We start from the raw sequence: 58,351 nt of genomic DNA on the forward strand, positions 1-58,351 counted from the left end.
TCTGCATCTTTACGAGAAATACCACCCCTGTTAAGGAACCCAGGTTTGTTCTTGACTCAAGTGATTGCTGATGACGGGTTTCACGGTCTGTGAACTCTCTGAAGCTGATAATGACAGGACTCCAGGCTTGCATGTAACTTGACTCCAAGCACAATCCGCATGCACGAAAGTGGAAAAAATTTTCTCTTTATTGTCTCAGGAAGGAGTGCATCCTTGCATCACACCCATTATCTACAGTATTTTTAGATCGCTCTGAGAGGATTCTTGCATTCAGCTTGGTACACCAGGTCTCCATTTAGCTGCTATTCCTGCTTTTTGCAGAGGAAAAGCTCAGAAAGGGGTGAGTCACCATTAGATAGTAATTAACTTGATAAGAGCAGCAAAGAAAGCAAGACCACAAAAGAAATTGATAGCAGCCGCATGGGACTTTACCAGTACTCAAGGCTCTTGAAAAATATCCATCTGAGTCTCTTAAGAACAGTGAGATGAGAATAGTCATGAAAATAGCCTTCTTATTAGCCGTTACATCAGCCAGATGAGTTAGAGTGTTACAGGCATTAACATTAGATCCACCATTCTTCAGTTTGCAGACTCTGCTGTACCACCATCATCGTTTACCTCCTTACCAAAACTCATTCTGCTGCATTAACCATAAGATTAAACTCCAGACACTTGCACCCAAAATCCTCAGATTCCAACTTTATGAAACTTTTATTACAAAAGAGATCCTGTTGAGGCATTTCATTATTATATCAGTACACAGCTGCCCACGGCAAATCCAGCAGACTGTAGCTTTCATTACAGTGGAGTGGCAAAGGAAACTGTGTAAACGTCTCCTTTGTCACAAAGGAAGAGAAGTCTCTATAGGAAGGTGAGACTTTTAGCTTTCCCATGTCTGTATAGATTATATCAGGGGAATCAGTCTGCTGGTAACCCTGCTTTAAAAAAAAAAAAAAGCCCACAAAAATCATAAACTCCTGTTTTCCATTATTCCAGTTTTGCTTAGTCACCAGTCTTTATTACAGGCAGGGCTGCCTATTAAAGTTTCCTGACTATTCCCATTTTGAGTCCCTGTTTTCAGTTACTTAAAAATCTTTGCCAAACTTTAACCATTTGGGTGGAAATTTTCCGTGCCAGGTGTTTACTTAAGGTTGAATAAGTTTGGAAAAATTTAACCAAAAGAGTTCAGCCATTTCTAAGAGCAAGACTAGGGAAAAATGTGATTTGTCCATGTTAAAAAATTCTCACGACCTTTCTTTGAGAAGCTCTACAGCCCCCATGCTTTGGAGCAGGGACTCAAAGTTTGGCAGGAGGGCAGTCTTTGTGTCAGGATGGTGCCTTTTGCCACCCTCATGAAAACCCATCCAAATGGGATGAAGTTATAAACCTTTGAAAAATTGCAGTTTGCACATACTCAGTAGAGACTTGTTTGCCCATTGCAGCTTAATTCCGCAGTGATTCCGTGTACACTGAGCATACTCCAGTCCAGGCCTGAGCAGGACCTTCCCTGCAGTTGCAGTTCCTGGCATCTCTGGGCCTTGCCGGATCCAAGCACGAGAACTGAGAGAAGGGACCCTGTTGCTCCTGTGCTTTCACTGCCCCCGCTGCTGATGCTCAGGCAGCAAGGAGAAGGAAGCTACATGAATTGAATGCCAAGGGGAGAACAGCTGGACCTGGAGGGGAGTAAATTGTCTCCCTCCCCTCCCACTGCCAGCCTTCAATCCTGGTCTGTTCACCTCCCACCACCAGGCTCCTGGTGTCTGGGCAAGGAGGCTGGGTCTGAAAGCGAGCAAGGGAAATGAGAGCCTGGGGTTGGGAGCCAGTGAGTACTGGAAAGAGACTAATAGAAGACAAAGGAGCCTGTCATGGACTGAAAGAGGCAGAGGTCCTGTGGAAAAAAAATAGTATGTGATCTTATAATGAAAGATTGTATCCTAATGCATTAAGCACAAGGGGGACCAGTGAAAGTTTCACAGGCAGTTCTGGCATTTCCTAACTTTTGTGTCCTTGACTTTGCAACATTAATAGTAATTCTTTTAGCACAGTTTTGTGGGTCATAATATAGACTTCATACCACCTCCCTGACTTGCACTGTTTGGTAATTGATGTATTGTGCTGAGGAAAAAGAGAACTAAGTTACTCTTTCCCATGACAAGTATTGCTTTGCCCCTGTTTGTTGCCTTTTTATGTTTTGAGCTTGCAGATCAGTCACATTATTTCCTTGCTATCTGAATGGATGTGAAAGGACTCCTGGAATGTATAGCAGAGCTCAGGATCAAACATCTTTGTATAAAAGGCCCTTTTCTTAGCTAAATCCGTTCCAGTTTCAACAGGTACATGGCACCTGCTGTCTTCATCTGAGGGAGCCTCTTTAGGATTAGGAAAGAAACTACATGACTTCTTTTCACTTGTAACAAAACAGCTGTAGGTGAGGAGTGAATATTTTCATCTGGTAATGAAAACAGTGAAAGCTAATTTCACAAGTGTAAACTTTAGGATCCAAATGCCTCTTTCCACATCTCACTTCTTTGTGCATTAACTCTGTTTCTGTCAACCTTTTAAGTTAGCAAGTACCCCCTAACTTCTGAAGATTTTAATAAGTACCCCAACACTCAATATTCCATGGGATTTTATATTTACAGACTAATGTGAGCCATATGGTGAAAGAAGGGCTGAGTGTATAAGGCTGTGATTTGACAGATGTCAGATCTAGTGTGGGTAGGGTTACCACCTTTACACCAGGGGTGCACAGCTCAAGTATATACATGGGCTAGAGGTGATGTTGGCCAAAGCTAGGAGGCTTTGAGCGGCATGCCAATGCTGGGGAATAGAAAGATTTGAGAGGAGGAAGGGGTGAGAGAGAAACAGGGAAGGAGAGCGAGAGAGAGGGAGAGACAGGAAAAGAGGGTAACTGGTGAAATCTGTGGCTGTCATAGTTGTCAATTTCACTGCTCAGCTACAACAACTACAGCTTTGAGCCCTAGAGGGGAGCTGCCACCTGGGCAAGTTGCAGGCAGCTGCCGCCTGGCTGCCAGCCCGGGAGTTGGGTGGCTGCCACCTAATCCGAGCTGGGGCAGAGTCGGCTTCTGCACCAGCTGGGACCCAGGGATGTGGGCAGGCGGCTGCTGCCCGTCTTCAAGTCGGGGCGCTGGAGGCTGTCCCTCGGCTCGGAGCCGCGTCGCGGGTGGCTGCCACCCAGCTGTGAGCCCAGCTTACGAGACTCAGGAGGCTGCCACCGGGCTCCCACCTGGGATCTGGGACCCGGCAGATAGCGGGGAGCTGCTGCCCGCCTCCCCCCAGAAACCAGCGGCTGCCGCCTGCCTCCCAGCTGGGAGCTGTGACCAGGCCGGAAGCAAGTGCTGCTGCCCACCTCCCCCAAAAGCTGAGGACGGCTGCCTGCCTCCCAGCTCGGAGCTGGGACCTGGCAGAAAGCGGGTGGCTGCAGCCTGGCTTCCCAGGACTGTGGCGGCTGCCGCCTGCCTCCCAGCTGGGACCAGGTGGGAAGCGGGCTGCTGCCACCCAGCTTCTCCAGAAGTCAGCAGCTGCCACCCGCCTCCGCTTCACTCAGTTTTTCCCCAGGTACCCCCTGCCTGTGTCTTACATACCACAGGTTGAGAAACTATGCATTAACTCACTAGTAAATACCAGGGAAGCTAACACTGGAAGTTGATGCTTTGCAATGTGAATTAGTAGGGGCATAAAAGGCCCCAATTCTGCAATCAAATCCATGAGGGTGCAGGGGTCCATCCACACAAATCTGATCACAGGATCAGGGCACTGAACTGGAGCAGAGATCATGTCTTCTTTTGTGTTGTTCAGCACCTAGCATAATGGGCCTGTGATCCTGACCAGGGCTTCTAGGAATTGATGTTGTGCAAATGATCTGATAGTTGAGAGGGACCGTCTAGGTGCAGCAAATAGGAGATACTTTTATAGTGATTCTATCCAGGGTCTTTTACAATGGTTGCTTTTTACTTTTGTTGTTCTGGCTCAAGCAATGTGCTTAGTAGTGGAGCTGCGTAATGAAACATTTTATCTAAAATGATCCCTAAAAAACAGAGTCTGATTCAGCACTGATGAGGCTCTGTAGCTATGGTCATTTGATTTGGTCCATGGGTAAATGGGACACTTGTGGTTGTGGCTCTGGTGTGCTTTTTGATGTCCCGTTGAAAATGTCCTCCCCTTACCTCCTGCAGGGGACTGTGTGGAAGAGACAAATACAGCCATTTTAGCCAAGACACTACAGGTCACCCTTGGAACAAGGGGCTGAATTGAAGATAGCTATGTAAGAGCAATAAGAAGAGACAGGACTTCAAAGAATAAATTTGATTTTATTAGGCCATGTTGTATCATTGTGTTGAAGCAGAATATACTGAGATCACTGCAGAGTTCTTTAGAACTAGGGGCACACGTGGGTATCATGTAGAATGACATTGAACTTACTATCAAAGCAACATATTCTAAAACTAAAATCTTTCGCTTTATTTTTATAAGCCCTTTTACCAATAAAAGTGTGTGTTGATTTCTCTCCTCCCCCCACCCCCCCCAGAACAAGTAGAGCCTGTTTATAGCCAACACACATGCAAAGACTGCAGGGAATTGTAATCTAAACATTGCATCACATTGCCAGGGCATAGGAACTTCAATTAAGCTAAATAAAATCTACAAAAGTGAAACTGACTAGCTTATTTTCATTATCCAAGATGAGTAAAAAAGGGATGGTCTTGTGGTTAAGGAACTGGATTGGGACTTAAGAGACCTGGATTCCTTTCCTGACACTACCACAGACTCCTTGCATGACCTTGGTCAAGTAATTTTATCTGTGCTTTAGCATAACAAATGGGGATAACGATACTTAGTTTCTCGCAGTCCTTGCTGTCTGATCCATTTGGACTGTAAGCTCTTTGCATCAGGGAGTGTCACCTCCTATGTGTTTGTGCAGTGCCTAGCACACTGGGGCCCCCCGTTCGAGTTGAGGCAGGTAGGTGCAAATAATAGAAACTGAAATGCAATAAGTACCCAGCAGAAAGTGACAGACCAATCAGATTTTCAAAAGTTAGTCATATCTAGCAATCTAAAGAGTTATTAGCAACATAGCTAGAAGAGGAGTTGAGCTGGCTTTTAGTAACAGAACAGTGGTAGCTGCTTCACAGTTAAGGTTGCCACTACAAATCTAATTTTTAATCCCTCCCCCTCTCCTCCTTGTAACTTCCTCAGTAAGAAACTGATCTTCCTGAAATTTCACATGCCATAGCTGAACCCAAGGTGGCATTGTTTTCTGGCAAGTTTGGTGACAATTGACACAGGAGTTTTAAAGTTAGTGTTCTGAACATGTATCTACTTCACTTTTTCGAGATGTTCTTGGCTTTCTCTGGCTCTGCGTGTTTGCCTAATAGGCTAGCCTAGAAACCACCTGTTTGTTTTGTTTGTGCTGACCTTGGGCTCCCATTTGGAGGGCAGACTTAGTGGAGTGGTTTAAAAAAATGTGTGAGCTGTTCATACACCTATAAAAAGCAGCATTGGCGCGGTCAGTATAATAAAGGTTTGTGAAATAGAAACCGACTTGCTAGTCACTCGCAGGCCACGGTGAAGGGCATGGATTGCTTCAGGGGGCAGGGTGGAGGAGAGTAAGAGACAGGGGAGTAGGAGTTAGAGTCTGGGAGACAGGAGAGTTGGCCTGGACCCACGCTCCAGGGTCTCAGAACAGGGGGGCTGTGGACAGGCAGGATGCTAGAGGAAGTGGGGGCAGGATGCTGGTGGGACACGGAGGAGGGTGCAGGGGATCCCAAAGGCTGAAAGGAGCATGGACATTGATGGTTCAGAGGAGAGAAAGCATGGGGTAGATTGGACACAGATACAGTGAACCAGGAGAGGAGTGAAGGGGGTACAGGAGAATAGAGGAGACATAGCTAGTGGTGTATAGAGGACTAAGGGGAGTCACTGAGCAGAGGAGGACTGTACCAAGGTTGATGGGGCAATGGAAGGGAGGGCATGGATGGAGATGCAGGATACTGGAAAGCACAGGAGTCATGGAAAGGTCCAGGAGAACATGCAAAGGGGATGCTGGAAGGAGGGCATGGATGGAGGTATACAGGGGAATGATGGGTGTGTGTTCAGGGGAGATACGGAAGTTACAAAAATCCCAATTGCTATTCAGTTGCTATCCATTCTCGGTCATGCTGTTTGTCTGAGATTGTCTTCTCAGAGAAGTCGGCTTACCATGAGATCTAAGACAGATTTCCCGTTGTCCCGCCACTATTTATATACAAACACTGTTGTTACATGTGGTATTGAGATAGGGTGGGATTCATGAAGGGACTTAGACGTTGCAATGCTGAATGTTATGGCACCTAAATTTGCAGGAATCTGAAAAATAAAACCCATGGAGCCCAGCCATCGCACCTACCAACCCCAATCATGGACATTGACCAGGACCCCTTGTGCTAGGTGCTGTACAAACACAGAAAAAAATGGTCCCTGCCCCAAAGACCTTACAATCTAAGACTAACATAATGGGCCCCACTCCACACTTAATTTTAGAAAATATCTGTATTTTTAAACTTTTCCAGTCTGTCTTATTTTCAAACATTGTTTAATTCTGATTCTTTTATTTCTCTCTTCCTTTTGAAACAAAGTAACTGGAGACAGAGATGCTGTTTATTCAAGAACATTGCAAATGTCCCTGTTTGTTTTGAACGGCAGCTACAGGACAAAAATGTCACACTACAAAAAGATTGTCTTCCAGCACAGTTCACAATCCCTTTGGGAGCTCTGGGGATGCTTTTGAGGTGCTTTAGATGTATGATGAAATGAGTCTCTAGGTAACAACCACTCCGTCACCCTGAATACTAATTTCTATTCATTTGCCTCAGAGCCAGAGAAACCAGTCTTTGTTATAGAGTAACATTTGGTACCGACATTTTAGGAGGAAAATAGGATGGTTTGGGGATTAAGGCAGCAGAATTGACATTGACTTGGGTTCTGCTCCTGGCGCTGCTGTTGACTCATTGGGTAGCCTTGGGTGAGTCATTTAGCCTCTCTGGGCTCAGTCTCCCCATGGATGATAAAAACCCCGTGGAATGCTGGGAGGCTACAATCATTAGTGTTTTTGTAATGCTTAGCAAGTTGCTTGGCTGGAAGATGCTATAGATGTGCCATGTAAGAGGACAGAGGTGGTGTAAATCCCTTCCTATTTAAGTTCCTTTAAAGGGAGGGGGGGAGAACATATTTGTATTGCTTATTCAAGGTCTGGCGCTAAAAGCGCTTGAGTGAGATTGGAACAGGCAAGTACTGCATAAGCTTCATCACGCGCCTCTGCCCAGACACTTTCATTGTGACCCCAGATGCCCATCTAGAGTCCAGCTCTAAATCTGAATAATCAGTCCGAGCTGTTTGATGCTTTTGCAAAGTACCCGAACAGGGATTAGCAGGACAACACCAGCCTCATGACCAGCTGTGTTCAGCAAGCCCGCTGCCTTTCCTATGTGGATCATAACACAGCATTTCTTGCTGCCTGTCAGGGAAATGCTAAGTCCCCTTCCTCTGGGGTGTGTGACAGAGTCCCCTCCCAGAGCACAGCCCCTCAAGGCACAGCACAGCACAGCATCCTCCTGGCTCTGCGGTTACATGTTCCCAGCTACCCTGCTGGGGTTCCATTTGTTCCATCTTTAGGAACTGCAGCCTTTAATAGTTTCACCCTCAATCCTGGCTCCCCCTCCAGTTACCTCTGAGCCAGGGAGCTCTGTCAGTCCTCCTGACTCTCTCTGGAGAGGCTTTTTCCCCCCTCCTCCTGTCTACCTCCAGCTTCTCTCTGGCTAAAGAGCATCACAGTCCCAGCTGCATGGCCCAGGCAACAAGCACCGCCCTCCCCAAAGCAGTGAACAGCTGGGTTTTTATCCTGTGCAGGAGGTCGCTCCCTGGTTACCACCTGGCCCCCATTCACCAGCTTGTCTGCTGCTCCCTTAAACACCTGTTTCTTAAAGGGGCCACGTCATGGACCAGGCCTGGCTGGCTCCAAACCCCCTTACTCCAGAAAGGGTGGTGTGGAAGGAGCCAAGGCTGCTCTGGTTTTATAGCACAGAGAGTAAGTAGAGGCAGGCAGAGGACAAAGTTGGGGAGTGGTCAATGGATCTGGGATTGCACATGTCCAGAAGCACAATGGGGTCACACAACCACTTTGCTCCTTGGTCTGGCACTCTATCCTCCGCTAGCAGTGGCTGCTGGTCCACATATAGCTAGACTGGTGAGCCTGCTTTCAGCCTTGTGTAGTAGAGCTGGGTCTCTGAGCTCAAGCAATAGCCGTTTGTGCTCAGAGGTTCAGAGTTCAATCCCTGCTGCCAACGATCCTTGCCAGGGGCGCAGCATTATACAGCTGGCTTCCAGGTTCCGGGGATTCCTTCCTTCCTCCCTGTGCCGATGGTGGGTCCCCACACAGACCCCCGTTTGTGCTGGCTGTCCATGTGATATGTAGCATTTGCCACATTACTGTGGATTTGTTTTTATAGTACATGGACTGGACAGGGAGATATGGTTTTGCAAATGCTGTTTCCAGTTAACTTGTCCTTTGTACTTCAGCTTAAAGGGATGCCAGGAGGAGACATGGCAAAACCACTCCTAGGTCGTCGGAACATGGAGAGCAACCCAGATCTCACCCTGCCTGCTGGCCGAACCCTAGGGATCCTGGGAAGTGGTGACTTTGCACGCTCATTGGCTACACGTCTGGTGTATTCGGGTTTCAAGGTGGTGGTCGGAAGCCGCAATCCAAAGCGCTGTGCGGGCCTCTTTCCTTCAGCAGCTGAAGTAACTGTCCAGGCAGATGCGGTGAAGAAGACAGATATTATTTTTGTGGCCGTTTTCAGGGAACATTACTCCACCCTCTGCGACCTGACGGATGTGCTGGCTGGCAAAATACTAGTGGATGTCAGCAACAACACAGAAATTAACCATCACAAAGAATCAAATGCTGAATACTTGGCTTCCCTTTTCCCAGCCTGCACTGTCGTCAAAGGATTTAATGTGATATCTGCATGGACCTTACAGTCGGGTCCCAGAGACGGGAATAAGCAGGTATCGTTTTCTTTTATTAAGGGCTAAATGCCCTTAAAGTTTACTTAGGCAAAACTCCCATGGACTTCAGGATTTGGGATCTGACTGCATTAGTTAAGTGCTTTACTAACTGAGAGTGGTGAGATCTAGTGGACGGATGTGGGGACCAGAAATTGCTAAAATCTAATCCTACCACTTATGTGGAAACCTTCTGTGGCCTCGAACAAATTAATTTTATTTCTCCTCACAGAGGTCAGATGTGAAGATTAGTTAATTTTGTAAGGTACTGAGCACCTGCTAAAAGTGCCATATAAATGGCTGAGTAACATTACTATTTTAATGAGAGATCTAAATGGGTTTTTTTTCCATCTAGGCCAAAACTGCTCTGTCAACCCATTTTAAAAGTGCTCAGTTTCCTAACTTCCTTATCTCCTCTGTGTCTTATCTATCAGAGGAGGATAAAAAGGCTTACTTCGCTCACACCGATGATGTGAGGTTTAGTTGGCTTTGTAAAACGCTTTGTGATCTTAGGATAGAACATTCCGTATAAGTGCAACACATTATTTATTTATGTATTTACTTGGCTTAAACACATCTAAATGAATGCCTCTCCTGGGCTTCATGCACCCTTGGCATCCATTAAAAATACAATATGAAATAGCCAGCTTGCTGTGAGCAATCTAGGCCCCTGTTAATCCAGGTTCCTTCCCAAGTGTCTATTTCCTTGGCTTCTTGTCTCCGTTTGCCCGTTAACGAATCTTTTTGTTCACTGCAGGTCTTGATTTGCTGTGATAATCTAGAAGCCAGGCGTACAGTCGCTGAAATTGCTCAGGTCATGGGGTTCACTCCTGTGGACATGGGCTCCTTGTCTTCAGCCTGTGAGATTGAGAACATTCCTCTGCGCCTCCTCCCATCTTGGAAAATCCCCGTCTTTTTGGCCCTGGGTCTCTTTCTCTGTTTCTACACCTACAACTTCATCAGACAAGTCTTACACCCTTACATCCGGGAACAGAAAAACAAGTTCTACAAGATCCCAGTGGAGGTGGTCAACAGCACGCTGCCCTGCGTAGCCTACGTCATGCTCTCTCTCGTTTATCTGCCCGGGGTCCTGGCAGCCTCTTTTCAGCTGTACTATGGCACAAAATACAGACGCTTTCCAGACTGGCTTGACCAGTGGCTACAGCACAGAAAGCAGATTGGCCTCCTGAGTTTCTTCTGCGCAGCCCTGCACGCTGTGTACAGCCTTTGCTTGCCCATGCGCCGATCTCATCGGTATCAGTTAATTAACGCAGCCGTCAAGCAGGTAATATCTTCATCATCCAATCACTACATGCCATAATCTTATATGTCTGTTCAAGCCTTTTGTATCAGATTTAGTATTTGAGCTACATGTGTAGCTTTCCAACCTTTGTATATTTCCCACAGTACCTACCCCCCATTCCCAAAGGTGACTCTGGGTCCCTGTGGAATAACAGATCAGGTGTAAATCATGGCTGGTGCTCTTCTGCCCAGCTGATAGCGGTGCTTGGAAGTCTGATCAGCAGTGATAATTGCCTGTTCCAGCAAGAGATTCCCAGTCTATCGTATCAAGTTAGAGAGTCAAGCTTCCCATGCCGTAGCTCCTGAGATGAATAAAGTCAGCAGAATCCACCTCCTGGCTTCATGGATTGCTGAGCCCTGTGTAAGATTGGGAAGAATTGGGGCAGAGTGGGGGTGCAAATCATAACCCCATGCGGTTTTTGCCCCACGGATTTTGAATTTTGCTCTCTCTCTCACTGTGTATTACTCTCAGGGTTGCAGGCTTTTAATTCTAGACACACTACTTGTGCTGTTCTGAGTCTGTGGAACAAATTTAATTCTGAGTTTCAGTTCACAAAAATTTTGTGGGGTTTTTCACTGTTTCTTTTGTAATAGCTTTTTGGTAAAGTGTAGGGTGGTGGGAGGTGGGGTGGCTGGAAAAAATTATAACACTCCTAACCCACTGCTAGTGTTACTATGATTCTCCTTCAAAAAGCTATTGCACTAATCCCAGTGGGCAAACTCATGCTAGAGTAAACTAACACTACTCATTAGAAATTGCTTTGTTGGGAGGTGTCTCTTGCGGTGCTGTGCTCTTTGCTTTTTGGGAGGTGAGATGCTCTCACTCTAATCTGTGCTTCTCATCTGCACCTGTCACAAATAAATGCCAGACAGAATTTCTGTGTTCATTTCCCCTACACCACCTATTTTCTAGCAACGCCTTTGCTTAGTGAATTAAGTCCATTTAATGAGATAAATGGATTGTTCTAAATGTTGACCTCTGCCATACAGTGTAAATCCCATCGTGGCTTCAATTAGTGTGAACAGTTTTCCTCTTAAGTGCACTTAAAATGAATACCATTAGGAAGCCACTTTGTATTCAAGTATTCAAAGATCTGTATTTTTGCTCTTGGCTTTCAACTGACTTTTCATGTTAATTGCAGTTCTAAATGCAACTTCAGGGCTTGATCCTGAAGGTGCTGAGTATATGAAAGCCCTGTGCTGGGTAATGGAAGTTGTGGAGACTCGACACCTCTTATCAGGCCGTAAATTGGGCTTAGTGGATCATGGAGGCTAAACTACCCTGTTCTTCCCAAATACAGTTCCTCCAGAAGAAGCATGTTGGTAGGGCAGAGTGAAGGAGCTTCCACTGCTTATGCTACCTCGTTCATTTGGCTAAATGACCATGAAGTTAGAACTCCATTCCTACTGCTCCAAAACCACAAAGTAATAGGAGATTCTCCACTTGCAGTAGAGAGGTCTCTGACACATGCTATTAAGCAGTTCTGAGTCCGTCCACAAGAAGGCAGCGGTGCACCTAGGCTAGCCAGTCCATGAAATGTAAGTATTAGTCTAATTAAATCAGAACCAAACATTTACCCAAGAAGGCTGCTTTCAGTGAATAGGTCAATCAAATAGTTGTCTCTGGCCCTGACCACTTCAGATAGAAAAAGCTGCTGAATCTTCATTGTTTGTACCAGGTCATGGAGAAGAAGATGGATGCCTGGATAGAGGAGGAAGTATGGAGAATGGAGATTTACATCTCTTTTGGAATAATGGCCCTCGGCCTGCTGTCCTTACTTGCCATAACTTCACTCCCTTCCATCGCAAACGCTCTCAACTGGAGGGAATTCAGTTTCATTCAGGTAAAGTCGACATTTGCCTGTTCCAGAGGTTGAACGCACGATCAGAGCCAACTCCTCCAGGAGAGCATTCAGCCTGCTTCCTTGTCTGCAGGAATGAGCGCGGGCTGGGGAACGGAACCCTCACTGCAGCTGGCAGCACCAGTGGGGAGCTGCTCCCTGGCTGCTTCAGCAGGCTGTGGAGAGAGATACTGGGGTACAGGCCCACCAACGGGTTGGGGGGGGCAAATGGGGCAGTTGCCCAGGGGCCCAGCGATGTAAAAGGGGCCCAGGCCATGGGCGGCAGGGTGAAAGCTTCCCCTTGGGGAGGCTAGCTCCCAATCACGCCTCTTCCGCCTGTGTCTCCCACCCACAGTCCACCCCTGCCCCACTAGCCACCATGTCCCACCCCATCTGCCCACCTCCCGGCTTAGCCCCTCTCCTCTCTTCCATACCCGCTTTCCCCCTTTGGCCTTCCCACAGCCGCATTTCCCCTCCCGCTCAGCCCCTCCCCACCACCGTCGCTATTTCCTCTCCCCCACCGCTGCTCGATAGGTCCCCCCTCCCTGCTCAATCCTTCCAGCTATCGCTCACTGCCTGGGGGAAGAGGAAGTGTGGAAGAGAGAGGCGGGACTGAGTGGTGGGGAGGAGGGGTGCGGTGGCAAGTGGGCCTAACAGGAAAGGGGGCGGGACCTGAGGTGGAAGGGGCAAGGTCTGGGGCAGGTGGGGTGGGGCAGGACTGTTCTGCCCGGGGACCCTGAATTCCTGTAGGGCCGGCTGGGGTGTGGTCTGCTGCTCCACCCACCACTTGACATTTTGGGCCGGTGGATTCATGCATCATCCTCCTGTTACACTCCTGCCCAGCGAGTGCTGGAGAGCAGGGTTCTGTGACCCCCAGGGGATGATGTGGAGTCACGCTGCATGGCCACGCTGCCCCCCAGCCTGGAGAAACTTTCTACACTGCTCTGTTTGGGGCTTTGCTCTCTCCCAGAGGGGCTGGAGGAGCTAGCCTTTATTTTGAAAGGCTTTTCCTTTACAATATTAGAGGGATTAACTGTTGATTTCCCGGCAACATTCTAGCAAAGGCTTTGCCTGCCTAAAATTCCTCCTGCAAGTTCAGTTGGATCCCTCTTCCCTTCCCGGCCTGCACCCTTGCATAATGCTGCCGTGCACAGTTAAACAGCTCTCACAGTAGTTGCAAATGCAAAATACCTTTTGGGTCATTTTAGTCCATCTCCTTGCCATGTTCCCTCCAGTTAGCTTGTTCCCCCACAGAGATGGCTGCATTTCAGTCATGCATAATGAGATGAACGTGCTGTGTAGAGCTTGCAGAGAGCATTGGGACATGTCAGGATGAAAGGCGCTCTATAAATGCAAAGGATTATGATGATTGCTGCAAGCAGAGACTCGTGATTGTTAGGGTTTCGGTAAGAATGTGCTTCTAAGAGACTGATCATTAAGGCATTCAGCAGAGGAAGTGTTGTGGGGGAATAGGCTGCAATCTTAACTAAAGCCTTAGCTAAAGGATTTGTGCCTAATCCTATCCATCTCAGGCGTTAATAACTATCGTAACAAATACATGAGTCTTTATGAAAGTAATGGGGTTTAGATATGTCGGCATTCCCTAAGGTTAAGTGCTCCCGCAAAATGCCCAATAAAGAGCAAACCCTTCAGTCCTGCTGGCACTGAGGAGTTAACTGCCATGTCAGCATTTTAAAAACGGAGGGCGGAGTAGAGCTTTGAGTCCTTTGCCTGGAGGATGGTACATTATAATCTGTGTAATGGCACCTGGAGCCTACGGATATGAACACACTGAAAGCACAGAAAGGAATAACGTAGCATTTCCGTTACTAATGGTTGGTCCTCGTATAGCGCTTTAATGAACACGGACTAATTGAACCTCACAGCAGCCCTGTCATGAGGCAGGCAAGCATTATCCTGATTGTACAAGCGGATGAAGGCAGGCAGCAAAGCTGTGATTTACCCCAGGCTACCCCACAAGTCAGTGATACAGCTAGGGCTTAAGGGGAAATTCCTCTGGCACGGCTGTATTCGTTCTTCTAGACTAGGCCACACTGCCTCATCAGAAGTGGAACAGAATAGGTCAAGTCACTCCTTTCATCTGCATTTCAGGGTTCGGGCTGTCACACAGGCAGACCATCAAGCTACAGGTGTCCCGCCATTGCAAGGGAATGGCAAGGTATCTTCAGGGTCCATTTTTTTAAACCCCAGAAGCTACGGGATACCTTTTTAAGTAGGCAGAGGGGGATGGCTTTAATGGCCCCAGGATAAAACGCTCAGATACCCCAGCGATGGGGTCAGGGCAGGAACCTACATAAAACAGAGTATGCATAAAATAAATATCCTGATTACGGAGGACGCTGATTTCAAAGGCTGGAGAGGTTCAGGGGAGAATTTTCAAAAGTACTCAAGCCGCCTTTTCAAACAGCAGTTAGGAGTCTAAGGATACAATTTTCAAAGGTGCTCAGGTTGCTTAGGCGCCATTGTCAGAAAAGACTCAGGCGCCTCTGTCCCATTGACTTTCAGTGAGACTGAGGCTCCTGGGTGCTGAAATTACTTTGAAATTACCGAGTTCACTTTTGAAAATATTACCCTTGGTCAAAACGTCCTTCCCTCCAGCACTGTAAACCATGCTGCATGCAAGAGGCCTGCTCCCCTCCCATGCGGTGGGGTGCCTTTGGGAATGTCTACACTGCAATAAAAGACCCACAGCACCTCCACAGATGGCCTGGGTCAGCTGACTGGGGCTTGGTCTGCAGGGCTATAAAATTGCAGTGTAGACGTTTAGGCTCAGGCTGGAGCCTGGCCTCTGAGACTCGGTCCCCTGAGCCCGAACTTGTATACTGCTATTTTTAGCCCTGCAGCCTGAGCCCCTGTCAGCTGACCCAGGCTCTAAGATTTGGTTTATTAAGTTTGTTATCGCAGGGTAGACATACTGTGTGTGTGCATACACACATTGTCTGAGAGGCCAGCACAGCTGTCTCTTACTAGTGCATTTAATAAGAGTATAGTACATGCCCTTTGGCAACCATTCTCAATTCATTCTAACAATATGTTAGCGTTGGTATCAAACAGATAAATGACTCCCTATTCCAAAATAGCTCCTGGCCCCTGCATTGTAACTGGCTGGCTTAGTGTATGGAAATCCATGCTCACTTATGTATTTCTGTAAGTGCAGGATAACAATATGACTTTGCAACACAAGCTACCCGGCTAATTGGAATGCAGAAGAGGCAATGGAGGCGTTCAGATTTATTGTGGAAATACCTAGTCGGAAAAGCAAGTTAAAACTTTTTTGAAACACTAATTTCTAGATTTTCCAAAGAGGAATTTTTGGATAATTAATTTTTAAACAAATTGGCAATGCATTTCCTGATAGCTGGAGAAACTAACACAACAGTAATAGATGCATTTGTTGTCCCAGCACACTAGCAGTAAAATTGCATGGACAGATGTTTATTTTTTCCTGATAAATTAATGCATGGTGGAATATAAGAGATTGATTCTTGTCCACTGTCTCAAGATGTAGTCACTGTACACCGTATAGTGCAGATCACTTTATCTGAAGTGTTTAGGGGTTATAATAAACTTGAGACTTACATAGTTCTTCACATATAAAATGCTGTACAAAATGTTTGAAAAGAGTGAAAGATTTGAAAAGGAAAGGCAAGTTGAACATCTATCAGTATCAAAGCTTTACTCCCATCTTGGCCTCAGAAGTGACATGTTTAAATGAAATTCCAAGTTCAGTGCTCTGATTGGCCTGCTTTGAGGCCAATCAAATTGGCTGAGGGTCTTGTGGGAGTTCTATCCATCAGCAATTTTTTTAAATAAATCCAGGCATTATTTTTATCCAGTTCTCATCTGGATCTTTCACATTCAGTAGTGTGAGCATCATATATTTGTAGTGTCTGATCTCTCCACTCTATTCAAATATGCTTTTTGGTGCTTAACTGGCCAAAAACATGCTTGCATGTGCAACCTTAAAGTGTGAATACCACACTTGCACAAACTCAGAGGATTTGCTTTTATTTTTTTTTTTAAGTTCAGTTTTACACTAGTCCCTGTATATCTCAGTATTTAAGATTAGTGGGACATACACAATATAAAAATTGCATTTTATTTTAAGAATGGTACGTGTGCATAACTTGACTTAAATGGAGAAATGTTTCATCTTCCCTTATGTTTTGTTTTCCCCAGAGCGTTTCAATTTTAAAACTTGTGACTCAAAATGGCACACAGGGCTCCCATGTTTGTCATCCTTGAATGACTTCCAGATTGAAAAAGGGATGTGTGTGGAAGTGTGTGTGTGTTTGCTTATTAACTTCCAGCCCTCCCGGAATCAGAATGTCAGTCTGACCTGGCTTCTTTCTGGCTCGTGCATCACCAGAAATCAAGACATTGGCCTCAGAAGTTCTTTAACCATTCTGTTGATGATGGGAGAACCAGAATGGAATCCCACTCACTTCCCCATTGCTCTATTGGCTCTGCAGTGCTAAAGGGAGTAGCACTGCGCTTCTCTTAATCAGGAACCAAGAGATCACTCTGAACATTGCAGTGCACAGATAAGTCTAAACGAGTCACATGGGAGAAATGTTAGCCATGGTCATTATTGCATTACGGGAAGGCTCCCAGATACAATGGTTGTGAGGGTGAAGAACCTGTATAGAATAGAAGACACCTGGGAAGCAGACTGATTGAGTAAGGAGGTACTATTTTTACGTAGCTGCTTTTTAGAGTAATTCAACACACGCTGAATAAATGGAATTCTACGTGGGCAGACGCAGTAAACCTGTACGGTAACAGCATAAGAAATTGCATTGATAATCAAGTGGTTTCATAGCTAGAAACTGAACTGAGAAGAGAGAGCAAGAATTATATGACTTCAAGATTGTGTCAGGGCTAGAAACACTGGCAAACCAATACAAGTGTTTCCAGGATGCTTGACAGCTCCTTCATCCTATTAAGCCAGTAACTGTGAAACTTTCAGTCTTGTGCATTTATTTAGCAGCCTCTAGGGATATGTCTACACAGCAACAACAACAAAAAAAACACATGGAAAGAAGTCTCTGTGTCAGGGTCAAATGACAGCCTGACGGGTCTTGCACTGCAGGGCTAAAAATAGTCATGTAGACATTAGGCCTCAGGCTAGAGCCCGGGCTTTGAGACACTTCCCGCTTGCCAGATTTCGGAGCCCAGGCTTCAGTCCAAGACCAAACGTCTACACTGCTATTTTTAGCCCTGCAAGCCCAGTTCAGTTGACCCAGGCTGTAAGATTCACTGCTGCAGGCCTTTTGTTGCTGTGTAGGTGTACCATAGCTTATGTACTTGTTTTAGCCAGTAGGCGGTGCTGATCACACACCCTGACACTGTAGCCAGTAGAGGGCAGTAGCACACAACACACAGATATTGTAGGAGGACAGCGGGCCCAGTACAACTCCCATTACAGTCGGAGACTCCCATTGACTGCAGTGAGAGTTGGATCAAATGGCATATTATTATATAGATCAGGGGTGGGGAACGTCTGGCCCGCGGGCCGTATAAGGCCCGCGAAATCATTTGTTCCTGCCGCCGTTTGCCCCTTTTCGGCAGTGGACACTCAGCCGTCTTCCGCGTACCACCATCAGGCCCTTCGCAGAAAAAAGGTTCCCCACCCCTGATATAGATGCTCATTGGTATAACTAATGAATTAGTCCACTGTTGCACTCTAAGGATTTTCTCCTGTGATTCTGGGCTGAGTTACAGCCTTATCTAGGAATTCTGTGCTTATCAGGGTTTTGTTTTCATGTCACAAGCGTCATGTCACTTAAGAGGTAGGTTGTTTTTCATTTAATACTCACTGCCCACGATGAGGCTTTGTCTCCTTTTGTTCTAATTTTTGCTTCTGCTTCACCTCTACCAGTAGCTGTTCAAAAAGACAAAGAATTAACTTCAGCCTCAAGTGCCAGACCTTAGGTGCAAACCCTTTTGGATTAACTCTCCGAAAGAATACTTTGCCTAATGCGGGATATTATTGCTACGCTTGAACTTCACTTTGTACGGTTTTTTCCTCCCCTTTTTAAATCTTTTCTCTGAAAGATTAGTCACAAGCTGGTACTTCCTGCCACTTTTCACCGAGGGATTTTGGCTGCCGGTGAAAGCTAACAGCAGATAAATGATGTGTGAGCGATGATGACTCGATTGCTGTATCTTTCAGCTGCAATCAGGGCACATTCTGGCTAGTTATTCTTAATTTTCCAAGTAAGATGAACCTCTCCTCCTCTAGTTGGAGGGGCTTGTTAGCGCTTAGGCGTAGGAATTTGATGAGATTTTTAGTAGGAAGGAAGGTTGGGTTTGTTATGAAGGATGGTCTAGGGGATAAGGTGCTGGACTGACATCCTGCAAACCCATGTTCAGTTCCCAGCTCTGCCCCAGACTCCCTGTAGGACCGTGGATAAATCGACCATCTGAAATGTGTGGATATTATTTCCCTATATCACAGGGGCCTTTGTAAGGATTTAATGCATTAAAGGTGCTCAGATCCTAGAGTGATGGGGGTCATTTAAGTACTTAGTGATGTGCCAGTCATAAGGAAGTACACTCTGTAGAGCTTCTTTCTTCTCCACCTTCCAATCCTTTTAAATGCCCTATTAATTACACCGAGGGACAGGTACAGTTGGTCTCTTTTGTCATTATTAACAAGGTACTTTTGAGAAATTTGGTAAAATTGTTTCCTAACAATCACAAACCAGGAGGAAACATTTTAGATGCAGCAATTTCCCAGCTGATTTTTGTTTTCCAAATAAGATGATTTGGCCTTTACTCCACCTCTCGTTCCTGTTGTACCCTCCCACCCCCTATCATCTGATTTGACTTTTGGAAGGCAGTGTTTCTTGGCCATGACTAACAAGAGGCATTGACCAAGATTTTGGCTAAAGTTAGGCTCCTAAATCCATATTTAGGCTCCTAAGAGGCCATGTAGCTGCTGCTGCTGGCTGTGCAGGTCTCTTGAAAACATGCCATTTCATACGTGCTTCCACTATAGTATACGCTTGGGATTTGTCCCAATTGCGGCTATCAGTGGGACCTGCACAGACCCTTAGTGGAGATGGGAAAATCACTCTAGCCTATCATTTACACCAGCTTGCTTGTTTCAGTTGTTCACTCAACCTCTGTACGCCAGTTTCCCCGTCACTAACAGGAGGGTAACAGGTATTCAAGGGGTGGTGAAGGTTCGTTTATGGTTATACTGTAATTCGGAGATGCTTGTCTTGCCCAGAACCCAGTCCTGTGCAGTGATGCCAATGGCAAAATCCCCATTGACTTCAGTGGGAGCGAATTTTGAATCCTTAGCAATTACGCTCTTCAGGCAGGGAGTGTCTTACTCAAGCAAAGTGCCATGTAAGTGTCAGTGTCCCGTGCTTTATTTGAGCTGAGTATTACTGCTGTGAGAAGTGGTGTAAGAAGTGTGGCATCTCAGTAAATAGTGTGTTTCTTTTCCTTTTAGTCCACCCTTGGATTTATTGCCCTGGTAATCAGCACCCTACACACCCTGACCTTTGGATGGACAAGGGCCTTTGATGAAAACCAGTACAAATTCTATCTGCCACCAAGTTACACACTCACACTACTGGTGCCATGTACTGTAATCTTAGCTAAAGTATTCTTTCACTTGCCATGTATCCACCAAAGACTCCTGCGTATCAGAAACGGCTGGGAAAAGGGAAGGTATGTGAAATTCACATTGCCCAGTGCAACTGGTGAATATTCAAGTGGAGAAAGTTCTAGTAATGTGTAACAAAGCCTCTCTAATGATGGAGAATTTCAAAGCACTATGAAGATTTCTAGAGGTTTTTCGTAATTGTTTATGTTTGGTATAATTGCATTGTGGGTTGATATGAATATCTGGTGACTTTAGAAAATCAATTTATCATGAAACCAGTTTACGCAGTGGTATTTAAAATATATTGCTGATTTGCTAGCATGATTATTGCCTTAAAAATCATCATGACATTTGAAAGAGCAGCTGTAAATATAGGTAGAAAACTAATGGGATTCTGTAGGTCATATTGCTCATTGAGACAGTAGCTGGTGCTACTCTGGACTGACACTTCTCTGTTGAGGCCCCAGCTGCTTCCAGAACTTAACTCCCTTTTTTAAATAGCAGGGGAGACAATTTGTATCCCACGTGATTGTGAAGAAATCCTTCTACATTTGACCTGATGGACCATCTGAATCTGCTGGTAAACCAAAACAATGATTCTGAGAAGTGTGAGCTATCCCGGGGGTTCTTCTCACCAATCCCCTATATGGGAAGTTGACTCTGAAACCGAATGAAGACCATCCAAATCTCAATATGAACTCTTTAACTCCTGCCACCACTGCAGAAACATCCAGTTGGGGAAGTGTGGGATGAGCTCCCAAATCTGACCCCTGGACACAACAAATTGGATGGGACATCTTCAGTATTCACCACTTTCTCAAACGTGGACGATGCATGTGCATATTTGTACAGTTGGAAAAGTTGATTTATTTCCAAAGGTTATAATAGATTTTGAAGATAGTGCCGTGCCTGAAGTGCATTTACACCGTAGTGTAATCTGCAGTGGTCATTGCTACCACACATTCTCAGCGATCTGAAACCAAAGTTTAGTACATCACCTAATAGAAGGAGCATAAAGATAACCTTCAAAAGGACTCGCAGCTTCATGATATTGACTCTGGGCATTGGAGAAACTACAGCTGCCAGCTGAATTAGCAGTAAATAAGGGGGTGAAGCTGTTTGAAACGACTTTTTTTAAACTCAAAGCAACATGTCCAACTACATCTACTACAACAACTATCAGGTGTATTTGTTTCACCACCAGCAGAGCTGCATCTGCCTATCCGTGGGACTTTACAGCTGTGAACTTTATCACAAATGCTAAAACTCATTTGTCTATTACCAAGTCTCAATCATGGAATGGACACCAATGTAGCTCTCCATTATGGGCCTGATTCTCCAATGCTTTGTACCATCCATAGTCATTTACTCAGCTACAAAATGGGTGTCAAATATTAGTATCATTTGGCAGAACTTCTCACTTAATTTGCACGGGGTTGAATGACCGCACACTGTGCAAGGCAGTAGAGAATTAGACCCTCACATTTCTTTTTCTTTATCACAATGATTATTCAGATTGTCCACAATCTAAATGAATACATCATTCTTGATTGAAAATAAACCAATGTCCTAGGTACTTTACAACACATAAAAATCCACAATCCTTGACCTATAGAGATTATAACCTGTCTGTCTAAGACAACTGCCATGCTTTACAACAGATCCTTTAAAAAAGAGAATCAAGAGGAAACAGAAGACCGTCTCGACAAAGGAAGATGTTAGGATATGGTTGTAATAACCTGGTTTTCTACAACTGAGCAAAGTACATAAGTCGTTGCTGGACAGTGCCTGGAAGAAATGACAGGTGTCAATAAAGAATGTTTAAAAGTTGCTGCTGATCAGAACTTGCTGTTCAGTCTTAAACTGTTGGGGAGAGTAAGATTTACAAGATGCTACTTAATAGTCCAGCGATGATATTCAGGAATTTCAGTTGTTGCATCAGAGTCACCCTGAAATCTCAAAATACCATGCCTTTCTACTAAATGAAAGGAAATCAGAACAAGAGTGTGTGCAGGATTTCACAATCACCTGATAATTCCTTTGATGAGAAGGGAGTTCTGTGTCCCTGTTGTGCTTTTCAGGGCAGGGGGAATTATCTAGAACCCCTCCATGCCCAGATCATTAGCTGCTAACTTCACTCACAAAGCAGATAGATTTGACAGTAATATGTGCAACTGAATGGCAAATTACAGCTTCAGCAAGAGGTCTGAGCCAAAATCACCTCTGGCGTAATTCCAGCCACTTCAATTTAACTCCTGGAAGTGAATTTGAATTCAGTCCATTTACTCATCCCAGTCTCCTGCTGTATTTCATCAGCAGGCAAAGCCAACATAAAAGCACTAGTTTACACATTTTCTGGCTAGGGGAAGGTATCCTGATTCTGATACTTATTCTCACATCTGCGCTTCCTCTCACTCTTCTTCAGCAGGCAACCTGGTAGACTGCTACACCGTTAGCAAAAAAAGAAAAGGGGGTGAGGGGGCAGGGAGAGAAAATTTGCATGAGCCTTAGGCTTTGTCTTCAGCGTGTATATAAAAAAATGTAATATATTGAGATAGCATTTGCACTGAAAATGTCGGGTTTGACATCAAAAGGACCATTCACAGAGCAAGAAGTGATAGGGCTAAACCTGTAGAGTCTAAATCAGAGGTAGTCAGTAGGCGGACCATGGGCCACATCCAGACTGCCAGACACTTTTGCTCAGACCCCAAAATCTTTTTATTTTCATTGTTGTTGTTATTTTTTAAAATTATTTTCTCTGGAGTCTGGACCTTGACTCTACCTTGACCAAGCAATCTGGACTTTGATAATAAAAAAAAAAAAAAAAATAGACTACCTCTGGTCTAGACTGAAACCAGTTTCTCTACCTACAGAACTTGCATCCTAACTTGTGCAACTTTCAGAATGGCTCTGTCATTTGGGGCCTAGATCTAAAATCCTTGACACTATAAAATTTTGAATAATTTATTCTGACGTTGTAGAAATAATAATAAAAGTGGTAAGAAAACTTTGGAAATGATCTTTACCTTTTTAACTTTTTTCCCCCAATGAATTATTGGATGTGATAGGGGTTTGAGGGATGTTAGCTTAAACATTTCCTTGTTACTGTTATTACTTTTATACTTGGAGTTTGTATATTTGTTGCAAAATTTATAGCTGAAATGTAAACTGTTTGTATTTTTATTTTCTGTTTTTACTTACTTTGTGCCTTTGAGGTATAAGAACCTATTGAAAAGCTGTGAGAACAGGGCCAGTTTTAGTTCTCCTTCATTGTTGGCCTCTTACAATTATAACTGTGTAAAGATATTATGAATATGCCTATATAATGGCATCAGTATTCATTCTTGCGTGCTGTCTCTTTTTCTATAAACAATACAATGTTAATCTAAAGTATCTTTCTATTAAATAAAGCCATCAATAAAGCAATATCATTGTCAAGGATTTCAATGTGAGAAACAAAACCCACTACAGTAAGCAGCTGGTATTTGCTATTGTGATGGAGAAGATACTGAGCTAGAAGGACCAGTGCTCTGATCCAGCTTGTCAGTTCTGTGTCATATGCATGTAAGAGGGAATATTCCACGTTTGCCTCAGCTGCAGCTGACATAGATATTTAATTATGTCGGCCTTTGTGGGTGCAGGCCATGGATATTATACAAACTTTTGCAGCTCAGGAATAGCAGAGCTTAATTCAGGAAGCAAAAAGTTGCCATGATATAGAGCTAAAGAAGAAGGCAACCCTGGATGAGTTTAGTGGGAGTGGAAAGATGCAATCTTTAACACTGTCTCTTTGGCCTAAGTTCCTTTAGTCACTATCTCAAGGAAGTGGGATAACAGATGCACCACTTCTAGATCTGCAGCGTAGCATTTTAATGAGCTCATCTGTAAATTGATTTTAATGAGTTAATTTAAATTCCTGTGCTAAAGCTTAGCCACGGCAGGTACAGCTCTCTGACTCCTTCCTTATTACACAGAGCTTTTAGCAATGTGCTTGGTCCCCTGCTCTTCTGGGATTTACTTACAAAGTGATTTATCAAACTATGGTTAAATCTTAAGTGGGATGCAAACTGCTATAAGATGTATGTCATAAAATCTCTCCAAGTCCCTAAGAAGGCTAGCACTGGTGCGCTAGCGGTTACACAAACAGTGACAAAACTTTCAGATGTATCCTCTCTCTCAAACTGTCGTGCATCAAGTTAGCAGAATCTGCAGATTGTGCCTTAGCTTTGAAACAATGGATTTGTTACAAAGGTTTGGTTCTGTTAATTGTTCAGTGAGTGACAGTTTTGCAGAATTCCTACACAGACCAATGGTTTCCCACTACCAAGAACTTGCATGAAACCGAAAGCCAGATCAGTTGAATTAAACATGGTGTATGTTTGTGGGTACAAAATAAAGTTAGCTGCCGTTCTTGTTCATGGGGCAAATGAATCACTTTTCATAGAATTAAGCCTGTAAAGGATCATGACAATCTAAAGCGACCTGTGTGGTATCAGCCATGTAATTTGATGATTCATGCAACAAACCCAATGACTTCTACTTGACATAGAGCATCTCAGACATCCACTCTTGACTTAAGGACAGCAGGTGATGGAGGATCTCCCACCTCCTGCTGTTCCACTGGTTAGTTACCCTCACTGTTAAAAATATTTGCCTTTGCCTTTCATTTGAGTTTATCTAGCTTCAACTTCCAGCCCGTGTCAGCTGTTATGCCTCTTTCTCCTGGATCAAATATTTGCTCTTAAGTAGCTGTCTCATTGAAGCACCCTCGAGGCCGTAGTGGGAATGTGGATGCTAGAAGAAAGCCAAATCTGCTTTCTGCTAAGCCAAATGCCCTCTTAAAAAATAGAACTGAACCTCTCTTTTTTCCTAACGCTAATGAGGTATGGGGGGGCTTCCCCTCTACACCACTTGTTTAAGTCATTGACTAAAGACACTTGATCTGATTTAGTTCATGCCAGCTAGATGATGATGGTTGTGGAGAACCTGAGCCTTGACGGCACCGCAATGTGGGAATAACCCAGTTCTTCACATTTTAAAGTTAAGGCCATCAAAGCAAAAAAGCTTCCTCATCTGGCCTCTTAAGGAGCACATGTGGAGTATAGAATGGGCGAAATATACATGCCTTGGATATGTTTTTGCAGCACATTTACACCCTCATGCCTATAGCCCCCATTGGTGCAGACAACAGAGTTGGCAGAATTAGATCCAATTGTGATGCAAAATGAGACTACAAATAGCTCTCTGATTACAGGGCAACTTTCAGCTATACAGCACTACATGCCACATACAAGGGTGGAATTGGAGACCTAGGGACAAATGCAGAGGGAGTTGATGTACTTTGCCCCTTCTGGTCTCTTCAGTGTATCCACAAGGATCTGGTTTCTGTAACTCAGGCCTTGGTGAGCCACCCGTGGATCATGATGGATTGCGGGTGAGATGAAGCAAAATCCTGTGTGCTCTTGGGTGCAACAGAAGGTGTCTGACGATATGAAAAAGTCCACTTTTTCCTGCTGTCCCACCTCTGCTCTATCCCTAACCCAAGCTCCCAGCTGCGTCTCCTTCCTTCCCAACTCCTGGGAAAGCTGTGCTTCACAAGACAACAGAGCCAGTCCCACAACACTCTTGCAGCAAATCTGCTCCCTCTGCTGTGTGTTGTGCAGCTAGGGGAATAGAGAATGCCACCAGCTGCTGTAGCCCAGCTCCTCGCCTCCCCATGAGCACCACCAGCACCCACACATCACACTCCCTCCCCCCCCAACACCTCATTTTTACATTAGGTGAGATTGATATCAAATGAAATTTGACAAGGGATTATGCATGGGTAATGGGACCTAACTGGATTGTGGATTATCGTACTGATACTTTGGGACCTAGGACAATTTGTTGCTCATGCACAGCAAAGGTTGAGAATCCCTGCGGTAATTCCCAGAGTGTGGGGCCAGAAGAGAAGAGTAAAGCAAGAGAAACAAAACTGGAGATTTCAGAAAAACCTCAGACAGGCCCGCCCCCGCCGACACGTCAACTTTACTGTCTTTCATCTCCTCCCTAGCCAGCCTTGCACTGGTAAGAATAATGCATGTAGATAGATGCCAGTCTGACTGTAAGGAAGGCCATCCCCCCACGTGTTTGCTCATCATTGGAGCATAATCTATGTGAGCTTCAGCCATCAGATCTGAGTGAATCAGTTTACAACACTGCAGCCTGTCACCTCTGTGCACTGAAATCTACAGCCCATCTGAGTTGATCAAAGCTCAAATGTAGTGGCCCTGAGGACACAATGCAAGATTCCCCTTTTCTTGCCGCAGGGGAGGGGGGGGGCAGAGAAGAGGGAGAATAGGAGGTGGATAAGATGGAGGACATGAAGATGATGTGTTTGTTCTGGCTTAAGTTGTGTTGCTGAAGATTTAGTGATGGATTTAGCAACCTCAGGCTGATTTAAAATCAAAGCAACTCAAGATAAAGATAATTTTGCATGTATATTTGTGTTTGCTCTAGGTGCTTCCCCTTGAATTTAAGACAGACTTATTTTAAATCTAGATAAATAGGCCTCAGCAAACTAAGAGTGGTCCTTCCCAACAACACACCCAATGAATGAGATGTGGAGGTTTACATCCACACTGTGCAATGATTTAGACATGCTGCAACTGACTATGCAAAGGATGCTCTTAAACTAACAGGAGGAATTTAAGATTTGACACCAGCATTTTGACTTCAGTGTAAAATGCAACACTGTTGGCAAGGAAAGCTTTGGCTCTCAGACCCAGAGAGCTAGCACAGGCTTTGCCAGTCAAACTAGTTCACAGCTATCTATTCTTCACAAATGCTAAATGTTTCCTTGCTCATGCAGGCTTTGGAGTACTAAAGAACAGGCTGTGCTGACATCTGCTGGCTTTCTCTGCAGACAGATACCTCAGGCACGTAGCTCCTGGGCTTTGCTCTATTTCTCCCCCCTCATAGGATACAGCTCACTGGTGAAACTACATTTCTGCTTAAACCAAGAAGGGGGCAGGGTTATGTCAAGAGCAATTTTCTGAGACCCTGTTTCAGAAGGATCCTTTAACACTCGCCTTATTCATGTCACAGCTGGGTGCAGTGAGGACGACATCGCTGCTGTTTTGAGGGCACGCCTCCCTTAATGGATGCAAAAAAGAGTTGGGCACCAATAGCATGAGCCTTAGCTGCCCAGCCAATGCTGCATCCATGAAAACGTGCTGCAGTTAAGACGTGGGCAGTAGGCAGGTGGCATGAGGGGGGAAAGAAGAGAAGGGAAGAGAAGAAAAGCCCAAGGAAGGGGTGAAGGGATTGAGCCAGAAAAGGGAAGGTTTGACAAGTTACCTTACTCACTAGATAGAAACATATTCATCTAAGACAGGAAACGACAAGTCCATTGCCGCAAAAAGCAGCCTCACCTCTGGCATCCTTTACTGGACTCATTCATAATTTGCAAAATCTATATCCAGCAGTCCAGCAAAAGGAAATAATGGGAAGAGATCTGAGCCCTACCTGCAACACTGCCAGACAACATATAAAGAAAGACAAGGAGGCTGAGGTGGTATCTTTTATTGGACCAACTTCTGTTGGTGAGAGACCAGCTTTCAAGCCACACAGAGCTCTTCTTCAATGAAGTCTAGGAAACTTAATCGATTGTCACAGCTAAATACAGGGTGGAAGAGATTGTTTAGTATAAGTAGCTAACACCTATTTCAAGGGACCATTCAAGGTGAAGTGGCCTATTAACACCCCTCCACTTAGGGAGAGGCAACAGCTGGGAGGGTTGTTTAGATGTTGTTATAAACAATAAGTCCAGTTTAGGCAGACACACAACTTTTGCATATTTATGTAATTTAAGTGTTTACCTCAATCTTGCTGCCACTGACTTCAAAGAGAGCCCAGTATTTCCTTTCTAATGTGACCAAGCATGGATATGTACAGTGTGTCCTACACTCCCATTCCCACGCTGCAGGCTTTAAGGAGCGCTCTTGCTCAAGGTGTAGAATCAGTTTCCCTACTACTGGGTAAGGAGGAGAGGAATCCACAGCTGTTCTAGAGCAGTGACAAGTGTTACACACAAAAGGTTACTTGCAAATAATATTTTTTCAAATGAACTACTCGTAAGGCAGTGTGCTAAGTACCCCCAAAACAAAAAACGGAGCATTTGTCCCTCTCCATAGTCATTCAATACTTGCAAATCACTTCTAGAACAAAACTGCTTTATCTTTTGAAAGTTATTCCCCTAATGAATGCGGACACTGTACAACATACCTCTTGGACTCCTCCTTGAAGATCTGGGAAGGTGTCTAAGCCAATGACAATTGGGAGCATTTAACATACCCGTTACAAATATCAGCAATTTGTTCTTAGCAAATAGGAAAGAACCATCAACGTCAGGAGGTAACAGAATTGTCTCTGGAAAATTCAGATGCCTGCACAGGCAGGGTTTGCAAAAAGGTATTTTAAATGAACAAAGTGATAGTTTTAGTGTGTAAAGATTAGGACAGTGGAAGATTGGTTTTGTATCCAGCTGACTCACTGTAAGTGGGAGTTTATTCAGCCAGGCATCATTGCTCCTCCTTGCCTGTACTGGCGATTCCTTCCCATTCAAAATTCCTCTTTGCTCCCACTGAAGGCATCTTCCCATGTCAACATCTAACTATGCCCGTACTCCTGGACATCATTTTTCCCTCTGGGAGAAATTCTCCAGCTCTCTCTTCTCCCTTCCTCAATTATTGTGATCCATACAAAGTCCTGGATCTGCTTTTGCAGGAGAGTCCGTTCATTCCACCATCCACCTGACTGTAAACCTCAGGCTGATTTAAAATCAAAGCACCTCAAGATAAAGATTACTGTTTTGTTTGTTTTATAGTTTAAGTTAGAGCTGGTGAGAAATGACGGGTTGCTAGCCCTGGAAGGCAAAGTGTTTATTATCCCCACAATGATTAAGAGCACAAGCAAAATCAGTACAAGCTACCCACCATGCCCTGGAGAAATCACCTTGGATTAGATTAGTTCAGTCTCCCTACCCATTTTGTCAGGGCCCCTGCTAAGACCACAAACCAGTGTACCAACTGTGATGGTGTTTTCTTGTGATTGGGGTGACCTTTCCATAAGGAATTGGACAGAGACCTCTAACCCATTTCACACTGGCTACTGAAAGTAATGGATGCTAACAACTTTTGTTCACCACTCAACTGATCCAGAATCAAACCAGCTTCCGGTGATGAAAGGCCTCATAGTCCATTACCAATCCTCCCTGTATTCTGTTCCAACATTCTCTGTTTGAATAACATAACTAAATCCTGGTGATTGTCTGTCTATGCCTTTTTTGGAAAACTAAAGTTCTTTAAAGAACTGATGAAAGAAACACAAGTCAAGCAGTATTTCTTCACAGTATACAAGCAGTGTTAGAGAGCATAACAAAAGGCTCTGTTGTGCTATTGTACAGCACAGCCAATGAAGCACCACCGCCTTAGCACTGCAATTTCATGGAACAGCAGTATTAACTCTTCCCAGATTGCAAGTTTATCTAATCATTCTAGGATGACTTTTCGACTTGTTCTTAATTTAGTGAATGTAGCAGAAGAGCACGGCAGATCCAGGAACTAATAGACAGTGACACTATGAGAGTATTCATGTCCGAGAAAGTGGGAAAGAATTGCTCCCTGTCACAGAAACAGCTGTTCACAGACCGTACCTCCCTTCTCAAGAAATGCACTCATTCGGGTTTTATTTTAATACTGAACCCATGAGCGTTCACTGGCTTTCACACCATTTGGAGAAATGCCTGATGTCTGCTTATGCATATTGATGTCACACAAGAACTCAAGTTGCTACTTCTTACACCAGGACAACTCCGGGAAATAATGCTAAAAACAGTCAGGCTGGTCTGTGAACACAAAAGCCTCCAAACAGTCATTTGTCTGTTTCATCACACTAAAAGGGGTTGGAATATAGAAAGCATTCACAAGTGAAGAATGTGAATATGAATATGAAACCTGCACCATTCAAACATGGCAGACTGAACATAAGATGAGTGAAATAAAGCTATTACTTGTAACCTGGGGATTCCATCACTAAGCGCTTTAAAATATACCCTAAATTGGTCATAAAAAAAGTTTCCTTTTTCCATAAAAAAAGCATACCATTATGATGGGATTTTACATCTGCCTTGTACAATTTCCATACATAGCTAACATCTCTTATACTTAATCCATGCTGTAGAATCACACCAGCAGAATGTGTGTTACAGGTCAGAGTTCATTTACACTGCTTACATTATAAGATGTAAGGGGGAAAAAATGTATGAAAGGACAGCTAATTTGTGTCATTGATTTTTTCCCCCCCTGAATCTCAGCATCCTGAAAGAAATGAGTTTCTATAATAAAGAAATTGCAACATTTGTGAGGTGATCCTCTAGGATTTATTGATTTTTTTTTTTTTTAAATCTCATTAAACAGAATAAAGAGTTTACAAAGGGTATGGGAAAACAAAAAACCCAGGTCTCTTGGGATTGTCACCAGGCCGAAACAGGATTAGCTTGGTAGTTTCTGTAATCTTCTTCACAGAAGAACGCTAATTCAGTTTCATTTGCTGAAAGGAAAAAATAAATATTCAACATACAATAATCATATGCTTTTATTGGGTATTAACCACATAGCAGTCTATTAACATTAAATAGAACCTCAGAATGTATTTGGTGCCTTTTGATGAAAGGCAGTCACTAGTCACCACCCTGTTTGTTTTTACATTAGACTCAAATACCATGTATTTTAGCCTGGTTAAAAGAATTAGAACATTCGTATGTAAATATAAACAAACATCTGCAAAAACCTTCAAGACTAATTTCACCAAAGGCTACAAAGACCATTTGGACAGCATTCAGCAACCTATAAGATTGCACATTTATTCTTTCTAAGAATCCTAGAAAACAATGAAGTTTGGTTGTTAGGTTTTTTCAGTCCATTATTCAGTTAGAGAGGAAGAAAAAAAAACCTTTTTTTTCTGAAATTAGCCTGTAGGTATCATAATTTAATACTTAGAGGATTAGTAGAATATTTTACAGATCACTTTACATTCTCCCTCATGGCCTATCAAAATATGTGTCTGAAGAAGTTAATTTTTTGCCCTGCTAAATGATTAATTCATGAGGCTTCAACAATATGCAAAGTGAACGACACAAATTGGCTTCTCCAGTAATACCTTCAAATACCTCTAATTATTCACAGGGGATATGGCACAGCTAAAGGACCCACAAAGGTTCAGAGCAGTCACAATTCTTTCAACCCAGCAGGTCAAGGACTTTCTTTTCTAAAACAGTAAGTCAGCAACATTACTAATTCAGAGTGGAGACAAATCTGATGGAAAACCTTCACAATTATTAAACATGGAATTCTTTAAGGTGCTGAGCCAATGAGTTCCACATTTGCTTTTTAAATTAAACCTCAATTTAATGAAGTCTGCCTGTCTTATACAAAAAGAGCAGAAGAGGTTTTAGAATCTTGACTAGGAAACCAACAAGATTGTTTGCAATGAATACTGAACACTTTATTAACATACATCCTTGCTCTAGAAATAGGCATGCATTACCTTTGCTGACTAATAATCACCACCACAATGGATTTCCTAAATATGCTTATCTAATACACTCATAATTTACATCTTTCCAACCCAATCCTGTTGAATGCTGAAATTAATCCTCTGGAGTTTTGGAAGGTGCTCAGCACCTTGCACAATTGGGCTCCTAGCTTTTTTAAAAGGGAAATTCTAGTGTTTGCCTCTAGCAAATGTTGTGCAGCCTAAATATTTAAAATCTAAATGTAACAATGGGAGATTTGCAATTGATTTCAATGGAGGCAGGTTCAGGACCAGAACTAATGTCACAGGATACTGTGCATCACTTGTTTCTTTGTATTATTCTTTGTATTATCATAACGCGTAGGAGCCCTAGTCATATACCCTATTGTGCTAAACACTGCACAGACACAGAACAGAAATAATCCCTACTCCAAAGAACTTTTGCTACCGTTTTATTACTTACCAGAAATGCAAATCTACTCTTAATGGATAAAAAAATCAGGAGTTGCCAGAGATCTTACTACACTATTCTGCTTCTGTAAATCGGTGGGAGAGAGTTTTTCATACCGAAGTAAACTTTAATACATCAGAACACAAAAACAGCTCTTCTAAAGCCTTGCAACTTGACAAGTGTAAGAAGATATTCCACATTATACAGCAAGAACTTCATTCTACCACATACAGCAGGTAAGCATTGACACTATCAGCATTTGTTGTAGGTATGTAGTAAACCTGAATAATTATGGAGGTATTGTTTCAATCACTTTTCTCCCATCCTTAAATCATTCCCTCCTCCCCCAGGTACAGAGAAATAAAAACAGTCTAGTTTATCACAGTGTGTTCAGAACAAGATTACTCTGGTGGACTGATAATTCACTGAGATTGCATCTAGTTATACCACCATTAGGACTATGGTACCAGTTTCAAATGTAGGTATGTAGAATAATTCATCAATACTGTCTTGGAGGATGTCAGCACTGGAAGAAGGAAGCTCTAAGCAAACATCTGCCACTGTTTCCCAGCCCCCTGCCTAGACCATGCTACAAGTCTTAGGTAAGTAAGACTCATATACTAACTAAATTACAAGACTACAAAGTATTCAGAATGCCAATAACACTCCTTCCCAAAGAACTGCTTTTCTTCTGGGTGAAAAGGATGGTTTAGGAGGGAAGGCTAAAGAATTTCTTTTATTCTTTATATTATAGTAATGCCCAGTCCTCTATAAGGCCCTGTATCCTAGGCACAGTACACACGTATATTACGAGACCATCCTCGCTTCAGAGAGATTACAGTAGAGATTAAGGGGTAGGGTGGCATGCAAAGAGGGAAAAACAGAATAACTAAAAGTATCAGAGAGGTGCAAATATCAAGGAGAAAGAGGAACTAACCAGTGAGGCCCAAAGAGATTAACCAAGAGTAAAGGAATGAAATCAAAACAGTATTTTCTGATGTTCCTCTTCCCCACTCCCCAATGGTAAGATTTATAATAGTCTCCTAAGGGGAGTGGAGGAAGCATCACTGATTGAAGCATTTTAAACTAGATCAGACAAAGTGCTATATAGAAAAATCCTGCATTGGCTCTGGGAGAGGCTAGATGGGCTTATCCTGAATGGGTTCTCCCATTTCTAACTTCCTCTGTGATGTTTCACCCAGAGTGTAAGATTTTTGTGCACCAGATTTAAATAAGTGACATTCTAAACTAATCAGTGCCAGTGTCAAAGCCTGTGATTTTGGCCTCAAAGTCTCAGCTGCTCTGCTGCCACATAATCATTCAGTCACATTTGTATGGTGCCAAAGTGACATCCAATGACCATCAAGGTTGTCATACGTCGGCATTTCTTTGCACTATTACCACAAGACATGCACCATCTGCATTCTCCTGTCAGAAAACCAGGAATCAGGTTGATTTTTAACCACACGCCACATGCATTACACTTTCTAAATGATATTATTTGCACTGCCCTAAGCAATCTGAATGACTATGAGGCAGTGTGTTGCACATTAAACAAACCTAATCTTATTTCTTTATTCCACACTAGTTCCACTCCTTAAATTTCTAACCAAAACATCAGTTTAAATGTTACTGATAGGTTATTAGTACTATGCCTGCTTAGTCTTAACTGTCAATCATTTAAAATTACCCTTGGCAGAATTCTAAGCATATCTTCTAAAAATCATAATTTGCATTCTGAACATTTGGAGGGCACATACCTTCTGGCCTCATTCCAATGATCTGAATGTACATTATCCCTCCTTCTTCCCTGGATAATTATCAGGTAGTGTAAAGAGATCAGGGATAGCATTTACTTTTCAGCAGGCTATCCAAACATAACCAGCTAGTTATCAATATAATGACAAGCACAATGATCAGCACTGTCAGTCAGTACAAACACGCTCTTACCTACTCCAGCTGCTTTCAATGTGCTGTCTTCTTTCAAAATGAGTTTGTCATCATCCTCCAAACTCACTACAAGTTCATTGGTCTAGAAATAAGTAAACAGGAATATAAAGATACATGCCAGTTTTGTCAGCTCTGCCATTATGTTCTCTAAAAGTGGAGCAATCTTGCTGCATCCACACATAAAAGGGGAAAGAAGGAACAGATAGCAAAAGTACCTTAGATCCATGTGCTTGGTGAATAATCTTCATTGTATCTGCGAGAAAATACAAAACTTTCTTTAAGATGTGGTTCATTACACTGGACAATGGCACTGTGAGATTTCCATGTTTGTGATCTCTTGAGGATTTTCAAGCGTCCTCTGTTCAAAAAGGAGAAAAACATAACGTTCTACACCAACAGGTATCCCTGCAAGCTAGGTTCTTTTCTTCTTGTGTATTACCTCCTGTGTTAGAAGTTCTGTCAGGCAAATTAGAATCTCAGGGACATTTACGCCATCCCATTGTCTTCATCCTATGCCCTCCGTGATACCCATGCAATTTATCTTCGATGGGATCGGACAGGTGCATGGTAGGTGACTGCAATTTCATAAACAAGTCTGTTAATGCTGCACAAGAAGAAAGAGAACCCAACTTGCTCTCCCACGGTGCTGCTGGCTCTGCTGTGCTAGCAGAAGGGGAAAAAACAACACCTTAAAATAAGCAGAGACAGCAGAATGCACACGCAGGGAGCAGAGTTCAATAGAAAGATGCCATAGTTACACACATAGGCGCTTTAATATAAAAAACAGAATTCCAACAGATCTATGTTTGAACAAACTCAAAATAGGACAGGAGTGCTTTTTCAGCAAAGGAGCTAGAAACTTGCTGCCATTTACCCATTGTAAGTCTAGAGGGGGGGAAAAGGTTCAAGAGAGTTAAAAAATGTGGACTAGAGTAACTTTCAAATTGGTGTGACTGAGTATTCAGGGCTCTAGTAAAATAAAGATCACATTCTGACTTAGAGGTTTGTTCACAGGGCTTTAATATATGAACATACACACCACTTCAGCCCATTTTGTACATTTTATTTATAGCATTTAAGGAGAGTTGAACTGCCTTGCTCTCCCACAGTGAAGGTCACTAAAGGAAGATTTAGCATACAGTGCCAGTTGCAGTACTACTCATATATCTTTAATACATGTCCTGTTTCTAACAACACTTACCGGAATCTTACCATGTTACATAGAGGTACTGCAAGAAGACCAAATAATCACATTGAAAACATACTAAGCTTTCGTCTCTGGGAAGTCAACATGAGAACTATCAATGATCTTTACTAACCTCAGCCAGCCCTAGGATCCTAATGAATGCAGTCCAAGATCCCCTACTGGTTTTCAAATCTTAGTATAACCTCACATTCTCATTCTCTGACCTGACTTCTTACTTACCCATTCAGTCTCTAAGCTACTCCTGATTTTATCTGTTCATAGCTCCACCACTGACCACAGAAACGTCTACATGTAACCACTTGCCCTATGAAGGAGAGGCTGTTCCAACTCCACCATGCAAATAAAGTATCAGCCTCTTCAAATCCAGGCTAAAGCCTCACCACCTCCCATTTGCTTTTGCTAACCATTTTATCCCAACCTTGACTCACTTGATCCCATTCATAAATCTTACCTTCTGCTCCCAGTAACAGGCCGTTTGTGACAGTTGATATAAAAATACTGTCATGAGATACTAAACTAATGAATTCAGATAATTCTTTTTATTGTTTATATTGGGTAAGGCCAAGAGGACTCCAGCAGGTTGGGTCTCCATTATGCTAGGCAGTATACCAATGTGTGGTAAATGAGTCCCTGCCTCAAAGTGCTTACAATCTAGAAGACAAAATGTGGCACATGGATCAGACAAACAAAAGGATGGAGGGAATGAAGTAAAAATAATGTGATGGTTTAGTATAGACTAGCTGTCTGCACAATTTGTAGATGAAGTAAGCTAATCAGAAGCAGAAATCAGAGCTTGCAACCTACCCCACCATTATCAGATGACTGCTCTCTGTAGGCAACATGATAAAGGTGAGTTTTAAGGAGGGATTCAAAGGAGGATAACATGGTGGCTTCGCTCATATTGCCCCATATGCATGGGAAAAAGTGCAAAAGGGAAAGAAGCAGACAAGCGGGCAACCAAGGCTGACATCATAGGTGCCATGCAGACAGAGTCAATTTAACAGTAAGATGATAGGATGGATAGACAGGGAGAAACTAAACTGTGAAGGGTTCTGACAGTGAGAAGAATTTTAGATATGATGCAATGGAGAAGGTAGAGCTAACAGAGAAACAAAGAGGAGTGGGCCTTCATCCAAGTGAAGAGCCAAGATTATTAGTTTGACGGCAGCATTTTTAATGAATCTGAGGAAATGAGGCAGCAACAGTCGAGTCCAGATAGGAAGAAGTTACACAACTTAGACTGGAAGCTCTTTGGGGCAGGGACTGCCTTTTCATTGTTTGTACAGCGCCTAGCAAAATTCGGTCCTGACCCACGACTGAGGCTCCTAGATGCTACAATAATACAAACAAGTCAAAGTGAAAGACAACCAGGGACTAGCTGAGATGAGTCAGAGCGGGAGTAAGGTTGGCCCTTTATGGTGCTGGCCAGGAAGCAGCAGCAAGATTTGCACACTAATGGGCTGAGAGAATCAAAAGAAGGCAGAGTCACAGAAGAAGCCCAAATTACAGGCCTGAGTGATGAGGAGGATGGTGCTATTCACCACCATGGTAGATAAATAAAGGAGAGAGGACAGGGCTCAGAGGAAAAAAATCAGGAGCTTTATTCACTCCTATTTGATTCTTTACATACAAACTCAGCATAACTGGCAGCTCTGGCAGGCTGAGCTAGTGTAACAGGAGTCGAACTGCTGCACCACTCTTCACCCCGATGTAGTTCTGTTCTCTTGATTGTACCATATTTTGTTCAGTCCTCTGAATAGCCATTAGTCACATGCGCACAGCAAATCTCACCTAATGCTATATGTGGTGACTAGACCAAAAGTTGTGCAAGGACTGACAGCAGGGCTCTTCAGGTATACCACAGCATATAGAATAAACTGATAGCATAGGTCTCCCTCATCTGCCACAAAAAGGCAGATGTTTCAAATCTCTAGAATTGTAAATCCTTTAACAATACAATATTCACATCTATCCCCAAAGTTCAGAGAAACAAGTTGAAGATACAAACATTAACAGAGCAAACTCAACTCTAATCCCCAATTCATTTCCCATTTTGCATCACCACGTTCCCCATCAGTGAGAGTAGAGAATCGGGCCCTATTGCCAGTTTAGTCATTTGATATAGGCGTGTAATTCCCATCACCATTCATAGGAATTACATGTGTGCCCCACTCTGTGAGATGATGACCAATTCCTGCTTCATCAGTGTGATAGATGTGGTTTGTTAACACCACCTTGGACACAGGCAGGTGGGAATGGTATTAATGGCAGAGAGGCAACCCCTGGAACAGTTCAGCTTAGGGTGAGGTTTATGTCTCAGGGAAGGTGTTTTATAATCATTTGAGTTATTCTTTATGCTGTATACCTGTATGCCCCTGCTATCATCCATTACACCACTTTTGCTCAAATCACCAAACAGCATCATTAAAGTCAAATTCCAGGAAAGAGATAAATATAAACTATATAGTCTGTTCTGTTCAGAATATGATGCTGTGCACCTTCTTACACCAAGAAAACTTGCATGCGAGCAGCACGACTTGCAAAAACTATTAGAGCACTGAATCAGATTTAAATTTTACCCCAGGCTATTTCATTCCATTGCACTCCAAGCTTACATTTAGGAGCTTTCCTATTTACTTTAGCCAGGTTTCCTCCTCCTCCTCCTCCTGTTTAATATTATGTAAGTTCTTTAAGTACATAAATCTAAACATTTTCCACTTGGTGCCTTCAGCTCCTTCTTGGCTATCCCCTTGTGACCTCGCAATTAGTAGCTGGATATTGAAATGCATAAGCACAAACATGACTGTGATTTCAAAGCACTCTGGGTCACAAGCTGCTCTGCAGAATGGGAGCAGAGTTTAAAAGACACTTACAAAAATGATAAAAAATTAATAGCCCAAAATGCCTTTGCCAATTAGCAGCAGAATGGATAATGTGCTGCCTAATTTTGAAGTGAATAAAGAAGTTCGTAATAGTTGTTGGGTTTTGTAGACACATGATGTAAAGCTAATGGTGTGGATGCAACATTCGCAGTAAGGCTGTGCCAAATTAACCATTAGCCTCACTAATTGTTTCCTGAAAGCAGCTGAAAAACATGAGTGTGTGTATGTGTTTTGCAGCTGGTTTCAGAAAACAACTAGTCCTGACTTACTATATTTAGATGGAAATAACTGTAATGCAGTTAAATCACATGAGAATTGATATAACATACTGTACACACATTTCTGAAAGAATAAGAAAAATCACATACCATATTTGTATTTTTTAAAAGGAGGTGGCAGTCCTGTTCTTAAAGACACATCTATTAAAAATAAAAAGACTATGTGAAAAGAATTGTAACAGTTTTCTTTTTATATTTTTTAAAATGATTACTTCATGAAGCTCGCACTCTGAACTTGAACTTCGAAATAAGTTCTCAACTCAGGAAACTTGTCTTAGCATCGAAAGCTGAAAAACAACCGGTACAACATTGAGCCCAGATCCAGCAGATTCTATGGTACATGCTTAACTTTACTTGTGTGACTTCAGTGGGACTACCCACATGTAAAATGTTAAGGAAAGGTGTGCAGGATCAGCTCTTGGAGACTGATCCTCCAACGCTCTACTGTCATGTGTATTCTGGTAACATTTTCATATGGGCAAAAGTCCTGCATCCCTATTTGCAAATTGCACCCAAACAATTGCCACATAAATTAATTAGATGTGGAAAAATAGCCTGCTAACGAGCTTCCAAAAACAAAACCACACTCCTGAAAAATAGCCCCTTTAAGGGCTCAGTCTTGCATGATACTGAGCAACTCCAGGAGCTGCTCAGTGCCTTTAATGCCCGTGGATTTACCTGGTATATCTTGGAGTACCCTGCCGCCCCTTGAGTTGCTCAACACTTTGCAGAATCATGTTCTCTCTCATTATTTTAAAAATCCTTCTCAAATTCAACATTCAGGGCAGGGTAGAGCATGGATTAGAACATGCCTTCTGTATCAGGAAGTCCAATAGCTGCCTATAAAATAAGCTGCAAAAGCCCTGCTCAAGCCATTAATTTATGCCATGGTGACCTCAAGTTGCAACCTCACAATTTATTCACTCTCATCTCTAAAAATGGATAATGACCAAAAGAACACCAATGCTTCAACTTTGGTGCCCAGGTACTGAAACGTCTCAGCAGTGATTTGATTTTGATGAAGTGTAGTGGTTCTAGAGATTTTTTTACATTAATGTCGCAGTGGGTATCTGTTGGGCTACTTTGGACTCCTTAATTTGGGTGCATAACAACGACACTCTGACCATAAGGCACGAGGCTCAGTCTATATTAATTTTTAGAACACTGTCACAGTCACTGCTACATTCAACCATTCATTTAAAATGCAAGGCCTGTGTGCATTGCTGGCTGACAAAACTCAGCACGGAAGAAAACAAATCCTGGAGAAAACACACATATTGTGGGGCCTTCCAACACTGAAAATAACTATGCAGAACACTTCCTACCCATTCACATGAGACCACTTTTGCTTTCCCCCTCTGCTAAATATTGGTGTGTAGCCCCTAGTCACAGTGACCAGAGATTCTCTACATGGCATATGTCCTCAATGCTTTTTGAGTAGCTGTCTGACAACGCAGCTTCGGGCAGTGAGCCAAATACAATAGCCACTGGTCTTGCCATGACTGATCATGGGGATTTCCAGTGAAGTGCAGAAAGGGGTAATACCGACACATTATTGGGTATCATCTGTGGGATCAAGGGCCAAAACCCCCATGGATCCCTGGCTCCCCGGCCCTTGCACCCTCCATCCCCTGCACCACAATGGGAAGCATGTGGGGCTGGCAGCTTTAATGGATCCACAAAAGTTTTCCCATTAATTTGCTCCTCTACACCTGTGTAAGAATAACAGTGCCTTACCATTCTTTACAAATGTAATGAACTGCTTTACAGTTTGATCCAAGTTAACGCCATGATACACCACAGGTCTGAAATTACGGTGCTCAAAGGAACGAATCAGGCGAACCGTAATGGTTGAGTTTTCTGATGACATGTGACTTAACTGAAAATACCCTAGAAGACATTAAAAAGAGTAATTACTGAGTTATCTCTTTGTACAACAACTAAAAGAACTGGTGTAGTCTAACACTCCCAAAGGGCTAAAAATTTACAAGATTGTAAACATTTGGTGCTCCCACTTTATACCCAAATCTTTACCACTTTTGCCATGACTATAATGGGAGGAAGACCAGGGCCACAGCCTCCTAACTTACACAGGACTGGCCATGATGTTACAGGTAGAATTTGACTCTATATGTCAGATGGCTCAGTTCTGCAGTTGTTCCGGGTACAGAACTCCCACTGAGTACAGCGGCAGCTCCACGAAAAAGTGAGCCACAGGGTCAGGCCCTATATCAAGGGGAAAAAAAGATTGCAGAAAAATTGTTTAAAGCTCTGCAATACATGTTTTGCTTTTAATTTATTTGTAAGTCCAAGTCATTGAAGAGTCTACCTGCCATCTATGATCTAAAGGATAGAATTTGACCTCAAGAACAAAAATAAAAGCTTATTTATAACATACCAGTATTGCACAGACACAGCATATAAAAAATGCCTGTGCTACTACCTAAGGCTCTTCTGTATAACTAAATAAAATTAAATCCAATAAAATAATGGAGATGAAGATAATGTATGCCATATTTTGTAGGAATCAGGGGGCAAAATTCTTCTTTCATTTATACTAGTATAAATCCAGAAGTTTACATCTCTGTAACTGAAGGCAGAATATGGACTGGTAGTTTTTTCTTGGCTTAAATCTGCTTTTCTCCCCCCTCTTCCTCTTTAAGCAAAGTCAAACAGACATTTTAGTTCAGCACCTTCAAAATCAAATTTCCTGTCTCTCTAGCCAGCAAAGAGCTGTTTTCTATCACTGATAACATCCTCAGTTTTCAGTGATAGATGGTCCTGCACTTCCCCCATTTCCGCTAATTCATTAGCTTTCATGACTGTTGCAACTATAACAATGGGGCACAGTTTTAGTGCCAGGAAATTCATCTTTAGCACAGAGCTACATTTCAACTGCCTTGTGCCCAGTGACAGCCACTTCACTTATCTCCAAATCTCTCTCTCCTGCACAATGCTTTTTGCTCTCTCTTACTCATTCTAGTAGTCTCTTATGTACTAATGTCTTATGTTCTTATGTATTTGGTGCTCTCCAATAACTAAGAAACTTGTGTATCTGAAACATCTAAAACTGTTTATTTAGCCTTTATCTATCAATCAGAGATACTTATATGGTCCCTATTACCATAGTATCTGAGCACCTCACAATCTTTAATGCACTTATGATCACAACAACCCTATAAGGTAGGAAAGTGCTACTATTCCCATTTTACAGATGGGGGACCAAGGAACAAATCTCCCAAGTCCCAAGCTAGTGTACTAACCTCTGAGCTATCTTTCTTCTAAGTGATTCACAGGGCTTCACTTCCTTTTTTGTTTGGAGGGGAAATCCTTCTGTCCCCTGACTTTACCTTACTTTTGCAGGGTGGGGAGAGGGTCACATTGAAAATTTTTGAACCCCAAGTTCTAGGCCTGCAGCACTGTAATCATGTTAAAATACAGATAAATGAAATGCTGATGTTCTAACAAACATAAAAAAACCCATATTCTTGTGCATCTGAAAAGAGGTTTTTTTAATTATGCTAAAAATAGGGGAACATTTTCCTGGTCCTACTCCATATGGGACTGAAAGTTGAAAGGCCCTCAGCACAGAGAAGGATCCCATTGGGGTCCAAACACCACTCTCCTCCCAGAACTGCATAAGATCATCGTGGGGGAAGCAGAGTCTAAGGTACAGAGGAAGAGAAGCCACTGAGGACATTCAGCGTCTAGATGAGGAAATGCCGATATTTTAGAGTGATCTAATCTAGAGACATTAGTTTCCAGTGACTCTACTTTCAAACCATCAGAGGTACAGCACAGGCAACAGCAGTGCAAAGCTCATTAGCACTGTCTCAGCAAATGGCAGTCTTTAGAATAGAGGACTTGTCCTCCTGGGAAGGTCACTCAAAGGCCTCTCCACTGAAACGGCCAACAACGGTGACAAATAGTGCACAAGAGTCGGTTGGGAAGGGAAGAACCCACTAAGTGTCACAAAAGAGAAAAGATACTTTCACTGTTGGATCCATGAACTGGGATCAGGCAATCTAGACTTGGCTCTGCCAGACTTCCTTTCTGAAAATGGACATATTTCTGAAGCTCTTTGAGGGCCCTTTCCTCATCTGTAAAATGGGAACAGCACTGGCTTCACAGAAGCCATTACATTGTTAAGATCATCACTGTTAATGAAGTGTTCTGAGATTCTTAGATGGAAGGTGCTATAGAAGAGCAAAGTACTGTAATGATGAAAGTACTGCCTTCTCCTGGATGAATTCAGAACCACTTAACTGAATATCATAGACCCCACACAGCTAAATGCAAACAGAGATTCTCCTCTGGCTCAGGCATTGGGGACCAGTGCTTTACAACCAGGAGAATTTGAGTCTTCTGTGTGGTCTTGCCTGAGTGGCCGTAACAACATGCAACTCCATGATGTTATTTGTGGACACCAATTTGCTAGCAGCATCTCAAACACATGCAAAAGGAAGCCTGTGATCTGGACACACATGCAAAGGAACCAGACAGCCACCAACTCACAGAGAACTCACAATTTCACAGAGAACAGCTAACAGATGCCTTAACAGTAACAGCTTCCAACCAGTGCTGAAAGGGAGCAGGGCCGAAGTAGCATACTAAAGGGGGGGAAACCTATCTGCCAACCTAAGTCTGTGGAGCCTCCTTGTGAACCAGACTGGGGTTTCATATCACTTTGAATTATGTGCAACCCTGACACACAGTGAAGAACACCCACCACCACCAGAACAGCTCCCCAGAATAGGACCGATCCCTCAGAAATTTGTGCTCGCATCCCTCAGAGAAGCCCCCACCACAAGCACATAGGGGGAAGAGCATGCAGGGCCTTAGCTCACAGCCATAGGAGAAAGAACTTGGGCTGCATGCATATGAAAACCAATATTCCCTCATACTGCAACCCCCTGCCCCACATCCCTGTGCTGGCTGCAGATAGCCCTCTTACCCCTCATCCTCCCTACTATAGTCAGCCCCATTCCCTCATCCCCAATACCCGCTACAAGCAGCCCATGCACCTCATTCCCCCATACCTGATACAGGCAGTCTCCTACCCCTCACCCACTCCTTTTGCCCCTCATCCCCCGCACCCATTACAGGCGGGCTCTCATCCACTAAAGGCAGGCAGGCGGGCAGACAGCCTCCGATTCCTCACCCCCCTGACCTGCTTTGTCCCTGTCATGTACTCTTTGTACACAGTAGGGTGCAGGGCTGCTACTAGTAGGTCAAACTTCTATACCAGATTTAGACTGGCTACAGAACTTCCATCATGGAGATGCAAGAAATGTGTTCTCTTAAAGGTATTGTAATGCACTATTTTTTTAACTTTTTCATATCAGGAACTGGCTTGCTGTCTTCCTAAACTGTCAGGGAGATCTCAAGGACCAGCACTGATCCACAGACTGGTCCTTGAGAAACGCTGCTTTAATGCACAGCTGAGTATTTCTGTTAGCAGCTCTGGAAAGGTATTTTACATATCATGCCACCTAGTGGCTGAACAATATAATACAGGTTAGCATTCCATTACACATCTACAGTTTTAAGTTTTACATTCCTATCATTTATAAAAGTTACACTATCATGCTATCTTTAAAGTCCAGTCTCTCAGAGTCACACTAGTTTTCTAATCACACAACTCTATCAAGTAACAACGTGGTCATCTGGCTGTCCATTAGTTGCAATGACTGTCTGATCAGTTTAGAATCTTTGCGTGAACTTGTTCTTGTTCTGCAGTTTGCTCTATTGATTGCTTCTTCTGAGGAACAAAGTGAAATGTTGACAGTTTGTTGAACTCTCCACTGTCTCAATCACATATGGCCTGGATGAATTCTTTTTCTTTACGACAGCTAGAATTGCCCATCCTTTTTCTCCATCCAGTTTGATACAAAACACAAACACAGTCATCAGATTCAGATCTCTGAGTGAAATTTGCTATAAAAGTGTTCATAAGCACCTTTTGTTTTTTTATCCAGTTTGCCTACTGTCCTCACATCTGGTCACTTTGGAGATAGATTCTTTTCCAAACTTGGAACAGTAGTTCTGAGTTGTCTTCACATCAGGAGTTGTGCTGGACTATATCCAGTGGCTGCTATCAGTGTTGATCTATAGCTCAGATCAAGGAATGGATCTTCCTGTTGTAGGATTTTCTTGGCTGTCTGTACAGCCCTCTCAGCCTCTCTATTCACTTGTGGGAAATGTGGGCTGCTAGTAATATGATCAAAATAATATTTTGTTTGGAACTATTTTAATTCCACTGAGGTGAATGGTCCATAACTACTTGTTCTGGAAAACTGAAATGAGCAAAAGTATACTTCAGTTTCTCAATAACACTCCAAGATGTTAGGGTTAATAAGATTACTTGAAAAACCTATCAATAGATGTCATTTCAATGGTGCTTCATCTAAGTCTTTTCTGCTGATAAAGGTTACAAGTGGTTTATAGTCTGTTATCACTGCAAAAGAATCCAATCCATACAGATAGCTGAAAAATTTTCACATGCCCATATGTTAGCCAATCACTCCTTTTCAATCTGTTCATATCATTTTTCTGCTTCTGCGAGTGAGCAACAGCCTAATGCAGCTGGCTTCCAATCAGATCCATGTTGTTGCAACAATATGCCACCTAGGCCATAGCAGCTTGCATCCGCACAAACATCATGGGTTTGTTTGAGAACTAGAGCTGTTGAGATAATTTCTTTTATCTTTTTTAAGCTAATTTCTTGATTTGTGCCCCAGAGCCAAGATATGTTGGACTTTAACAGTTCATTCAATGATGTTGTCACTGTAAAAAGGTCTTGGAGATACTGACCAAGGTAATTTACTATCCACAGTAAGCATCTCAGTTCTGGTACATTCAATTGTCAAATTGCTTTCACTTTCTCAGGGCTAGGACTGATTCCATCTTTGTTTATTGTCTGTCCCAAAAATTCAGTTTGGAGCCAGTAGAAAATGTACTCCTCTTCCTTGGTTAGCTGCAGTCCAGATTGACTGATTAAGCTTAAATTTTGCAGAAGGTTTTGTTATGCTCCTCCGTCAATGACCCATATATCAAAATTTCCATGAAAACTACAATTTCATTTGTGTTTGTTAACAGTTCTGCCATCTTTCTTTGGAAAATTTCAAGTGCAACTGTGATCCCAAAATGTAACCTTTGAAAGCAAAAGAGTGTGATAAAAGTAGTCAGTTTAACAAACACCCTTTTTGGCTAAAGCAATTTGCCAGAATCTACTGGCGGCATCCAGATTGAAGAATACGGTGGCACCTTTTACCTTTTAAGTCATCCAGTGTTGGAAGATACATTTTTCTCTCATAATTGCTTCATTCATTAGGTCTTTTAAGATTCACACAGTTTCATATTTTTCCATTTTTCTTTATAATCGGTACCACTGGGGCACATCATGATGTTGGCTCAGAGACTTTGTTGATTAAGCCAGTCTGTTCCATTCTCTTTAACTCAGTTTCCACTTTATGAAGCAAAAGGATAGGAAGCCTCAGAGGTGTATGTACACTATATGTTTCAACATTGTCTCTTAATGTTATTTGTACTCAAACTTCTTGCAAAACTCCAATACCAAATACTCCAAGTGGAATAATTCCACTTTTCTCATTAGGCTCATCATGGCTGCCACACTGCAGCTGAGATGATTGTTAATCTTTGGTTATACACTCTGAATGCAAAGCTTCTGTCATTGTAAATTGTTTCTGTGGTGAATTGGCCCATGCACTTCACAAGATCACCAGGGCTAGGCAGGACTGTGTCAAGCAATTTGGGACAACTTGAAAGTGATTATACATCCCTTCTGGTGTGTCTGTCACATCTGCTCCTGAGTCAATTTTAAAGTCTACAGTCTTTCCATGAATATTCAGTTTCACTTTCAAAGCAGGCTGTGTGTCATAACACTTGATAGATCCCAGAAACAATGGCTGTTGGCTGCACCTGAGTGCAGCAAACACCTGCAAAATGTCCGTAGTTTGTGCACTTATTATATCTTGCATCTTTGGCTGACCACTCCCCACGAGCAATGAGTTTTCCTATATCATTTGCATTTAGTCTGAAAGATTTTGTACTTAGACTGGAATTTGTCCCTCATTGCCTCAGGGGTTTTATGATAATTACTTTTAGCAGTCATGCTGTATTTCTTTACTATGTCTAAGCTAGTTTCTGGTTATTCAGGTTCTTCAAGTTGTTCCTGCCTTTTGTTTTTCTGATCAACTAGTTCAGTCTGCCTTGTTATCTGGATAGCTATATATAAGGTTAAATCTGTCTTTAACTGGAACTGCTGTGAGAGGCTTTTATCTATAAGACCACTAACTAATCCATCTCTAATATTTTCACGTTTTACAGCCCCAAAATCAGAGTTTTCTGCCAAGTCATGCAAAGCAGTTATAAAAGATTCAACAGATTTCCATGCGTCTTGACTTCTCTGGTGAAAAACACACCCTTTCATATACCGCATTTCTCTGAGGTGCAAAGCAAGCACCACGCATTGCCACCTAGTTATCTTCCTGACTGCTGTCAGTAAAGGCAAGAGATTACAAGTTACGCCCCGCCACCTTCCCCAGAGCAGAAGTTAAAAGACAAAATCGGGACATCTCCAATTTCCGGGTGGAGTTCTGCAGCAATGTGAAATCTTGCAGTCTGCCCGCTTGGGCGGCCCGACACCACTCAGTTTCGGGGGCACTGAACAGCATCATGCTGAGGCTACCCAGCCTGCAACCTTCGGTGCTCTCTTCTGGCACTAGGCCCCACACACCACGATGGCCTGTACTCCCGCCACAGGGCAGGCTGCAGGGCTACAGTGACCAGAGCAGCTCAGGGGTCTGCTCCAGACTCCCCCTGGCCATGGCGCTTCCCTGGAGAGAGGGAGGCGTTCAAACTGCCTGCATAGCGGGCCAGCTCCAAGTTACACACACTGGCACTTAGCCGCCGCCGCCTCCATCATCATCATCCCCCAACCCCACCCCCACTCACCCCACCCCACAGTCCCGCCAACCGCCACAGCCCCCTGGACACGCGCTCCTCCCTTCCCCCTGCTCCCGCCCATCAAGACGAGGCTACCTCCGGGCCTTACTTCCCGCTCCAGCGCCCTACGTCACACCTTCCGACAGCGTCACGTGAGCGAGTGATCCGCCTCCTCGCTTTACCGCCGCATTGTCCGACGTCGGGGCGGCACCATTCTCATGGTGCAAGGCTCTGCGATTGGCTGCATGATCCTTTGTCCCCGCCCCCTCCCCCCGCCGTCATTGCTCAGGGTGCAGGTCGCTCTGCCTCGCGCCTCCCCCCACACCCCAGGGGCTGTTCCGAGATTGGCGGCCCGGCCTCCCTGAGCCCGCCTCCCGCGCGGGAAGGATTAGTGAAGCGGATGCAGGAGGGGTCGCCGTTCTCCCCCTCCGCCCTCTCGTCCCGCCCCCAGGGAAGCGTGATTGGCCGCCGGACGCCGCGACCCCGCCCCTATCCCGCCGGGCTCTGTGATTGGGCGGCGGGCGCTCTGGCGATGGGTGAAAGCCAAGGGGGCGGGGACGAGAGGAATTCGGACGGCCGAGTCAGTAGCAGCAGCACGTTGGTGGGGGGAGGGAACCACCTGGATACGTGTCCGAATCTACCGCACCGCACCGCACCGCACCACGCGCTGCTCCCGGCCGCTGCTATGTCTCAGGTGCGGGGAGCGTGCGCTGGGGATGGGCCCTGAGGGGGTCGGGGACGGGGGGGGACAAGGGAGGCGGAGCTATTCCCCCCTCCCCCCCCGGTTCCCATTCCCTCCGCCTGTGCGGGGGAGCCTTGCTCGATGCGGGGCCGCTTCCCTCGCCTGGTATCTCCCCCCTTCAGCCGGGAGCCCTTCCACCGCCTTCCCCCCGCCTGAGGGGGCGGCTCTGGGCTCGGCCCTATCGGCTCCCTTCGGTGGGAGGCTCCTTGCTCCCGCTCCCCGGTCCGCTTCCCCTGCCCTCCGCGGGGCGGCTCTGAATTACGGTGGCTTCTCTCTTGCGGAGCCAGCCCGGGCTTCTCTCTTGCTCCTCCCCCAGCTGGGGCCCCGCTGGCGGGAGCCGAGCCGCCGCTTCCCCTGCGCCTTGCCCCCCCCCCCCCCCCTCCAGCTGCTGCCGCGCCAAGCGATGGATCTGGGGGCGCACGGGGGGGGAGGGGAGTTGTGCCTCCAGGCCCCTGCTCCGGGGAGCCTCCGCTCTGAGCCTGGGCTGAGCCCTACCCAGGGGGGATAGGGCGCCTGCTAGATCCTGCTTGTTTTCCCGTTTGCTGCTCGCCCGAGGCTGGTGTAGTGCTGCTCTTGCAGGTAGCGGGGGCGGGGGGGTATTAGCCTTACAAAGGGAGGGGCGCTGCCTGGATGCCCAGGATCGTACAAGGGTGTCCTGGGTGGTAGGAAGAAGTGAGTCTGAGGGTCATAAGGCTAGAAAGGGCGTGGTGTGAAGGTGCCTGTTAGTCCAGAGTCACACCGGTTGTAATTGAAAGAAGCTCTGCTAAAGTAAGTGGAATTATGCTGGTGTGATGGGAAAGGAGATGCCATTCAAGACGCTGCAATTTTTCTCTCGATGCTTAATGTCTCAAGGGGCTCTGATGGCTTGGTAACAATTAGGGCGGAAGTTGTGGTGTTGGCCTGTCCTCCCACTCTTTAAACTAAGAGTTATTGCTAGCATGCTAACCTGTGTCCGTGCAGCTTTATAAAACAAAGGATGGCACTTCACTTATACAAAAGTGACCCATAAAACACCTGTATAAACATCAGCTGTGTAACATGTTGGGACAATAAACTGACTGGGTTGAAGAGAATATACAGGAAAGAGGTCATTCCCTTGATGTATAATGCGGGGGAAGTGGCTGGACACGAACAGCAAAAAATGGTAGGTGGCAGCTGTCCGACTACATAATCTTAGGCTTACAAAGTGAATTTACTGAGTTGGGAGAGTAATGGGTGAGGAAGGCTTAACAGGGGGAAGGTTTAACATTTTGTGAGGGCAGTGTTCAAGGACTTCCTGCCAAGTATTCATTGCAGATTTCCCAACTTCTTTCTCCATGCAATATTCATAGCAAACATCTGATTCTGCTGCTGCTTTCACAACAGCAATCTTTCACACCTAATCCCCCCAGGCATAAACTGATGTAACAAAGGAGACAGTTGAAGCTACTGATTAGTAACATAGTTCAATTGACTTTAATGTAACTATTACAATGATTAGCATTTCTATTTACATAGAATGTAATGTTTGTAATTCATCTCTTGCCCTCATACCTTTATGTAAAATCTAGTCATGAGACTTATGGTTTTCAGGGGAGTGTTTGTTTGTTTGTTTTTAATAACAGGCACCTGTGTGGACAGTGCTATGTTGGCAGGAGACACTCTGTCCTGTCTGCATGGAGTGGGCACACAAGAGACCTTACAGCAGTACAGCTGCAGTGATTCAGCCATGCTGCTGTAAGGTCTCTGGTGTAGACATAGCTTTGGTTTCAACTTTAATTTTTGTGTTCTTCAAGCAAGCCTTACAGTTGTCAGTTAAAGATTTAAGTTAGTTTTCACTCTTGCCAGTAGCTATTAACATGGACAATTTTTTATCCTTCATTCACTTTCCATTTCATTTAGGCTGAGTTTGATAAAGCTGCTGAAGAAGTTAAACAACTAAAATCTCAACCGACAGATGAAGAAATGCTGTACATCTACAGTCACTTCAAACAAGCTACAGTTGGAGATATAAATACAGGTATGTATTGAAAAGGAGTTCTAAGGCTTGTCTCAGGGTAAAGGAATAAATGAAGTGCTCATAAACATTAATCTTTCATCGTAAAGCTGCCCAATAAATAGAGGTGTTCACTTAACACTGTAGCTCCTAATGGCTTTAGATTTACATCAGTCTTGCTGTAAATTACTCTTAAGTAGTGAAACTGAGCAGTGTGTAATGCAACACAACCTTGACCTCTAGCTGTCAAATCACTGACGGTAGGCAACTACGCTGCTACTTTTTGAGGCAAAGTCTCTAAGGTGTGGGCAGAGAGTGAGTCTCCTAAAGTTTGGGCGTGCTGCCGCTCTGCCATAACCTCTTCATATAAATCAAACTACATGACTGAACCCTCTACTATTTGGTTGACAGCTGCTAGGACAATGTAAAAGTACTGCTGTGTTCTTATCCTATGTTTCTCTTTATTGTCTACTTTGCCACATGTCATTTTAACTAGTCTTGACCCAGGTCCTCCCATCTTTATATGCTGGAGCAATACTGTTTGAATCCTTTGTATGTAGATATATTGGCCAGTAAATTGTATTCCACTAAACTAAGCAATGCCTCATTTTAAATAAATAACTAGGGTATTGATCACTATGAGACTGTCCATAGTCTCACAATTTAAAGAAGCTGCTCCTAGTAGACTGATGTAGGGTAGCAATGTTGCTTTTCCCCACTGCTACTGCCAGACTAATAGATGAAAAGCAAGTAAACTTATTTCTGATCCTTTAAGGCCAAATTGCAGTAATATAATTAAAGGTATGAGGTGAGGTTTGATTTAGATTAGTGCAATTTAATTATACTTATTTTGATTTTTTTTTTACATGTGGCCTATACTGGCTTAATGTACTCCTTTAAATCTACAGGCATTAAATAAATTGAGGACCAGTTTTGAACAATACTAGTCAAAACACAGAAGGTGCATTGGCTGAAGTTAAACCAGTTCAACTTGTGCATATAGAAAGCCTTAAGAATCCTGCATCCTTTATTCAGCTGCTGTATGAAGCAGCATTAATTTTCAGCTTTTGGGCAGCTCTGACCAAGAGGCTGTCTAGACTAGGAGAATTGCACTGATGTAAATGCTGCATCGGTGGAAATGGTACTTACCCACAGTGTGCAGCAATTTACCCTAGTAAGTCACACTAGTTATCTGCATTTACATCACTGCAGTGGTACAAAAACAGTGTAGATAAGGTCTGAACAGCACTACTTCTAAAGAAAACCAAAGGCAGCTGAAGTCATAAAAAAGATAGTGGGTGTGTACTGAAACAAGAGAAACTTGAAACAGTCAGAGCTGGCTATAGGATTTGGAGAAGAAACAAATCCATCCACAGAGGAGGTACAAGGCTTAAGCCTGTTCCACACTCCTGCTGCTTCACTTTTCTTCTATTGCAGAATGATGCAGACTTCCTTCATTTCCTAGTCTAATGAGGCAAACAGCCTTTGTAGCTTTGCATGATATGTGATGTTAATTAAATCTAGGGGGGGTGCGGAAATGCCAGCTGAGGCACTGGCCTACTGAACCAGTTAGTGGTGAGGCCTATCAGATGGGTCTGGATTTGGTACAGTAGATTGTTAAGTGCATGCCCAGATTTTTTTGTATAGACAAATTTACACTGTACTGTAGCTCTTATGCTAAAAAAGAGCAAGGGAAAAAGAGAACTAGCTAGCCTCTAAGCTTATGCTTCTGGCACAGCTTGGAATTCAAAACCTCTATTTAGTCAAATTAGTGGTCTTAAAGTGTCCTGGCATGCCACTACAACTTAATTCACAATAATACCACTAAGAATCCTGCATCAGTTCATAGCTTACTTCTGCAGCTGGCACATGTGGAGTGAAAATCTAGTTCCCATTTTGTTACAGGGGTGGAGTTACCAACTCCTGCTATAGGTCCCTCCACTGCTATAAGGCCAGCACAAGGTTAATGCTCTGTCACAATCTAGCACTTGCCCATGACTGCATCCAGTTATAGTCAACTTAATTGGGAAATCTGAGAACTTCTCTCATTTGAGAAGGCCAAAAGCTGTAAGTTATTCTGACCTCTTGTTGGGCTACAATATCTTTCACATCTCTAAGTTACAGTTCAGCAACTCTGCTGATACTCCTCAGTTAACAGAATCAACCAAGATGTAGCAGAAAACTCTAGCACTGTGAGGCTCATTCCTAAACAGCTTTAAGATTATCTGTGGTAGACCTCTACAACCTGTTTCAATATTGAAGGGACGCTAACTTTAAGTTCAACAAACTTTCAAGTTTAAATGGCTTAAATCCTTGAGCCTCATGCCTACTTTGGTTTTACAACTGCTAGACTAGTAATGTCTTCTCCCCAGTTACTGTATGAAGTGCCCATACAAATAGGAAAACTGATCATGAAATGATGAAACAGACAGCGCTGTTAAGTGCACAAAGTTAATTGAAGGCTGTAGATTGAGTTATAGTAAACTTGGATTCTCGCCAACAATAGATAATAAACATAGCAAAGATGACAATGCAGAGTTCTGTTAATACTAAACGGTTACAATGTGTATTCTCCAGCATCTTAACAAAATAGACTGTACCCTAAAGGTGCTAATTCAGGAAGTATGATGCCTGAAATGAGGCTATGTTGAGGCAGAGCCACCACATCATGAGCAATTTCATGAAAAGACATATGTTCCCAACAGTCAGTGGATATAAATGACACTGTCTCTTCTGTGACTAATATTGTCTGTCCTAGAGCGCCCTGGTTTCCTTGACTTCAAAGGCAAAGCGAAGTGGGATGCCTGGAATGCACTAAAAGGTAAGAGTTCAATAAAGATGACCTGAAAACAGCAGGGTTGGTCACAAATCATAAAACTCACTACTTAAATAAACTTTTGTATGTAGTCACAGAAGACAATTTGGAGTTGCTGCTGGCTGATTCAGGCTCTTACCTATATACTCTGATGCAATTAATGGATAGTTAACACTGTAGGACAGAAGACTTAATGCTTCTAATGTGGTACTTCTGTGCTGGTATTGAACTGTTCAAATCAATAGTTACCTGTAAAAGTGCCCCTGGTTAATATTTATATAGCCCTCACCATAGTATTTGAGCATTTTGGTCTTGAACATGTTTAACTTCTCCTCACCCCTTCTTCTGATGTAGGGAAGTACTTTTAGCCCACTCTACACATGGAGAACTGAGGCAGAAACTGACTTGCCCAAGGTTAAACAAGAAGTCTGTTGCAGAGCAAGGAATTGATACTGGTCTGTCAAGTGCCAGGCTAGCACCCTAACTACTGGACCATTCTTCTCCTTATTAATATTGATACAATTACTATGTTCTACTGCATTAGCTAAATTGTTCCTCCAATCAAGTGATTATTCCTAGGCCTTAACACTCACCTCATCACATCACAGAATCATTCTAGACTATCTGGTGCCCCAAACTAAGGTAGCAGAGTACCTAAATTGCAAACTGCTCTTCTGAGCAACCCTCTCATATCAAACAATGAGGGGGACAATGTGTCTTCCTGTTATCGGCCCTATATCGAAATGTTGCTTTGGAGAGTAAGCTTGTCTCAAGTCAGTGTTCAACAGTCATTTCAGAAAGAATGACAACGTCCCTGTGAACAAATCAGAGCAGGTCTAATACTAAACCAGCAGCCAAGAGCATTCCTCTAACTTCCTTGCAACTTGACTGCATGCCACCTAGTCACATGACAAGGAATTGTAACTTGGCATTAAGATCTCTTTTTTTTTTTTAGACACAATAGACAGCTTTGTAACTCAACAAAGCTGCATGCTTCACTGAAGTACCTTCTGGGGCATCCTGAAAGGAATGCAGGCTCCTTCCTGAGAGGGCAACACCAAATCACATGACACCAAATTACAACCTATAAAAATGTTGCAAACTAAGGATATAAATCCCACTTCTACATGTGCAGAAAATTAAGGTTTTTTTTAAATATTGCCTGTCCTGCAGCCTCCTTGTGCTGTCAGGTTACAATTTAATCTCTCTTCTTCCCCCCCCCCCCCCCCCCAGCTAGGTAAAGCCCTGTCATCTGGAAGGAGTCCAGGGTGCCCTGTCAGGAAAGAGGCCAATCTATACTTTCTGTGATGCAAGGAATTGCAGCTGAGGTTGCTTGGGGCTAACCTGTTACTATTCTTTTCCCAATGCCACTTCTAACCAGCCCCCCCTTTTGGGGGGGGAGGGGGGGGGGCAGGCAGGTAATGACCGCTGCTGAGAAAAGGGCAGGATGGGTGATTTTTTCAAGTTGTCTAGGCATAGGGAGCAATTCATGTTGTGCCTTATGAATAAGATGGTCTCACTAGGTCAGTGGTTTTCAACCTTTCACTTGTGTACTCCTTTTTAAAAAAAAAAAAAAAAAAAAAATTCAAATGGAGGTCTGGATCCCTTTGGAAATCTTAGACACCGTAATCTGCAGACCACAGGCTGAAAACCACTGCAATTCTAGCAACAGCCCTAGATCAAGCAACAGTTTAACACCTTAATTTTGTGAGCATTTAGGCAGCAGTGGCTGCTGCTGCTACCTAATAGGTGAGCATAAGTTAAAGGTTACAGCACAAAGCCTGGACAAACAAGTGATTCCCAAGGAGGATTTCAGCTGTACGATTGCTGGCCCACTTTCTTTCCCGAAGGTGCTATAGCATGCAAATTTGAATGTCTCCTCTCAATTGCTTGTCATGAATAGGTTACTGTCTCCACTACAGTGGAGGGGGGCGGGGAAGGGTACACTTTACTGGGGTTCAGGGGGTGGGGCTTGGCCCAGGCTGCAACCCCCATTACCATGAGGAAAAATTTTCGTGGCTCATGATATTGTATGTATGGGATGAGGGATTGTAACACAGGCCCCCTCCCACAAACATACCACAAGTTTGTACTGGGCCTGAAAAAAATTATGCTTGGGCCCTGTCCACTAATCTCATGATGCTCAAAGTTTTCTGACCACTTTGTAAATATTTTACAGTTCCAGTTGGGTTCTTACTATTCTACAGCAGTAGGAGGCTTATAGCTGGCTTACTCACCAGTCCTGTAACTTCACAATTGACTTTGGTTAATACAAAGTGATTGGCACCAAGGAGTTTCCAGGAAGCAGCCCTGTATCCTCCAACTGCTTTAAAGTGGTTCGCCCAAGTTTCTAGTACAATATAGACCTCGATAGACAACTTAAGTGGGGAGAACTTGGTAGCTTAAGTGAACGAGTGGTTATAAGTGCTCTATCGGGATATGAAGACTAAAATGTTTCAGCCATCTGATGCATGTCTTCTGATTTCAGGAATGGCCAAAGAAGAAGCAATGAAAGCTTACATAGCAAAAGTAGAAGAATTAAAGGGCAAATATGGCATCTAAGAACTACATCCACCCCTCACTTGCACACCTGAAATATGCCTTATTTCTAATACTGTAAACTTATTATTATGGATGACTGAAATGTGTAGTGCACTGCAGTTTAAAAGTTTACATCAATTCTGCAGTTCAGATTAAATTGCTATCTAACTGTTTAACTTGTTGATCAGGTGTAAATTATACCTAATGAAGTTAATGATTCACAGTAAAGCCACCCAAGTACTACTTTATCTTTAGTGGTCACTTTAATTCAAGGATTCAGCTACCATTATCAGTATCAGTTATTAGGTGGAAATGAGCTAAGATTTGCCAAAAGAATAGCTATGATGCAACACCTTAAAAGTTTCTTGCACTTCCTGTTTGTCACTGCAAAACTGAAGCTGCTAGCTATCGGTTTCCATAGCTGTGCTGCCCACTAGAGGGCTCCAATAACTTTCATAATGCAATAGTAACAGTGGCTTCATCAAACAGTAATGTTAGCACTCAAATCACAGCTAACTCCCAGCTATCATGCCAGCAGAAGGCTGAAATAGCTCCACCTCAGTTCCTTCCATGGATTGAATAACACTGCCCCACTGTTTTAACTTAAAACTTGGAGCTGTAGTTCAGTTTTTCATTTGAAGCAAGGGTGGGAGTGGGAAATTGCCTTTTTTAAGGTGGAAAACTTATGTGGTTTTTCCTGTTTCATGTCTTATTCCCTGTCTCTTCTTCCCCTTTATTATTGGAGGCTAGTGGGTTATATCATTTTCCAGTAAAACACACGATGGCAGTCTCGTTTAACCAATGTGCTAACCCTGCCAATCCTAAATGCCATAGTTGGCCTTATAACTCAACAGCTGTAGTTCTGAAGCAGTGATCCTTGGGGGTTTCCATTAACTATTGTAATAGAATATAATGAATACTGGCAAATACTTCCACTTCTGCTTTTATCTGCTGGAAGATTTCATACAATTACTCCACAACAGTTTACTAACATGCCTTCTTTCAGATATAATTGCCATTTGCATGGCATTTTCAGCAGTCAGAATTCTCTACCAACAGAACAGTAGGATCATCTTGTGAATAAAATACATGACTGGAAATTGGGAGACCTCTGTGCAGAGCTGGAAATAGAACACTTTGTGTGACTGAGGAATCATTTAATCTTCCTTTACCTCAGTTTCTTGTTTAAAATGGGGATCATAATTCTTCTGTTCTTCCACCTTTTTTCTGCTTAGACTGTTTTTTTGTTTTTTGTTTTTGTTTTTTTAACAGGAACTCTGCTATGCATCTATATGATGCATTGCAGGCTGGAGCCCTGGTCTCCAGTGGGGCCTTTTGGCTCTATTGGCTATTGTAGTTTGCCAGTATCTGCAACTGACAAACTTTCTGATAGTATGCAGCATTGGCAAGGCTCCTGCAGTTTCCCGAATCTTTCACTGTCCTTGTTCTCCATCTATATTGTTTAGCTGGGTCTTCTACATCCTTGCAATTTGTGTGCTTTATTTACATCATGAGAAGATTCATGTGCATCCATAGCTTTCTTCAAAAAACATCTGATAGCAGCAGCTATGTCTAGCTGAACCTTGATTTCATGAAATGTTTGTTGTGTTGCTTCTCTGGCAACTGCTGTGGCTTGTGTAGTCTCTGCTGCATTCAAAGTAGGCATGAGTTTTCTAGGAGATGTTGCCTGTAGTGTCTGTCTCAAATTCATATATAAAGCCCTCTGCCCATTAATGGGTGTGTAGCACGACTGGAACCTAAATTTCCACTCCATGGAAAATTCTGACATTTTGAAATTTTTGTTCTGAACTGGAATAAAAACAAATGTACTTTCCTCCAAAATAAAATGTTTGGAAAAATATCTAATGCACACTAGACAATGAAAAATCAACAGTCCATTATCAAAACACTCAATTTCAATGTTTTAAACAACATTTCTTTGGAACTAAAATGTGCCCTATGAAAAGTTTCAGTTTTGACAATGGTGTTTTCCACTGGTAAAATGTTCATTTGACCAGCTCTGCTGGTGTGCACTTATTGTAGCAGAAGATGACTCAGTGGAAGACGAGCACCAGGAAGCCAATGAAGAGATCTCCCCACAAAGCCAGCATCTGGGGGATTTAGGAACCAAACCCCAGCTAAGCCACAGGCAACTCTAATCCTAGGCTGGGACTCCCTGTACGCTTTTCCAAAATGTTGGCTGCTCCAGCCAGGCAACTGGCTTCTGGCTCATGCTAACGCCTCAGCTATCAACCACAGAGGGCATGTGCCCATCTACCTATTTTTCTTTCTCCTTCCTTCATCGGGCTTGCCTGCAAGCACACCTAACCCCCAACTGCGTTTGACTGCTCAAAATGGTGACTGGCAGCAGGGTGCAGCTGCAGCTATTACCCCTGCAGAGCAAGGATTCAATAGTTGAGCCAGGTAGCAGTTGCAGGAAAAGGAAATTTAGATGGCATTCTCGGTTTCCATCAGGTAGACATTGATGGTGCATGCCTGGAAAACTGCAGAGACTACAGCTCCCTGCTAAGGTATATATTCCCAGCAACATGCACTCTTCTACAAAAAGAACTTAAGGCTAGCACAGCTCTTAATGACTTTTCACAGGCTTACACAGAGAGATGGGGCATGCAATAGACAGTTATTGCAGAACTCTATATTTCTCTGCACTTTTATCATGTCCGTAGGGGAGATAAAGTAAAATCTAAAAGGGGGAAATTCCTCTGTTTTTGTTTGATGAGGGGGACTAGGTGCATGGTCATTTTCCCCCCTTCCCTCTCCCAGCTGTATAGTTAGTCCCTCCAGTGTGGCAGGAGTTGCAATCTTGGTGAATAACTTCACTGCATATCATGCTGGTGTGCCCTTCACCTTTTTTGAATAAGGCTATTCTCTGCCTTTTAGTATCCACCTCAGTGTAATGCAGGGGTTCTTGGGCCCCTGATGTCCTATTTGGCACCCAGCTGCAGCCCATCTGATATCCTCAGGGCCATGTAGGTAGTATGTATATAGACTGAGGTGGATGCAGCCCACAACACAGAGAGAGCTGCAAATGTGACCCCTAGGGGCAAATGGGTTGAGAACCACACGTGTAATGTCATCCAGAGGCAGGACAGCCGAAAGG

The 58,351-nt window shown here is 43.5% G+C and overlaps 3 protein-coding genes across 8 annotated transcripts in view; 2 read left to right on the forward strand and 1 right to left on the reverse strand.

The window, feature by feature from the left end:
• STEAP3 (STEAP3 metalloreductase) overlaps nt 1–23,266 on the forward strand; it is a 25,811-nt gene extending 2,545 nt beyond the window's left edge. The window contains exons 2-6 of one of the 2 annotated variants that reach the window (XM_067549564.1): nt 8,575–9,066; nt 9,821–10,348; nt 12,045–12,209; nt 19,693–19,913; nt 20,353–23,266. In XM_067549564.1, the coding sequence (XP_067405665.1) occupies nt 8,584–9,066; nt 9,821–10,348; nt 12,045–12,209; nt 19,693–19,913; nt 20,353–20,377 (1,422 nt within the window). In that variant the 5' untranslated portion in view covers nt 8,575–8,583 and the 3' untranslated portion in view covers nt 20,378–23,266. Of the gene's footprint in view, nt 1–8,574; nt 9,067–9,820; nt 10,349–12,044; nt 12,210–19,692 lie in introns of both variants that reach the window. The other variant, XM_067549563.1, reaches the window with a different exon arrangement.
• A 6,979-nt stretch (nt 23,267–30,245) lies between these two features.
• Nucleotides 30,246–47,391, reverse strand: CUNH2orf76 (chromosome unknown C2orf76 homolog). 4 transcript variants are annotated; one of them, XM_067549566.1, is made up of 6 exons: nt 47,267–47,391; nt 39,928–40,080; nt 38,281–38,331; nt 34,039–34,076; nt 33,824–33,905; nt 30,246–30,438 (listed from the first exon to the last, which is right to left on the reverse strand). In XM_067549566.1, the coding sequence occupies exons 2-6, from the start codon at nt 40,058–40,060 to the stop codon at nt 30,362–30,364; spliced, it is 381 nt and encodes a 126-aa protein (XP_067405667.1). In that variant the 5' UTR covers nt 40,061–40,080; nt 47,267–47,391; the 3' UTR covers nt 30,246–30,361. The 4 variants fall into 4 exon arrangements, with proteins under 4 accessions (XP_067405667.1, XP_067405666.1, XP_067405668.1 ...); XM_067549565.1 differs by having other exon boundaries at nt 47,254–47,383; XM_067549567.1 differs by lacking the exon at nt 47,267–47,391 and adding an exon at nt 41,454–41,527.
• Nucleotides 47,392–47,718: 327 nt separating this feature from the next.
• On the forward strand, nt 47,719–57,298 carry DBI (diazepam binding inhibitor, acyl-CoA binding protein). Of its 2 annotated transcripts, none has more exons than XM_067549570.1 (4): nt 47,719–47,851; nt 49,781–49,898; nt 52,633–52,695; nt 55,178–57,298. In XM_067549570.1, exons 1-4 carry the CDS (start codon nt 47,843–47,845, stop codon nt 55,249–55,251), a joined length of 264 nt encoding a protein of 87 aa, XP_067405671.1. In that variant the 5' UTR covers nt 47,719–47,842; the 3' UTR covers nt 55,252–57,298. The 2 variants fall into 2 exon arrangements, with proteins under 2 accessions (XP_067405671.1, XP_067405670.1); XM_067549569.1 differs by lacking the exon at nt 47,719–47,851 and adding an exon at nt 48,646–49,043.
• The last annotated feature ends 1,053 nt before the right edge of the window (nt 57,299–58,351 follow it).

Source organism: Emydura macquarii, unplaced genomic scaffold (assembly GCF_026122565.2).
Source record: "Emydura macquarii macquarii isolate MOO-44397 ecotype Brisbane River unplaced genomic scaffold, CSIRO-AGI_Emac_v2 contig_1253, whole genome shotgun sequence".
Taxonomy (NCBI): domain Eukaryota; kingdom Metazoa; phylum Chordata; order Testudines; family Chelidae; genus Emydura; species Emydura macquarii.

Bases quoted from the DNA above. Each gene is read 5' to 3' on its own strand.
- DBI (XM_067549569.1), top strand. From the start codon at position 48,999: ATGTATAATGCGGGGGAAGTGGCTGGACACGAACAGCAAAAAATG. The intron at 49,899-52,632 runs GTATGTATTGAA...TGTCTGTCCTAG, and splicing joins AGTTGGAGATATAAATACAG to AGCGCCCTGGTTTCCTTGAC. The intron at 52,696-55,177 runs GTAAGAGTTCAA...TTCTGATTTCAG, and splicing joins TGCCTGGAATGCACTAAAAG to GAATGGCCAAAGAAGAAGCA.
- CUNH2orf76 (XM_067549566.1), bottom strand. From the start codon at position 40,060: ATGTCATCAGAAAACTCAACCATTACGGTTCGCCTGATTCGTTCCTTT. The intron at 38,332-39,927 runs GTAAGGCACTGT...TATTTTTAATAG, and splicing joins CATTACATTTGTAAAGAATG to ATGTGTCTTTAAGAACAGGA. The intron at 34,077-38,280 runs GTATGTGATTTT...ATTTTCTCGCAG, and splicing joins TTTTAAAAAATACAAATATG to ATACAATGAAGATTATTCAC.